We start from the raw sequence: 57,314 nt of genomic DNA, 5'->3' as shown, positions 1-57,314 counted from the left end.
AGTTTTAAGGACGCCTCTAGGGGCAGATCCAGGAATTTTTGCAGGAGAGGTTTGCTTCCGGTTAAGGAAATTTGAGAGTTGACAATGCATGATGCCACCCTCGTCTCCAAATTACGCAGGCATACATACACACAGATTTTTGTAAAATGAGAAATCCAACACCCCGTTTGCCGTCAATTTTTATACGCCCACATACGTCATTTTAGAGACTTTTGGCAAGCGTAATTTCCTGGTCCGTATCGCGTATCCGTATGGATTTTGCGTGTGACGTCATCAATGTCTGTGTATTTCTCATACGTGATACGGCACACGGATACGGCAGCACGTATGGAACGGCTTTCATACGGAAATGGTCCGTATAACACTGTCGTCTTTTTCCCGTCTTTTTTGCTACTTTTAGACGCTGAAATGTTGCATCATAGCGTTTTTATGAATCTGTGTGTATCCTAGAACACGAAGGTGTATATTTGATGTGATTTTAACAGTGATAACGACTGGAATTTAATCATTATTTTTGATGGTTTTTTCTCGGAATTTTCATATTTTTCCCGCCTGTCTGCATACTGATTGATCTACGGGCTAAACTTTCTGAAATAATACACTAGTGAAACCAAAAACTGCTAAAATCTGCCAAAACTCTAAAACTACATTGACGCAGCGTATCACGTATACGATACGGATACGGGATACGGATGGGAAAAATCCGCTTGCCAAAAGTCTCTATTGTCGTTGCCTCTGTCCGTACGTCCACAATCTGTTTGTGGACACTCTACAGGTCACAATTTTTATCCGATTTTGACGCAACTTGAAATATAGGCTTATCTCCAAAAGATCTCTGTTCCTTTCGATATTGGTATGTATCGCATAGTAACTTCATGGATTACGGCCCCTGAGTGTACGAAAAATCATGTTTTTAGCTTGTGGAAATTCTAGAGGTCACACTTTTTATCCCATATGATAAAACTTAAAATATATGTTTATAACTCAACGATCTCGGTTCCTTTCGATATTCGCGCATATCGGACCGTAACGTCCTAGATTATGGCCCCCAATTGAACGAAAAATCCCGTTTTTAGCGTGAGGTCCCTCTATAGATCACAATTTCTATCCGATTTAAAAATTGTTTCAATATATCACCATTACACCATTATGATGGTTGAGTTCAAATTTCGTGAAAATCGGACCGAAACTGTCGGACAAAATGGCCGCTCCCTGTACGCAAATAGTGTTAAAGTATGTAATAGCAAGGCTGTGGACCATCAAGAGGTGTAGTACTATTTGGTAATTTATGCGAAATTGCATTAGTCGAATATAAGTGCACCAGAGGACGTGCTTTATATTTTGATAAATACATGTTTTACTTGTCTTCTCCATTGTCAAAATATAAACTTTGGTATGAGTTTATTTGCAATCGCAAAATAAGGCCAAGGATAAATTCTATGGTCAAAAACCAGTGACAGGAAAATTACCATTACATCAATGGGCTTAGTAATCAATCATTATAATTAAGAACGTCATATTTTACCAATTAGATTTAATTGAAAGCCGAAACCCAAGGGTAGAAAACCATCAGAGCTCTGGGGGTGTTGGGATAGCCTAGTGGTCTAGAGTGTCGCGCTTCGACCTCTAACTGACCGGTCACCTCTAGCTTGGAGTTGTGGTTCCGATTCCTGGTGTGAGTGTATGTGGCTTGGAGATAGGGGCGCCTTCTCAACTTCGTGCGCGTGCGCTAAGATTATAAAACAAGACAACTTGTCTGCGATATCACCTTCTGTAAAGCGGACGTTAAACACTAGGAACAACCATTTAGATTCTAGAGCGAAAGGTGTAGCAAGTTCTATCAGCAACTCGCACTGTTGTGTACGGATGGGAGTGGGATAGAGAGAATGGCTTTATTTTAATCCATGCATGTAACCTATGTATAAAGTGCTTGACATAAAAATGTAGAAACGAACTGTGGTATTGTTATTCCTGTGTGTAACCATAAACTGAATAAGCGGAGAAAACTGAGAAATTCACAATGTTTAAAGTGGGGTCATAAAGTAAAGAATTACAAATATAACCAGAGACAAAACTAGACGATCACAAGGCTAATAAAATATGTAGCAGAGGAGAGAGTTTGCGGCTCTCGTCGGATGTGGGGATGTTTTGGCTTTCCACATCTATCCAGTGACTAATAGCACTACATAAAACTGCATATCACTACATATTTGATTTGGTTGTTGTAACTAGGCATAGTGCTACAGAGGTCACAATTGTTACCCAATTTTGATGAAACTTAAAACATGTATTTATATCCCAGATCTCGGTTCGTTTCGATATTCGTGCATAACGGACCGTAACTTCCTGGATTATGGCCCCTGATTGTTTATATCCCAAAGCTCTCAGTTCCTTTCGATATTCGCGCATTTCAGACTTGGATTATGGCCCTTGACTGTACGAAAAATTTCGTAACTGCTTTGTTGTGAAGATTTTATTTGTTTATATATACTGGTTAATCCGGTGCTGATTCTACCCTCTCTATTTGCTGAAATATGAACTGGTTTGCAAAGGTTTAGGGGAAGCTAAAGCCGGTGATTTGCTTCAACTCCCCCCCCCCCGCCCCGCCCCGCCCCGCCCCCTTTGGATATTTCAGGTATGCACTTAAATAATTTGCTGTCCCCAAGAAGTGTCGCCACGGGCATATTATGCGTTCCTCAGCCCTCCTCTATGTGAGGGCCCTGTATGTTTTAAATCATTTAACTCATATGACTTATGGCCATATCTACTCACCATTCCCCTGTGATGTTACTGTCAAACAAAAAAAGTCATTCATCACAAATTCTCTCGAGTGTTTCGCATTATAAAGATGCGTGTTTACTTTTACATGTAACTGAGCCAATATCCTTTATGATATTAGTACTTATTTGTGATGTAATTGTCAAACAAAACGTCCTACAGTATAGATCCCTAGTACACGTAATCGAGTTACTGATAGCATTCGGTTCTGGCGTAAGTACTAAGGTAAGCTTTACGATTAATTAAACTGTCTATATGAATTACCGATACTGTAATTAGATAAGAAATTAAAACGAGCAAATGCCAGTCACATTAATTTCAACACTTAAGTTAAATAAGAGGGGAAGGTGCGTTTTAGTTAAATCTGTGTCGTTTGATCATATATTTGGACTAAAAGGTTTGCTTCAAATGCCTCCCAAAACATTTTAATCGCAAGGAAACTACCCCGGGCCCCAAAAATCTATATTGAGCTTCGTCGTTTGTCACGTGACTCAACTGAGAGGTATTTGGCCTTAGTCGCTGTCCAGTGCCGGACTGGTTGGCCAAAGGCCCACCTGTCAGGTCATTGACCAAGGCCCACACAAGTACGCGGCGAAGGCGCGTCACGAGCGCGCCGAAGTCGCGTGAGCGTCCGAGGGAGGTCTTGGGGTCCCCCCTGAAAATTTTGAAAATTGACAGCCGCAAACCCATTTTCCAAGCATTGCAGACCAAAGCAGAAGAAGGCAAATTTTTGATTTCCTGGTACAATTAGATAACAGAATGACCTAAGAGCACTATCATTAGATGAATTTGAGAATTCTCTTCAGTGTCAAAAACAAAAGATGAATTACACGGTTCTCGGTATAATGAGGTCAAACTCATAAAATTCTTTCCTTGTAGTACACTTCTTTTTTTGTGTGGTTTTTCAGTCATTTTTCCCTATCTTTTCTTTCTCCTGTCCTGTGTCCTGTCCTCTCCTTTCTTCTTTCTTTTCTTTCCTCCCCCTCTCCTTTCTTTCTCTTTTCTTTTTTCTTTTTTCTTTTTCTTTCTATTTTTCCTTTTTCTTTTTTCTTTATAGGTTTAGGCCCACTTTTTTAATGAGCTTAGGCGACAGGTGAACAGGTGGGCCCAGTCCGGCACTGCACGCTGTCCACATATTACAAATATCGAAGCCCAAATAAATTCTTGGATATTCCCCTTGCAATCTCTTTTTACGTTGTTTAATTACAGAATCTACTCGACGTTAAAGTCTCGCAGTGTACTTTACAACTGTTAGCCATTAGATGAACACATAAGAAGGGTCCCTTACACCACTAGAGGATACCGTTAGTGAACCCCTCACATTATTGTCTTGTGGGTGTGATTAGGGAATCCAATATTTTTCTAGCTGAGTGTCTATACTTTCCAGATAAATACTTTCGTGACTGTAATAGCTACTGAGACCTTAATTAGATAAGAAATTGATACGAACAAGAAATAAATGTAATGAATGTCACAGTCATTTCATATTTATCAAGTATTTATCGTGCTCAATATCTTTATCACAGTAGTAGTTTAGCCGTCTGTAAAATCTCGTTAGTCAGAAAAATCCCATAAAACACACACTCAATCATACCATTTTAACGTAAGATGTACAAACCCGTAAGAGTTACAATTCTTTACATGAACAAGAAATTACGGATAGGAAAATGAAAGTATTTCGGTTTATATAGAGAATCTCCTACCAGGTTTTTTTTATGTTTTTTGATATCAAAAAAGACGAGTAGGAGATTTTATTTATCACCCAATCCCTTCTTACATGCACAAATAGATAAATATAATTCTTTGCTGTAGATTTCACTTTTACTGAACATTACGGCGTAGTGATACATCATTTTTTGACAGCAATTCAACTATTGCAAAGTCCTTTATATTGACCAAGTGTTTCCATCAAGGTCAATTGAATAACAATAGTTCATTTATAATATAAAAAAGTTACTTTTAATAAGAAATGAACTGTCCTTTGAAAATAAAAAAAAAGTAGTTCCTTTTCAACTGACCAATCAAATTCATGTAAAGCGATATCTCCTAAGGATTATGAAATATATCACACAAGCGATATCTACTGTAGGATGTATTATTGGGTGATAAATTGTAGTTTCACGCTATGTTTATGATTTGGATCAATAATCAGAAGCTTATAGGATGTTGTATGAAAATATCCCTGTCCCAACATTGAAAATAATCTCACCGTGCTTCTGGATGACAGGTTAATTCTTGGAGATTGTTTAAAGTCAATATTACTTGTTAGGTAATATTTTTGCATAAACTAGGGTCACGTTTTGCATAATTATATGTAAAGATCTATTTATGTGTCGTTTTCTGACAAACACACATCATTCTACGAAAAACATTTAAAATTCCGAGTTGACTGAATAAAAACGTCGTTATTTAAAGGGACAATAACACTCTTGCTGGCTTGAAAGCTCCAGAAAATAAATAATATCTCTATCTAAGTACTAGATGTTTAAGTGTCCTAACTGTTGTGTAAATTATCCATTACACCCTATTTTACTTGTCCAGAGGGTTCGAAAATATTTTTAAATCGAAGTTTCATTTGAAAAGGTTTACGTTAGACGTTTCAAACCATTATGTTGAATTTTTCAAAAATTTTAAAAAAGGTGTGTTAAGATGAAATTTGTATCATCAATTAATTGAAATATTCTAAAATAGTACAATTTGTTGACCAGAATAAAGATTGGGACTTATTATTCAGTTACAACAAGAGTGGTATTGAGCCTTTAAGCCTAAATTATACTTTTAGAAGCATGCATTTTAAATAGTTTGCAAAAATGTACAGTAATATGTATCTATTGTTCATTTTTATGAGCGATCTGTCCACCCGTCCATCTGTTTTTCGTTAATATTTCTTTGTAGAATAATCGAGGCTACAATAACCCGTATATATTTTTGCCAATATTAAAATGCATACATCCACCGATATGAAATGTATAATCATACATTATGCAAGAACTAAATCTGCCCATTGCAGGTCTTTCTTTAGACCTGAAATGTTATCTAAATTATTAATTTATCTACCCAGACCATAATCAACTCTCTCGATGCGATATTTTCTGGATTTGAATCCGATTTGTTGCTCAACGCTCATTGATGATTTATTCATAAGTGGATAATCGAGGCTATGTTTTTCTATCGTACCGACTTTAGTAATGATGATCGGGGCTAGGACTAAACTACAAAAGCTTATATGTGGGTTCAGAGTAGATCAATTTAAGTGAAATTTTCAGCAAATTACGGAACAAACACCGATCAGTTGTTGTTCGAGTAGTTATGAGCTTAATTATTATCGAAAATCACCCGGGTTCTTCTTCTCAATAGGATAGACTATCACTATAAATTTTACAAAGATTGGCTAATAATAGCAGCCCATACAGTGTTACCAGGTTTCATAGCAATAATGCAAATCTTAATTAAATAATGAGGTTATGTCCCTTGAGTGATGTGTTTAATGTAACAAAGAAATCAATCAACCTGATTCAACTGAGAGCAAATATCACACACAACGGTCGTCGAAATTCATAGCAGTGGGCTGTACCCTCCTCCCCCCCCCCTCCCCGGAATCGATTCGGTGGAACGTATATTTTTCGGGTAACGTACTTCGGTTTTTCGGACACAAACATTAGAGAATGAGATTGCCCCCCTCTACCCCAGTTCTATGTCGAAATCGCCCAATGATATTTTTTGTATCTATAATTAGAATTAACGTGGAATTTTATTCATAAGATATTTTTGTTGTCCTTTGCTAGATGTTCGCGACCTACCAAAGATTAAAAAAATCATCTGCGGTGCATTTGGAAAAATATATATATTTAATAACATAGATGGTTTGTCAGCGATTCTAGCAGAAAAATCATTAACATCACTCTATCGGACTATCTGTTTTATCACAAACCAATATCTTGGGTCACAAATGGTGATGATGATGATAATGATGATGATGATGGTGATAATGATGATGACGATGACAATGATGATGGTTATATGACGACGATTTTAGTGAAAACGAAATGAAATGGGATTTAACGTCTTACATTTTTTCTTCATCTGGGATAATGAAAAAGTGTTTTATGTTGAAGAACTTTCTCAGCCAACACCGGGATGGATCCAAGGATCACCAGGTTAGCTAGCCAGCGCATTACTCACTGAGCCACCACGACTCTTCAAATTGAAAACGAAAGAGAATGAGGATAAATCTGGACGATGAAGACGGTTGTCATATGTGACGACGTCAATAATGGCAACTAAATGGATAATGGTATTTATTATAACTACGAAAATGGAAACAGTAACGTGATAATGAATGGCGACTTTAATAGTTATACTTTAAATGTAATGGCGAGGTAGTGGCAGAGATTATTGTAAAATTGTAAACAATGAAAATGACTCTGAGATTAAGGATTGCTTGTTGTGATTTATAATTCCAACCCTCTGCAGTATAATGTAATTATTAGCAAGTCAAATTCAAAGACCTGGTTTACCTTTTTATATGCCTACCCACGCAAAAATTGGTGTCAAGTTTAAATAATATGACAGGTCTATGGGGATATGAATTACAGTGTATACTGGGGTAGCAAATTGATTTTTAATGTCATTTAGTGGCTTCACTTTGTTATCAATTTCCAACACGAGAATCGCCGATACGAGGGGATAGGACACAATGTACACTGGGTAGCAAATTGATTTTTAATGTTATTTAGTGGCTTACTGTTATAAATTGTCAACACGAAAATCACCGATAAATGTAAAAACACACAGCTTGTGACAAGTGTTGAGTAATTTCCCATAGGCTATAGGTTCATGTAGGCCGTGGTGTGAAATTTCTAGCTAGCTTGCTTCTGTTTCTCCGTCCCTGGTGAAAAAAAACCTACATCATCTAATTCTTCTAGTATTACTTTGTATTGTTATACAACTTTTCTTTTATCAACTCTTTGACGTTTGATAGAAAACGTAAATTAAATATGGGCTTACTTGTCAATGTGCAATGGTATTTGAATTTCGCGGTGACTCGGTTTAAACAGATCACGTGACATAATTGGCCAATCAAACATACACGACGAATAGTTCAAAAGGTCATGTGGTGAAAGGTCACTTGCTATTTGTTTATGTGTTGTTATTAACGGTTCATGGCGGAAGGATAGCTAAAGTAAAACTGCATACTTCGTGTACATTTTGTTAAAACACTGAGCTAAAACCGTTCACTGCGACAAGCTGGGAAAAATTTAAGGTATGTGCTATCCAGTGGATCAAATTAGATGGAAATGTGCCGGAGACAAATGCCGATTTGCTGGACAAAGCTGAATCAGAACTCCAGGCAGGAATGCGAAGACAAAACTCTCACTGGGGTATGGTAGAGGCTACTTACTACTTCTCACATTCCACGTAAACTGTGTATGAAACATTATCACGATTCCTAAATTGTTGAAGAAAGTGGTGTTTAGAAACAAGCAGCAAAAAAAAAAGAGAAAGAGAATTAAATAATAGGTCTGGTTAATTTGTTTAAGGGGATCGGATCATCTCTTGACATGTTCCCCATTTTCTTGCAAATGCAAGCTGATGAAGATATTCTCCTAAATGCATGACAACCCAGACCAAGGACTACTCCGCCCAAGACCACTCAGACCAATAGAGAAGTCCACTCAGTCAAAGACAGAAAGACCACTATGGTTAAGACTGTGTCACCATTATTGAGGTGAAATACAATGTGCAGTACTCATACCCAAGTTGTTATGGAGAGAGAGAAATGGGGTTTAACGTCCACTCGACACAAACTAGGTCATTTTGGGACTAACATATGGTTTAATTTTTTTATTTCAATAATTCGCTTGCGCGAAGGGGTCTTTAACAGTGGGAGGAAACGGGAGGACCCAGAGAAAACCCACGAGGTTGGACAGACGACCCTACTCCTTGTCACGTTCAACAGGGGATTCGAAACCACGCCTGTTGACTCAATGACAGGCTTTATGATACAGTGCGCACGTGCTAACAATTCGGCCATCCAACTCCCATGTTATGGAGAAAATTAGAACCAAAATAGATGAGTTGGTACAAAGTGCACTTACTTTTTTTGAAAAAAATATGTATGAAGAATTATTTCTGCCCTTGCATCACCAGTTAAAAAGGGGGCATATTCTGGCGCGTTCCTCCCTGGTTGCCTGATTGTAGCTGTGGAAATTTAAACCCCTCTTGTTAAACTCTATTGAACAAATGACAGGGTTAGGGTGACTAGAGATCAAGCACCAAACTAAATTTTCAATGTGAATGTAAATCAAGCTGCATTACACTTTTACAGATAGATCAGTAATAGATGTACTTCTTACAAGTGAAAACTTTCTTGTATGGTTTTGTGTATATTGTTCGAGTATAAAAGTGACAGCCAAACATATGCTGACAGTGACATTGATTTTAATAGTGATGATGATATTGATGAAATTATGTGAGTAGGCCTACACCTGTATACATGTATTTTTGTAAGCGGTTTTTAAATATTACATATTTTAAATATGTTTTACTTAAATGTACTGTACATGTCAATAAATTTTCATATTATATTTTGTCACTTTATGCTTACTATATGTTTTTATTTTACTTTTTTATTCTAATTCATTTCGACGGTTTTCCCTTGTCTGTTGTGCAGGCGGAGGGGCTGACAAGGCACGATGACAGCAGTCTAGTCGAGGTCCCGTGTATACATTGGTGTGCACGTAAAAAGATCCCTTGGCAGTTGTAATTTGATATAAACGTAGGCCATAGTGCTGTGCCCAGGCAAAATTTGCCTTATAGCACACTGTATGGCGTATATGCCCATCTTCATTAGACCATTTCATTTCTAATTCATTTTACTAGAACCATTTTACTTAGGTAATTACTGTTTGTTTTTCTCTTATATGTACTTTTATTTACTGGTTGGTATATATCTTTCAATTTTGTACAGTGTATACGGGCACAAGACCTGATCTCTGTGTAAATACATGTATTCTGTGAATATAAGAACCTGAACAGCACATTAGAAACCGTTCTCCAGTATTAATACACTTTAAAATATGATGATGTTATTATTATTATTATATACATTTTTCATTTATACTAGTGGTGTATGGTATTGTTGTGTACGAGGAAATTTATATAATTGCATTTGTTTATTTTTCTTTCTTTAAATAAATGTAATCTTATACTCTCGTATAGGGGGTTGGGTAGCCGAATGGGTAGCATATGCGCGCTGTATCATAAGGTCTGTCATTGAGTCCACTGGCGTGGTTTAGATTCAACGGTTGTACTTGACAAGGAGAAGGGTTGCCTGTCCAACCTCATTGGTTTTCTCCGGGTCCTCCGGTTTCCTCCCACTGCTAAAGACCACTACACGCAAGAATTATTGGAATAAAATTGAACCAAAATTACCTAGTTTGTGTCGAGTGGAAGTTAAACCCCATTTCTCTCTCTCTATACTCTTATAATAAGTCTATTGTTTTCTTTTTTATAAAACTAGTAAAATTAATGAAGGTGAATTATTATTAATTGTATCGATCAGATCACATGGTATTATTATTATTTTTTTTTTTTAACATTATATATAATTATAAGACCGAACCAGTATTTCAAGCATGCCAAAATCGTTTTCATCTGTATTAAGTATATATTTCTCTTGGATATTGTTTCACTGAAATAGTTTTGAAGAAATACTTGTTTCCAGAAAATAAAAGATTCATTCAATCATTGGTGCTTTTTCCCAATTATTGGCCATATTTATGCCACAGATTAGGGGTAAGTCGTCTTTACCGTGTCAATGCAACATTTAACAGGTGGTATTATCCAGTAATCCCGGCATATTTTCAAAGAAATTCTCTCAGACAAATGTAAACAATCCAACGTGTTCCGTCTTATAAAAGGTACATACTGCACGCAGCGACCCATCTACGTCATACTTCCCAGAATGTGACACTGCACTGATTATCCGCCATTTAAAACGATCATGTGATCATTTTGGGGCGGGACTTATCGATTCGACACCGCTTTGTTTAGACAACAAAGTAAAAATAACCCACGCACGTGTGTTTTATGTAAACACGGCATGTCGCTGACACTCGCGTAAAAGCGATACATAATATGTGCTATGGGTAATATTGCAATAAATTCTTTACCATTGTAAACTGTCTTTAGAGTTTCAATCTGTTTATCTTTCTAAAAGCATACTCAGTGTTTTCGACTAAAATCGTCGATGTAGGAATTTAAATGTCGGTTAATTAGCTTAGGGCCTATTCTCAGCCGGAGCCAGCTGTAGATAGGCAGCCTAAGTTTGGGATGATAAAAGGTATTCACTGGTCTATTTATGGCTATTGACCCTTGACCTATGACGATCTTTGCTAATATGGGTTCTGATTGGCTTAGAATTTGATTTTTTCACCCGATTATGGCTACACTTGTCAAATATAGTTCGAGACGTAATTCGAGTGCAAGACGTATTGTGCAATGCATTGGAACAGAAATGTATGCGACAGTGACGGCCTACTTGTTAAATTATGTAACAAAGCGTCAAATTTTCACCCAGAATTTGCTGGGACGAGATGAAACGATTTTCGGGACTAAATCACAGCCTAATGGTTTGTATTAAAAAGACAAAGTTATGTTTATAAAGTAATTTTTTAAAACTTTGGCCTACAATTTTACAACTAATACTAACATTTTTATTGTTCTTTTTATTGGTTTCATCTATATGCTAAGTATTTTCTACTTCAATCTTTTTTCCGCCATTGAATCATCCGCGTATTGGAAATGATCATTGGTACTGTTTTTATGGTATTCAAATGTAGTTACTCTGCCTTGGTAATTGGTAATTTTACTAGTAAAATATTAGAAAAAGAGCTGGCAGTTCTCGCTATAATAGTTAACAAAATAGATAATAAACAGGGATATGTTGAAACTTCCAGTCAAATTACTTCACTCTAGCTGAGCCTAGTTATCGCCATTAAAAGAACTGTGTAACCTAGATTGCCTAATTAATAATGTATATAACATTTAAGGCATAAAGAAAAACATGAAATAGTCAGATTTGGCTCTTGCATAATATCTATTTAAAGGGGCATTACGGAAGATAGTTTTAGAAAAAATAGATAACCTAAATAGACTATGCTAAAACATTTCAATTAAATTGCTCCACTCTAAATCGAGATATTAGCTTTTCGATTTTAGGCTAGCCTCTATCATCAACTAAAATCGGTACGATAAACAAACAAAGTCTCAATTATCCATTTTTACATTTAATTATTTTTCAAAAGATGTATTCCAATCCGCTAAAATATTGCAGGCCTACGATGGCATCGAGAGTTGGTTATGGTCTGGATAAGTTAATAAATGTCTAATTAATAGTTTATATAACAATTCAGGCCTAAAGAAAGACATGCAATAGGAAGATTTAGCTCTTGCTGTATTAGAACACTTTCAAATTGCTGTTTGACGGACTGGAAGAGCAGGAATCGCGTTCGTGGCCGTCTATAATGTTCAAAGTTTTCGCGGGAAGCCTCCCTCCCACGTACCTCCGTCGATGCACACGATAACCGGCTTACCAGGCCGACACTCCGTAAACGGGATTTTATTTTTCTGGCATTATATATAGGTCTGATCCCAAACGAGTTGGCTAATGTGTGAGCTTTGCACGTTGAAACAACGCTTACATTGCACAAAATGAAATGTTGTGGGATCCCAAACGTGATATATTAGGCTATCGGGAAATCAGTTGACATGCATAGCGTGTGTTGAATGGACCTTACCTTCCCTCCCCACTCTTCACTCAACACAACATCTCTCTTTTAAACAAAATTTGTATAATAAAATATAGGCTTTATTTCTTCAACAGGAAAGATTAAGATATAAAAAGAACTTTACAATGAACAGTATTCTTATTAACGATAAAACATAATTGTATATTTGGCTATATACAACTTAAGTAAAAGCAAAATCTCTAAATTACAACTTAGATTGAGCTGGTCAAAATAGAACAAAAAAGGAATTAATAAAGTAATGGTCCAGCCATCTGATATCACTTCTTGAACTTTATCTGTTCCTTCAATTATCTTCTCTAAAAAGAGAAAACAAATAAAACGTTGTTTAGTTTATTTAATTCTCTATCTAATACCTGATAAATGTTGAACACATACTTCTTCATTCCACCCGACGAAAAGCAAAAATACACAGACTCAATATATGTATTGCTATCAAATATAGAAAAGTATAGGCGAAGAAATGGACTATATTTGATAATGAAATGGGGTTACACTTCCTACTTTTGTGCACCTGGGCTAATGAAGGCGGACAAACCATACAGTGTGCTATGAGGAAAACGTTTCGAATTCCAATTATCAAGGATCTTTAACATGCACACCAACGTGTACATGGGACCTCAGTTTTTCGCCCGACCGAAGAAATAGACACTGTTCCTTTCCAGATCCTCAGTGATCGAACCGGGGACTTCCTGGTGATCGAGCCGGTGACTCACTCACTGAGTCACCGCGAGTCTTCAAGTTGTCCTTTAAGGAATGGCGCTTTTTATGTTTAAAAGACTTACCCACTGAACGCACAATCCACACCCAGGACACACCTCACAAACTGATGCCTCCTTTCTTCGATAAAACATAGTATATTCATCGTCTAAAAAACGAAACAAGGTATACATATACAATGGACATTCTAATAAAATGACGGCTTGAATTACCAATGTAAAACAACCTTACAAGAAAAGTGTCATAATTGTGCTTTATCCTTTATCGTCAGATGGTGCGACAGGACGGGCACTCAAAGCGCGAGATAATGATATAGAAATATGTGATATCACAATTAATGTCATTGTATTAATTCATAATAAAAATTGACGTCAAGCAGGATGTTGGATTTCTCTGTTTAAAAAGATCAATGTGTATGTATATACGCCAAAATGACGATAGAGACCATGTATTTCTCAAAAAATTTCAAGCCGCGTGGGGGGGGGGGGGGGTTGTACATTTTCTCAGGAACTTGGCAAACCACCTCCTGGGTAGGGGATTCAAAAGTTCATGGGAAAGTAGTCATTTATTTTGCAAATGTTGTAGTACACATTTTGTGCATAGATACTTGTGTTTACCAAGTGTTAAAGAGTAAGAGGGGAGGGGTTTGGGGAATTTGCATTAAGTACAAATATCTAGATGCTGGCAGTCCAATTAATCGAATCAACAAGAACACCAATCATGCATCCAAGGCAGGCATAATAAGTTCCATGATAGATCTAGCCGGTATGGATCAGCATCTTATGGTTTTTTTGTTAAATTTTAGTTGCAAAAGAACGACCATAAACATGTTTTAAAATGGTAGGCAAAATAATATACAGTACACTCGTCAAATGACCAAAGAAGACTAAACAAAAAAAAACTAAACAAAGAAATATGCGTACATAAATAATATAAAACCAAATCGAAGATTAAGGCTAATAAAAATTCCGATTATATCGACTAGGATCGCCGCTATCTTGGAATTTTGACACCAAATCAAAATCAATGCGCAATAAAATAGTACAAGAATCCGGTCTGCCAAGTAGCGTGTCAATCGAATTCACGAAGCCGTAGAACAACAACAGCAAGATGAATAGCGCTTGGGGATCATTTCCTGGAGGAAACCGTTTAGTTGTATGAAACCTCTCTAGCGGAGATTTGATATACGCTATTAAATGACAAAACATCATCAATCAATTTGCGACTGATATAAAAGGATCCGCGTGAAAACAGAAAACCACTCAAGTTTAAGTTCAATACAGCATAAATTAGGCCTGTACATATTAACATAGGCGTACGGGGAAATTTTTGACTGGGGGGGGGGGGGGGCGTTGGTGGTTGGTGCCCCAAAAATGTAGTTAGGTTCTTAGTATGTTACATAATAATAATAATAATATCTCTTTTGCGATGAATAAGTTCTTAATTTCTAAATCATCAATAAAAGAGAACTAAATTTTATTTACTTGTAATATACACAACTAAAACAGTTGTTTATGTAACTAACTCGTTGCTTACTGTACTCCAAACAATAGAGGGTTCGAGTCTTAAGATTTCTATATAATTGCCTAACTATATGACACTCTGAATTTAAATTCGCTGTTAAATTGGACACATTCAAGAACACAATATTTTTTTATACAACTTTTACAAAGTACAATTGTGTGCCCAAATTTTCCCAGCATTTGGTGCCCAAAATGTTGGGGGTGGTGCAGCCGCCCCCCCCCCCCCCCATAATTAAATCTAAATCTAAATTAATCCATAATTTATATTATGAACTGTGGGCAAAGTCAGCTCTTCTAAAATTTATTTCTGTGAGACTTTAAAATGAATTTTTACCTGGTTCATAATAATCATATATTCTGACAGGTACAGGTTGACCTTTAGCTACGGGGTCAAACATATTCATCTGTATGTCCATACACGTCCAGTCGTGTGAAACCTGAAAATAGCATTGACATGTAAAATATAAAGTTAATAAAATGGTTCGGTATATTAATAGACCACGTAGCTAAACTGTTTCATAAATACAGATGTAAAGTACATAAAATCAGCACCAATCCACGCCAGCTCAGACCAGTGGCCAGTATAACGTATAACCCAGTTTTAACTACGGAAATGGAATGGCCGCGTACTCAATCTGGTCTTGGAGTGTACTCAGTTCAGACACAATTTGATATACCAGCGGTAGGAATTAGGCACGGATCGGTTACAATTTAAGTAGTATAAATAAGACCATGGTTCGATTAGTTCAAAATGGAATGCAAATTCGTTAAGTGATGACTGTAGTGTAAATTGGTGTAGGTTTTTCGTTGCATTTTCCCTAATTAAAAGCGGTATATTTGTATGTGTTCTTTACCTGGTCAAAATAAAGAGTAAGTTTTCTGTCACCAGTTTCATGCTTGCTCAGATTTGGAAGTTCTGGAAGTGTTGAAATATCGGCTTCAAATCCAGTAGGTACGCCCACTTCAATTACACTCATACTGGCATTTCCAGACTTCTGATAGCTGAAACAGACTTCCAGTATGAAGGAATCGGTTAAGCTGTTCTTCACTGTGGTGTTAAGATTAAATGATGGATTAATAGCATTCTGTTCTACGTTGTAATATGTAGCTATCTGAAATTAGAAGTACAATTTTCCATTTTAGCAAACTATTTCTTGAAAACAGAACAGTAAACATGACCTTTTTGTCACATTTCACCCGATTAGATTTTATTACATACTTCGAGAAGGTATTTGTTGAGTAATAAAACCTTCTAGTAGTTTATCGAGGGCTGGCCGTTTTTTTATCGCAGCAACAGTACTTGTTAATCGAGACTAAGCTTCAATTCATCATTTTTAAATTAAATCATTATATGGCGACCGTGTTTCAATCCGTTAAAATCTCTGCCATTCGATGTTACATAGAGTTGATTAAAGGTTTTCCATGTGAATAAAAGTCTAAATATTAATTTATAACATTTGAAGCAAAATAATGAAATGTCATGGTCAGACTTAATTCTTACATAATGCATCTTTACGTTATTTAAGTCAATAAAGTCATTAAAGTTAAAGGTCCCTGTTTCATTTAAAAGTGTAAACTGTGGATATACCTACCTCCACTAAAGCTGTACCGGACCCATCACCTTCAATATTAAATGTCATTGGTTGTTGAATGTTAGTCTGAAAGAGAGTAGAACTATAACTAACATTGTTTTTTTTTATTCACAATGATCAGGTGTGGGGAATTTGTAACAATGAAATATTCATGGGAATATTGAAAAGTATCGGCGAAGAAATGGACGCAGAACAGTATCAGCGATGCTGTATTCGACAATAAAATCGGGGTTAACGTCCATCTTTTCTGCAGCGGCTGGGTTAATGAAGATGGGTGTAGCCATACACTGTGCTATGAGGGACATTTGCCCCAAGAGCGGGGCTACGGTCTACTTTTGTTTCGAATTCCAACTGTCTAGCGTGTAAAATGGATACTCGGTGTTTTGTACCATCCGAAGGACTAGACACTTGTCAGACCGGACAACCCGTCCTGCACCACTGTCGAGGTAAAATCACAGGAACCGGACGCCCTTATAGTTAGCTAGCTAAAGCATTACCCACTATAGACCATCGCGTCTTCTTGTATTTAATAAATGAGTGACAATGAAGTAATTACCTACCTGGCTCAGATTGACATCTTCCGAGAGGAGTAAAAGCGAATTCTGTGAGTTTACGTTGAACATTTTAGAGCCACTTGCCCAGCTGACTTGGATATTTAAATTTGTAGTTGGTGTGTAAGTTTCTCCAGCATAATTAGATAAAGCTTCAATTGCCAGAATAGTATCCTGAAGAAATCATATAATACAGCAATAATTTAAAGCACGATAGTTTGTCACACATAGTTTATCTATACCAATATATCTCTACCATAATATCCCTTTATTTAACGTCCACTTCCACCGAGGTGATATCACAGACAATCCATGCATATAACATTTCATGTGTCTATATACCTAGTCTAGTTAAGTGTTGCTGAACGTTGAAATCGATCATATAAATAACTCTATCTTTTGTGGGCAAATTTACTAAAAGATTTGAAACAAAAACTGATTAGGTTGCCTGTGTCTCGTGGTCATTATTCCAACGATAATGTTTTTATATACAAATAACTGTCAGTCATTATATACCTAGTCTAGTTAAATGTTACTGAACGTTGAAATCGATCATATAAATAACTCTATCTTTTGTGGGCAAATTTACAAAAAGATTTGAAACAAAAACTGATTAGGTTGCCTGTGTCTCGTGGTCATTATTCCAACGATAATGTTTTTATATACAAATAACTGTCAGTCATTATAGAAATTATAGTAGACGGACACGAAACAATAAAAGGAGGACACTAAATAGTAAATAGGCTGACACTAATTAGTGGGTTGTAAAATAATAAGCGTTATTTGACATAATATAGTGTTGAATATAATGATTACAACGATCAATACAATTCCCATATAATAAAATGTACTAATAATGACTAATACGCTTGTATCCCAACACAAACAAGACCGCGGTTAATATTCATCTATATCTCCCGTAAACATCCAATCTACTTTGGCATTTTTCATGTAAGTTTATATCCAATTTATATTCACGTATATACACTGCGAAATTTCAAAGGTATAATATATTTATTAGAGAGCTGCATTATGTAAGATTGAGATACAAAGCTGTCAGGTCGTGTTATAATAATTGTTCAAACATAGATAATGAAAATTGAATGTACACATGTATTGAAAATTCTAGTCAAGTACTTTATTCTGTGCGAAGTTATGGGGGTTTGAAGTTTTGACAAAATAGGTTGTTTATTATAGTAGCAACGGTACTTGACAATCGATCCTAAATGTCGATTAACTATTTTATCGTTAAACGCTTAAATGGCTTAAAATCGGAACCATCCGATGGCCCAGAGAGTTGATTATGGGCTTGTCATGTTCATAAAATATGTCTAATTAATAATCTATATAACATTTGAAGCCAGAAAAAGACTTGTAATAAGCAGATTTAGCTCTTACATAATGCCTCTTTAAGCAAACATAATTATCATCTGTTACCTGAGTAGAAGTAAAACCACCTTCTGGATTTCGTTGATTACTGATCCATCGTAAAACAGGTAAACCATCGTTAACTTGTTTGGTACCTGTTATAACTAGGAGAGCATATGCTGTGGCCTCAATATTAATAGCATCGTTTTTACGATACCAATAATATCTATAGCGATTAGCATCTTCTGGGGGTGATGGACGTTTCCAATATTTTACACCATCTGAAAAAAACATCCGAGACACATTATTTCTCAAATCATTTGTTTTATCCTCCAACTTGACGCTGTTTCTTGTCAGACCCTCAATTGTGCACTACTGACAAGGGACTTTCTCGGCAAACACCTGGATCGAAACCGCAGGGAGGGTGGTGGGTGCGATTAATGAGTCAGCGCCTTACTTGATAAGCCACCGCGGATTAATACAAAAAAGGGGCTGTACCAAGAGTGGTAACATGGGGCAAATGATTTATTACAATACAATTATCTAGAAGAGGTCAAAATCTATAACATTCTTGGAAAACGTAGTTGGTGTCGCGCTCGAGGAGGGAAGGGGGTACGCTTACCCTTTAGTTAACACTTGGTATCACTTTCCATGTTAAGAGTCTTGGGGTTTTGACTATGCAACAATCTCGACCCCCAACATTTCCGAAATTTCCAATATGACCGTTGATATTTTTCTACTTTAACATGTCTTGAACTTCAAGTCTATACTTACCAGCACTAGTTGCCAGTTGGTTCATTTTAACTATAGCTGGTAATGTTGCTTCACTAGCTGTTGTTTGTAGAGCATACGTTACGATAGCTATATCATAGGCATCAGTTATATTCATATACTGTTTCTCTAGGTATAGTTGAGCAGAACGTATAGATAATCGTACCTGAAATAGCCGTAAATGAAATTAATATTAAGAATGTCAAAACGGGCTTATTTCCTATATGATTATTTGCTTGATAACGATACCTGTATGTGTATTGAAAAGTAGTGTGTTAATAAAATTCAGAAGTAGTATATCCATGTAAGTGTGTTAATTTCAATGAAATCTATTTCTATATGTCTTATAAGGATTTCTGGTGTAGTTTAGTTCCAGTTTAATTCATGTTCCTGTTGTATTTATGTAGCTGTTTTATACTTATGTTTCAGATGTAAATAAATCACATATTTACGAAACTGATCTCTGTTACTATAATAGTGTTACATTTGTGTACGACTGTAGGATACAAAAAAACCCTAAAAACAATGCTACACGCCCTGTATTCTCCATAGATTCCATCCTTTTGAAATACTTAAAACGATGTCGCTATATCATCCATTTTATGTATTGTATATGTTCGCATATTTTTCGTGTATCTAAGTAGAAAGGGCTTCCCAATCCAAATTCGGATATTTGCTGAATAATATATATTATATATTTACCACTTCTAGTGTTTTAGTCATCATTGGTCCTTGTTCTAACAAAAACTGTTCTGCCTCTTTCAAAGCGATTAAAACATAAGCTGTTAAAGCCTCTCCAGATCCTGATCCTCCCTGAAAATATAAAAACATACATTAACCAAAATCAAAAGAATCTCTAAAGCAACGCACCGTTCCAGTTCTTTCTGTCGTTGTATTTAAAGTAGCTAAGGCTCTAACTCAGTATCATCCAAGGTCTTCGACATTGAATACGCGAATTATTTGACAATTTAAATCAAGATTCGTTTGAGACCTCTGGCGTATTTCGCCGAACATAACTGATTTGAAATTAGGGTAAAAACGGAAACAATTGAATGTAAATCAGTTTATATACATTCATATTAATTACAATAATATTATATGCGTTGCGACACATTTGTGTCAATTTCTAGGTGCCAAAAATTATTGATTTAGCTCCTTCAATGTCGGCGTCTGGAAAAATTGATTACATTAGTAATGCACCAAATAAAAACCTGTTTCTACAATTATCATCCTATTTCGAGTAAACATAACTAAAAACCACTTGTGTACCTGCATTCTTTTATTGAAGACTTTGCCGGGTTCTGGGAAACTACCATCACGGTTCTGTGCAAAAATCATCCATAATATACTCTTCTCTATCACGTTCTCATCAATAGTAATCATATCAACAGCTTGACAGAAACATTTAGTTACAAACGCCGATAACCTACAGAATATAAAGGAGTGGTTATAATCAATAGAACGAAATTAGTTATATGGCGATTAACAGATTGGAGCCACGGTGGCTAAGTGAGTAAGACGCTGGCTCGCTAGCCTGGAGGTCGAGTATTCGATCGAGAAAGTTCATCGGGATTTTCCGACGTGGTTTCCCCTTGTCAGTGGTGCAGGACGAAGGGCCTAACCAGGATAACTGTCTATTCGTTCGGATGGGAAGAAAAACCGAGGTCCCGTGTATAGATTGGCGTGCATGTAAAAGATCCCTTAGCAGTTGGAATTCGATTTAATAGTAGGCCATAGTGCCGATGTCCGGACGAAATTTCCCTAATAGCACACTGTATGGCGTATGCCCATCTTCATTAGCCCAGTCAGAGTAGAACAGTAGGACGTTTAACCCCATTTCATTTCATTTCATTAAGAAATTAGTTAACAGTGCATGGTGTTTATATTAGGCACAGTCTTCGCTTACCACATACTACCAGATTCATTACTGTGTTTATCACCAAATGCACTGAAGGAACCATCTTTATGTTGATAAGCTAATTCTTTCTGGTATCCTGAAAATTTCAAAGATTATTATTACTTCAGTAAGACAGATTTGTTTTAACAATGAAATTTACATGAAAAGAGATATGAAACGTTTTACTTTTGTAACTCTAGTAAGGCGAATATTTCTATATTTCGTCTGTTAATAATATAAAAACATATTGATTATATTATATCCTTGTCTTACACTTGCGTTTAATTAATCCTTTTTGTTTTTAGCTGAAAAGCTCATTATGATGTTATACAAACCAACCTTTTTCCATGATGGCCGTTGCTTTCTTCTTTATTTCTGTTGTAAGGCGACCAGTTTTTCTTAGATATTTGGTGACGTAAATACTTGGTGCAAAGTTTAACATGTTTTGTTCGCCACACCCATAAGGCATCTTTAACAGTTTATCAATATTGTTTAGTGATGGGCCCAATATATCGCCTGCAAATTGTAACATTTATTGTTATACTAAATGGGAGACAACTCTGCGATTAGAGATAAATAGATCCAAGGAAACATCCTAAACGTCAAACATTTAGCGAGTATTTTTTTAAATATATAGCACGACGTTTCGTTGTAGTTTTCGAATTTAACGTCCGCTTCCACCCGGAATGATATCTCAGATAAATGTTTCCTAAGATAATTGCATGTAGATCGAGTCTTGGGTGATTTTTGACTTACAGTATTTTAAACTATTCTATGAAATCAACTCAAAGGCGTAGCGTATAGGTAGGTACAAATAGTCTAGTGTAGGGTAGTAAACTAAACGTTAATATGTATAGTGATACAATAATGAAGCCATAAAGATCAATACTGTTACAATACGGCCTTGAAAATCTTTAATAATAGGGCTTCAAAAAGGTTGTTTCATTTAATGGCCGAATTGGAAAAAAAGGCATACGTACCAGCTACATTTATTCGGACTCTCTGTGACATAGACACTGTATTATCTGGGAAACGAACAGTAACTGACTGTTTAAACTTGGTCGTACTATCTAATCTAACTAATACTGGTTCATTAGAAGATCTTTCTATTCCTTCTGGCTGTAATAGTAAAACAATTGAACAGTTTATAAGGATAGTAGTGATCAATATCCTTTTCAATATATATATTTTTTTAATCTTTTATTATTTTATACAAACGTTATACATTTATCACAAATATCTAATTCACGACAAGCTACAGGATGCGATTTACAAAATATTGTATTCTCTACATATTATCAAACCGCTTAGCAATCATATTCTATATTTTCTTATATATGTATTTTTTCATTTTTCTTATGTATTTTTCAATTCTGTAATAAAAATGAATAAACTTCGTTTTTTATCGTTCAAAATTTCGTTTTACATGTCTTTACTACACTAGGATCGGGAAGAGTTGTTATACAAAATGCGTTCTGGTTAATGTGAGGGATTAGCCAATGAAACGGTCTGTTGCAGTGAGTTCTTGGCGTGCGGTGCACGGAACTGTAAGTATTCTACTAGAAACATCAACGCTGATTGGTTAATGAAATGTCTGACGTCATAAAGTCAAAAGCCGCTCGTATGACGCCTGACACGACCTCCCACTACAACTGGTCAGATCTTAATGTAGTAGAGGCAATCGAAAGTATAAAAAAACGAAACGAAATATAGATCTGTATAGAGTGTCTCCTGTTTACCAAGCACTATATTATAAATTGACATGAGAAACACATACTTTTCAAGAGCATTAGACATATTTGTCAAAATATTTTGAGTTTCAGAGCATTCATAATATAAGTGTTCAAGAGTTTTATCTTTTTCCCCACAGAATAAACACTGTTTCTCAATGGTAATTTTAATAGTGTAAAGATATTTTGTGGTAACAATTATGTGTAGAAATTTGAGTTGAAACTCTAGCGACTGTGTGTCCAGTGTCAATTGTTTTTGGTAGAGCATATATTTTTCCTTTTCTCTGCTGTCCTCGAGACAGATTTAGGTTAAGGATATTCATCCATTTTACTTCATTTTTGCATTCTTTTTCCTTTGGATCCTTATTAAGAAATTAAGAGATTTTCTAAGTACGGTCTGGGTGGGTATCGAGACGCAGAGTTTTCGCAAATGAGAATTTACAAGGTCGGATATAAGATTTTTCGACTTTTTAGGAAGAGATGTTAGCAGTCGGTTGTAGTGAAGAAATAAACTTTTAAGTCCAAATTCGTTTTTTATGTTGCCAAATGTTTTGAGCATGCCTTTAACTTTTGTATAGTTTAACTGATATATATTATAATATCATTTCGCTGTTTTCTTAAAGTGTTATTTATGAAAGCAGCATTGTTTTAAATTAAAGAAAGGTTGACAAATGGTTGACAAAAGCGGCTTCATAGAAGTAAGCAAATGTTTAGCCTGCAAACTCTTATTGTTCTTGTTGTTCTTTTTCTTGGGGTGACGATCTTCGACAAAGCGTAAGGCTCTGCCAATTCAAATGTGATTGACATGTTTGTCCATTGGAAAATTGCGCTTAGATTGATAGACTTCGATTTCTGATATGACGTCACAATTCCAAGATGGCTGCGATGATCGCTTCCTGGTTCGTAGTACGGTTATAAACCATGGCTCGTTTACATATGTATTCGAAGGTTCTTTAAAACTTGGACATTAACAAACTGTTTATATGTACAAACCTCAACCAGTAGATTTCGTTCAACAGCATCACTTTCATATAAAGACTGTACAGCAACATTTATTAACACATCACCAATCTTTTGTCTTACTGCTATGGGGAAATAAGTTGATCTAACACTGTTTGGTTCCATCTTAAATATACAATACAAACATTATAGCAACATTACAGCAACCATTGATTATGAAATTACACAAAAAACAAGTTCAGGGATGGCAGATTCGCGTGACAATAAACAGTTTCATTGTTAACGAATTTTTTTTCTAATTTCATCAAATCTTTTTTAATCTGCAAGGGGTGTTCTTGGGTTGTTCTTGGAACTGATGGATTGATGGATTATATTCATATTATAATATACAGATAAATACCTACCCAACCTAAAAAGTGTCTTTGGGTCATATGCCATTCATTCTGCACAAAATCACCAAAAACAAAGTATTTCTGCATCTTTATGCTGACGAAATCAGAACTCTGGGATAGGGTAACCATGGCCTGCAAATAATAAAATAAATATATGTTAGCGGTAAATTTAGCTAACCATATAGGGTCTCACGAAAATAGCGTGTCATAATTTATTTTTTAGGATAATAAATACAGATTTCCATCTGGTATCACCTGGCCATAAAAGTACAACAGTCGACTTGATAGCTGTTGTTTGTTTATTTATTTTCTGAGACGACAAACAAACAAAGTCAATGCCTAAATATAGCGGATTATATGTTCAAAATTGATATAAAAATTAGTAAACTAATGCACTTTCTCTAAGTGTCTGAAAACGAAAATTGAATCGTCACAAACAGTAGACAGTATCGAGCTATTACCGATTGTGTGTTCAAGACCATGGAGTTTTTAAGCAGACACAATCAAAGTGGTTTGACCCCGTTCAGATGCGTTCACACTTGACCCCGATAAGCATTCACAACACGATACATTGATCGAGTCGATCTCAAATCGGTTCCGAGACCTGCTCTCTTCGTTCCTCGAGGTTGGTAACGTTCTCAGAACCGTTTACACTTCTAAACATTGCACTATAATGTTTGTTCAGAAATGGCCTATTATGTTGCGAGTTGATGTTACCCTCCCCCCCCCACACACACACTCTCCATCGCCCCCTCTCAATAGTTTAGATTAGAATACTCACAGGTACCACTCTATCAAAATAGTTAAAAACAGTCGCTTGCACAAGTACTACTTCATTTCTAATAACAGAATATGGTAGATTCAGGCTCACGAAGAAATCTTTGAACGTTGTAACCTGAAAAATATAGAGTTTCATTAAATAAAACATGGCGCGGGGTACGGGTGGAGCTTCTGGGCGCAAAAAATGGTCCTAAATTGATACCTAACGAAATGGACCCGGAATGCAGATCTAGGTTTGTGACGCAATCCTGCAAGTTATATTTGATTGTTTCAGTGCATTAAATCCCCATTAGGTGACAGAATGACTAGTTTTCGAGTCTATAGTGGTCTCATAAACTTTCATAGAGGTTTCGACACCAGAGAGCCCCCTCCCCCAACCCTCCCTAAAAAAAACCTGCTTACATACACCTCTGCTTTAAATGAGCAATGTGTATTTCTATGTCGTGGGACGAAGGAGAACGTTGATGCCGAGGGAAGGATCGGGGCTGAAGGGAATTGACAATTGTGTTAATGAGTTTGAAATGTAACTATAAGACAATTATGTGGCTTATCGTTGAGAACTTACCTTAGCTGTTTTATTGGCTACAGATAATCCTTTAAATGGATGTAAAGCAAAGGCACTGGTGGTCCAGGTAGTTACAGTATCTGGTGCTGTTTCTTGTAAAACAACTTGTCCTGTATTTCTGTAAAACAATTATATATATAAAAAAATACATCCACCTTTCTTAAGTTATATACGCCCATATTACTTGTGAATGTTTTTTTATGAAGTCATCATACGCATACATATGAATGAAATCGATAAGCGATAAAGAATGTAAACCTTTATTTGGAACGATAATACTTTCAACTAGAATTCACTCTTCTTTGATTGGCATTAAGTAAATGAACATATTAACACAAGGTACAATTTTATGGATACACAATTACTGAGTTTAATACAAAGCGACGTTTCGACGAGGATACTCTTGTCTTTATCAAGCAAATGATATCTTGCTTGATAAAGATGCGAGTATCGTCGTCGAAACGTCGCTTAGTATTAACCTCAGTATTATGTATCCATAAAATTGTACCTTGTGTTAGAATTCACTCAGTAAACAACTTAACATTTGTAGACATATGTGATCATGTGTAGACTGTAGATCATGCGGACATTTTCATCGGAATTATGTAAAGCCAATTTTGTCGCTAACGCTATCGTTGTCACTGTCCACAAAGCGGTATATGTGTATTTGTAACGTCCTACTCTTCTCCACCGAATGGGTTAATGAAGACGGGGTATCTGTAACAATATTACTGCCAAGGTTTTATCCGCTGTAGCTCAAAACTCAAAGGTACTCAAAACTAAAATGCGGTGGATTATCTAAAGGAAATTCCATACTCAAAATTACAGTTCGATTGACTAACTCAAACTTATATTTTCAGCTCAGAAATTGACATAACTGTCGATTCTTTCGGTCCGTAATATAGATATCTTTCTGGTATCAGTCAATTATTCGTTACGGATCTCCTCCGGAAACGTCCACGTTTTCACAGTAACCCACATATAATAACATACATACCCAATAGGAACCGTTCGCCATAGCCAGGTTTCTGGAAAGAATTTTCGAACACGGGTCACCTTGGCCAAGTTGTTTTCAGAAAATGCGCCTTGACCTCCACTTGAAGAGTCATCAACAACACTGCTGCTAGCCATTTGAAATACAGGTCCCCCTCGAAAGTACTCATCTATAAACAAGGATTGAACATTTTACATGCATATATATATCTACATACCCAATGGCTACAGTTCGCCAAAGCCACGTTTCCGGGAAATATTTTCGAATCCGTTGAACAGGTGATAAGTTTTTAGGTGGGGCGGAGGGACTGGCGTCGACGTTCATCATGACCCCTCCACTATCATCACTGTCATCCATCGTCATTTCCATTCTAGCATACATTGGGAAAACTATAATGAAGACAAAGGGTGCAGTAAAGCGGCTGTGATATCTAGTGATTAACATAAGCTGGATAATATTTAGCGGGATAGAGCAATGTAAGCTGTATGGGGACTACTTATCATTACAGATCCTGGGCTGTACAGCGCATGGACGCTTACGATTTGATTTTGTTGTTTGTTTCTTGCAATGTCTGTGTAGTTTATCTTGTCCACAGGTTTTTCTTATCCGTTTTGTTTTGCCTGTAGTGCGGGGGTATATGCAGTTCGACAAGGGATCGCAAGTGTAATCCTGGCACATATTTAAAATTTAGCGATAGAAAGCGAATGGGTTCGAGATTAGCCTGGAAATGAAATGAAATGAAATGAAATGGGGTTTAACGTCCTACTGTTCTGCTCCTAACTTGGGCTAATGAAGACGGGCATACGCCACACAGTGTGCTATGAGGGAACTTTTGCCCGGGCAGCGGCGCTACGGCCTACTCTTATATCGAATTCCATCTGCCAAGGGATCTTTTACGTGCACGCCAATGTGTACACGGGACCTCGGTTTTTCGTCCTATCCGAACGACTAGACAGCTGTCCTTGTCAGGCCTTCCATCCTGCATCACTGACAAGGGGAGACCACGCCGGAAATTCTGGGTGAACTTTCTCGGTCAATGCAGAGATCGAACACCCAACCTCCAGGCTAGTGATCCCCGAGATTAGCCGGAGAATATTATTATATATATATAAGTAAAATTTATGTTGGCAAAATGAAAATACATAATTTGTGCAGTTGGCGAAATGAAACTACATAATTTGTGCAGTTGGCGAAATGAAACTACATAATTTGTGCAGTTGGCGAAATGAAACTACATAATTTATGCAATATATGCTGCTTGGTGAGAGGAAGAAAGATAGAAACAGATAGGTTGGATAATAGTTGTAGCTTGGCGAAAGAATGAGATAAGCCGGAGAATGTTTACAGCTTAAAGAGAGGAGTCAAGAGCGAGTGCGAGATAAGCTTTTCTAGGTATAATAAGGGGATAAGACTGAATATGTCAGCTCTATGAACTACAGCACAACACTTTAGAACATTCGAATTGAGAGAAGAGGCTTCAATAAATGGAATTCCTAGATACTTACTGTAATTACGTTCTTTCTGGTACAAGATGGCATCTGTTAGAAGAGCAACACCGGCATTCTATTAATAAGAAAACAAATAGAACATTATTACAATTAATAATTTAAATGTAGATCTTGTTTTATACAAATACGTCAATTATATTTTTAAAATAATTTTAACCACGTGGCAACAGGAAAATTTAAACATGCTAACAGGTTGTTTCTGATAAATGGAAAGTAAACGGTATGGATACATTGAATACACTTGAGTAACATTGAGATTACGAAACATAAATTACGTTGGAGCAGCAGTTATGAAATACCACAAATGAGCCTTGACGTGTAAGAAATAAACTTACCCTGAAAATACTCGCAGCATCTGAGCCACTGCCGGCTCTTGGCCATCTCCAGAAACAATAAAACCAATCTCCCCCACCATAATAATTACCACCATACTGTAATACTTCTTTTAGAACCTTTATAAAAACGACATAATATTAACGATGCCTTATGTAAGAATTAGAGAAAGCGCTAGTCTCAAAAAATGGTGAAAAATAAATATTTTGAAAATTTCAGTCAAATTACTTTATTTTGAGCGAGGTTATGCGTTTTGACCAGAAATAGTGATAACTGGCCGATCACAATCTATATTCTAATTATCAAGTACCATTATGTTAAACATAGTCTCGAATATCAGTACTTTTATCTACAATTTCCGACCATATTGGCGTCCCGTTTTTAAACTGATTTTTAGTTCCTCATAGACCACGCTAATATTCATTATTGTTATACCTAAATGATAGCCATGGGAATTTAGCAGTAACCAAGGTTTAGATACAGAAGAAATTACAGTCAAAATAGCGACAAACACATCTCACCCATTCGAAAATTAAAATGAAATGAAATTAAATAAAATGTCATTTAACGTCCTACTGTTCTGCTCCGACTGGGCTATTGAAGACGAGCATACACCATACAGTGTGCTATAAGGGAAATTTGCCAGCACAGCGGCGTTATGGCCTACTTTTACATCGAATTCCAACTGCAAAAGGATCTTTTACGTGCACGCCAATGTGTACACGGGACTTCGATTTTACTACCCATCCGAACGACTAGACACCTGTCCTTGCCAGGCCTTCCGCCCTGCACCACTGACAAGGGGAAATCGCGCCTATTCAAAAACTAAAATATTGACTTACCGTATCTGTTGTGATGTCATTACCAGATTTTAAAAGATCAACACTTTTATCTACAGTTCGTAAACTAACCATGGATCCTGGTTCACCTTTAATTGTTAGTTTAACAGGTGCCCCAGGTTTTACTTTAGCTTGATCAAAATCCACAGTTATCTGATTAATAAAAAATAATTAAATTATATATTCTATATATTCTACAAACTTTGGCGCCTGGTCCCAGTCGGTCATGTTGGGACTTATGGCGGACAGTATGTAGCGGGAATAGATTTATTGAAGATATTAAAATTACGTCAAAATCTTATAGTCATAATGTTCAATAAGCCGAAGTATTCGCTACTATAATCAAGTCTAATTTTGTCACCTGTACTAGATTGGAATCGCTCTTGGGTGTGCAGTATATAAAGGGAGATAAATACACATCTGGTTTCAGACCACTAATTTTAGAAATACAGTAAGCGTTCGTTCTTAACATTTTATTGATTGGTCTAAAATTAATGAAACGGTCTGGAATTTACCTCTACTGATAGGCGTTTTGTGAAGTATCAATGATTTACACAATAAATTCATTTAAACTCATGCAGCAACAAATCAGATTTTCGTCAGATAATTGTACGTTGATGGGATCTAATTACCGATATGATGATTAGATCCACAGTTCAATGTTAGGCTTAGGCCAAGATATGACATGGAATTAATATTATTATACCGTCGGTGAAGAAATAATTATTACGCCTACTCTATAAATATCTAGAAACACTTTGAATTCAACATGTTTTTACATAAACGAACAAAAACTTATCCAGTGAAATATTGTGATTTAAACATTTGACAAAATTAGAATTGCAATTACCTGTGTGGTAATTTGTTTATAAATAATAATAGTTCTTACCGCATTTTCAAAGAGTCCTTGAATACTAAAAGAAATGGAGTCCGCGACAATTTCACCATTTGGTCTTTTATAGTAAACGATTAATTTACCGTCTGGAGCCATTTCTGCTGTGACGTTAACGAAAAATGTGTTTAGTATAGCAGGAGTTGTTGTGGTAATTTCCTTAGTTGTGATCAGCTTACTACGTCCAAGAACCTATAAGAGATTAGAATGAAAAAAACACTTGTAATATTTGCCACGGAGGGTTTTCATAGGAAATGAAATAAAGTAAAATGTGGTTTAACGTCAGTCTTGTAATATTTACCACGGAGGGTTTTCGTAGAAAATGAAATGAAATAAAGTAAAATGGGGCTTAACGTCAGTCGGGCTAATACATTATGCAGTGTGCTTTAAGCGACATTTTTCGCGGACAGCGGCGTACCCCGTCTTCTGTTTTCATATGAATGCAGGAATAATTAGACATACTTAGACGGGGATATAAATCCCCCCACCCCCACACATACACATACTTTAAATCAAAATATTTGGCCGTGTCTACTACATAATAAACCAAATTATTTCAACAGTGTTAAACATGATTGATATTATCACTATTTACCTGGTATGTGAAACTTGATAATGGTTCTGTAGATTTCAACTCAAAAGCTGCAGAAACACCAACCTATAACGTTCAATAGCAAAATAATATTAAAAAAATAGACATGTAAGAGCGAAGGCAATACGCCGCTTTAAATTTCTATTCTGTAAATAGTTTGAGCATCGCTTTATTGGGGCAAATTGTTTTGTTGTGTAAATATAATACACAATCTATACCATTTACAACCAGAAAGTGACTTATTCAAAGACTAAAGGATTCGACCTACTGCCAGAGTGAGTATCGAAACAACCAACCGGGCATCATCACCCTTTGCTGAATCCATGCTCAAACGGTATTTGGTAATACATTTTGTAAATGTGATTCCATAAAACTGAGCCTATCGTTAAACTATTAATTTTCTCTACCAACCGAGCTAACTGAATCGGGCGATACGGCATGATGTGTGCTATCGGAGCATTTTGCACGAACATCGGTGCTATAATCTACTGCTATTTCGATTTCCGGTCAGGGAATGCTGCTACGGGACGTCAGTTTTGTCCCATCCTTGCCAGTCAGCTTCCCAAGTCTAGCAAATTCCAAGAAATCACAGCCAACACCGTTCACCACTTATAGCTAATAATAGCAGCGATAATTTTGAAAGGAAATGTTACTCGAGTCGTTGTTTACTAATATGCCTACAACATGCTTACCTTTGGTGATTGAGTTAACATAGAGATCTGAATGTAATTTTCACTTGGAGAATAAGATCTGGATGCTGATAAATACGAACTGGTTTCAAATCCTTCCGCCTAAAAGAAAAAAAAAACAACAATTACCAGATAAATGTTGATATATTAAGCACAGAAAATTGTGGCACTTCAAAAGCAGATGTCCTATATAACATATATTAATAACAAAACCTGTAAATCTGATATTTTTATACATGATAAAAAGAATCCCTTCTCGTTTGAAGTTAATTTATTCTCAGGTTTTAGATTCATAATATTTATAACCCCCTTCCCGCTTTATAACACATCTATACAAATGATCCATACATTTTAAAATTCACAAAAAGGTTAGAAATACATTTTGTAAAAAGGTTTTAGATTCATAATATTTATACCCCCTTCTTGCTTTATAACACATCTAAACAAATGATCCATACATTTCAAAATTCACAAAAAGGTTAGAATTTACACTTTGTAAAAATAAAATAAGGTTTTAGTTCTAATTTTAGGTCCGATATATTTACTACTGTCGTGTTTGTATTTTATTTCATTATGCTATCTCTACTGCTGTGCGTTTAAATATTTATCGATGAAATATTGTCTGTAACAGTTTCATCAACACCGCAACAACTTTGCGTATGTGCTTTCTTTAAAATTATTTCGATTTGCTATTGAAGTTGTGTACGTATCTATAGTATACTTGTATCATCTGCAGTTCCCTGCATCACCTATTTTAGATAAACAAAGATAGTCAAAATTCACCACACGTTCATTGCTCATAGAAATGTGTCAGATTAATGAATTTTTACTGTAGTTACCTTCAATGATATTCTGTAAGCCACGGAAGGCACATCGACAGTGATCTTGACAAAACCGTCTACACCAACATCATGGAACTTGGCCTCTAGAGTTTTAGTGTCATACGTTGGGTAATAATAGGATGGGAACCCAACCAGGTCAATCGTTTGTAATCTACACAAAACGTATAAAGAACAAGATCAGAACTGTTAAATCTACGAATGGCTTAACAATGCACAAAATATAACAATTTTAAATCGAAAACAAACCCGTTTATCAGCCGACAGGCCCGTTGCCGAAGGGGTGGGGGAGAGGTACTGCAGTACCTGGTCCTCCACTGCCCTCTGAAAAATTATAACTCCCTATAACGGTGTGTGCTCCCCAGAAAAACGCTGCATTGCGCGTAATGTGGCACCATTATACTCTATTGAGATCCAGATATGCGGTTGGGTGGGGGGGGGGGGGTAATAAGAAACTGTAAAGGACCCCGGCCCCTTAAAGGAATCCAGGTATCACCAACCCCATCCCGAAGAAAATAGGACTATAAATTCTAATCAAAGTAAGGAGTAATGAATAATATTCTACCTGTTAGGCGTAAAGGGTTCTAAAGTGTCTGTTGGTGGTATGATAAAACTCGGCTCTTTAGTTTTGGGAGCGGGTGTTGTGGTTGTGGATGTAGTTGTAGTTCTGGGTTTTTCCACGTCGTATGTGACATTTATTTTAACTTTGCCTGGTTTTAATATAGGACTGTCATCTTGTCGTGTTACCCGTAACTAAAATATAATTGATGGCATTTTAAATTAATATAGGACCTCGCGTGATCCTAATACAAAAAAACGACATAAAAGTATATATACGAAAGCGTCCTGTAATAAAGAATCGGAATAGAATGGAGTTTAACCAGTCCAGAAATTTCTTTCCGTTTATGGTCTGCGATATCACCTTCGGTGGAAGCGGATATTAAAACACTAAGAACAACAGCAACAATTTTCACTTAAAGGAGCATTTTGTAAGATTAGATAAAGAGCTGACAGTTCTTGCTTGCTATAATGGATAAAAATAGATAATGGAAATATAGAATGTGTTGAAAATTTCAATCAAATTACTTCACCGTGTAGCCTCGATTGTCATTGCTTCCGTTATTGCGATAATAAACAAAGTCTCGGTTATCCACTTTTACGTTAAATCATCGACATTTAAACCTAGTGGAAATCTAGACTATCATAATGGCATCGAGTGTTGACTATGGTCTTAGTAAGTTAATCAATTTCTAAGTAATAGTTTATATAACATTTAAGGCACAAAGAAAGACCTTCAATATGCCTGTTTAATCTTAGGCTACAGGCATTTCTTTATAAGGCGCGTTCAGTAAACCACATATAGAGATTGGTCGACTCTTGATCAACTTTCCAATCAAAGCCTGGGACAGGGAAAATTCCGCGTCTCTTATACACAATACCTTGGTCATTTTAAGACTAACATTTGTCTTTGCTAATCCCAACTGACTAAAGGGCTCGAGTAAATATGTGAATCACTGCACGTACCAAACCACATTACGAATATCTTTCTGTCCATTTATTTCAAAATAAAAAAAATACTTACAATTGCCGTATATTTTAAACCGGGTTTGTAGGTTCTGGGTAAATTGCTCATAAAATTCATTTTAATAGGATTATCAAAGAACTGTAAATCTCCCTCAGCTGACATCTTGTTTCCTGTGATAGTTTCAGTAACGTTGGCCTTTACTTCCAATGTTTCCCAACTCAGTGAATATGGGTATGTACTGTTGGGATTATTTAAAACAACCAGATTTTTAACTTCATTCATACCCAGAGTAAAGTCGACTGTGCCATCTTTCATCTAATTTTTTCAAAAAAATGAAAAGAAAATGGTATATTACATTATTTTGGACTTCTAAATATATTAATATATCAGTAAAGTTCACCGTTCCGTTTTTTATCTAGAATTTTTGTTATAATCTAGCTTCTGGTTATTTATTTAAGTATTGGCACTTTTAGGGAGAGAAAGAGGGAGAGAGAGAGAGAGAGAGAGAGAGAGAGAGAGAGAGAGAGAGGTGGGATTTAACGTCCACTCGACACAAACTAGGTCATTTCGGGACTAACACATGGTTGAATTTTTAATTTTAATGATTCGCTCGCGCGTAGTGGCTTTAGCAGTGGGAGGAAACCGGGGGGGGGGGCGGAGAAAACCCACGAGGTTGGACAGGCGACAAAGGTTGTCTGTTCTCAATCAATTCCCTGTATTTCAGGATAAGACTTTAAAGCCTGTTTTCAAGATCAGGTTAACCAGTTGTAAATGGGTAGTGACAGGATAATACAACATAATACTGCAGAAAAAAAATTCTATGTGCGATGATTGAATTTACTTTCTATATTCTAATAAACGATAAATAATGATGTCAGCTACTCGGATAAACTTTTAGAAACATTATATGGGGCGTCGTTCAAGTGCTAATGCTGGTTTAGATAACGCCGTTAACGTCATCGGAACTACTCACTATTTCAATGTGTCGTCACTAAGTTTAACGGGCACTGCTTTTGGTAAATCGGTCGAATACATTAATTTATTCTGTATTTTATCGGATTTTGTTTAACTTACCATCAAGGATCTCACTATTTGTGGTGGTTTTGTTCCGTCATTACGCCACCATCCCCTCCAATATTTTAAATTAGCGACAAGTTTAACAGAGCCGGTTACTGGTTTGCCAAATGTATATCTAAAATATCATAATAAATACAACTTCAACACTGATTACTAAAATATTAATAATATCGTGAGTTATTTTTCACCAAGTACAGAAACGCAAATAGAAATGAAATGAAATGAATTGGTGTTTAACGTCTTACTGTTCGTTCTGCTCCGACACAACGCAGGTACATGTTACAAAGAGGTTACTATAACTTTGTTATCCCGAGAGCGGTATTCTTGACAAGCTTATGAGACAGTTATATAGCTATCGTTTTCTGCAAAATAATTAATGTCGGTGTTGACTTTTTACCTAGTTGATGTGGGAACCTCTTGGTGTATCACCTAACACTGTCAATGGAAATGATTTTACTGGTTCTAAGAATGCAGTAGCTAACTTACTTGGCTGTTACTTTTCCGGTAATAGATGTATCATTAACAAATCCAAAACTAGGTAATTCGAGATTCGCTTCAAACTTGGGTAAAACTGGAAAAGTCACAGAAAATCATAATAATTATTACAAAAAAGAAAAAAGATCGCAAACAAGGCAAACTATCGACGAATTTGACATAATCGAGAACAGTATAAATTAAAATTTTAGCTTACCATATTCAGCAATTGTGAAAGTTATCTCTTCTTCTTGGCCCTAAAATTATAATTTAAAGTAGAGTAGATGCAAGATACGGAATAGATCACTTGGACGTCAATCCGGGGATAAAAACAGTAACAAGTTAATATAAAGGTTCAGATTATTTGTTGGGGGAAGAATACTTCTGTACCTTTATACTTATCAAACTTACATCTGAAAAACTGTTTCAGCAAGAGATTTATGTTTTGCCACGGACGTATCGGAAATGATAAAAGTGAAACAACTTACGTTGGCTTGAACTTTGATTTTCCAGTCTCCCATGAGTGGTTCAGTCGATGTGACCATTTCTTCTTCTATCAGCCCAGCTGTTCCTACCTTTTTCAACCATTGTTTTATTCTATTGTTTTGTGGATCCTTTTAATAGAATCAGTTTGGAATAAAGAAAGCTTGTGTTATCAATTCATTCATCTACGGTCCTTTCAGATACATTCTACAAAATCTGTTGACGTTTTATCGTGCCTAATTACGTTTATTGCATGATAAACTATACTGGAATTCTCCTTCGCTAAAGGACATGGTCTACTCATTTCTATATTCTAATAATTCGTGTGTAACATTGGCGGCTATTAAAATCATAATTTGAAAACGCTTTAGCCACAATTTTAAGTTCGTGACGTCACTGGCGGATATACAGTTTAAAAGGGCTAAAAACATGACTAACAGTTAACTACCAAAACATTGTCATTTTTAACCATGTGGGCACCATATTGAAACATTGGACCATGTCCTGTGAAATTACTGGACCCAAAAATATAATTGTCGATTACATCAGACTTTGCATGAAAATAAAGCCCGGTCCTTTCGAAAACAGTAAGCCTAATACAAAACGTAACCATTGGAAACAAAAAATGAGTCCTTCAGAGCGGGCCCCGTCGTTAATAACACCTCAGATCACTGAAATTTTGGGGTTTATGTTGACTTAATTAAAATCCTCTTTAAAGAATACTAAAATATATCTGTCTTTATCTGGGTTATTTTGAATATTGAACTTATTATGCTAAGTGTACGTGTCTAGTAAGCAATAATTAATAGCTTTGTTCATTCTATCTGTCAAAGTCCAAAAGAAGCAAATGAAATGGGGTGTAACCTCCTACTCTTCTGCTCAATCCGAGCACAGGAGGACGGGCAAACGGCATGCATTGATCCATATGGGAATTTTTGCCGGACAATGTTTAATGGTTATTTTACGTGCACACCAAAGTATACAAGGGACCTGGGTTTTTAATCCCACCCGAACGACTAGGCGCTTTGTCTTGGCAGCCTCTCTGTCCTGCATATATGACAAGAGGAAATCGAACCGGGACCTTCTTGCTCAACACGGCGAATCACCAGGAGGGATATCCAGGTTAGCGAGTCAGTGCCGTACTTACTGAGCATCCGCGGCTCGCCAAAAAGAAGAAATCTAACCAAACATCCAAAAATATACAATAAACTTACATATATAAACACATCCATTGGTAAGGTTAAAACCTTTAATAATGAATCAACCGCCATTATTCGAAATTTGACTGAAATAAATAATAAGAATTAGAACCAGAAAGAATCTTGCCTGATGACACTCTAAATGTTTGCCAGAGAAGAGGACCAAAAGGCATAATTGTGTTTTTATGGTTGTCTGTCACCCTGACCTAATAAACGATTATATTAATCTGAAAAGGGTGGCCAAGATGGAAGTCCATCAGGTAAATGAGTAACTTGGCAATAAACTAAGGAAACTAACATATTTTTGTAAGTTAACAGAACTTGTAAAGATATAGTATGTAAATTATCTTTTGATAAAGATTACCTGTTTGACCGGGTTTATACATAGCTTTATCGGTCTGTATAAAGACGGACATATTTTGGCTGTCGAAATCTAAAGTGGCACTATCATTAAAAGTTAAACCACCAGTAGCTGTAAAGTTTAACCTATAACCTCGCCAACTGTTTCTTTTTAAATCACCGGGAATCTGAAATTCACCAAAACACGTGTAAGGAGTTTTTCTTCAAAGATACTAGAAGAAATTATTTTTGACTGGGTCTTAAGAATTAGATACATGTCCCCTTCTGCGTCCGTCCTTGGTATTTAATAAAGCGTGTGGGTATTAGAATGTGGGCTAATGAAGAAGGGCATACGCTATACAATGTGCTATTGGGGAAATTTGGATCGGACAGCAGCACTACGGCCAACTTTTATTTCGAATTGCAACTTCCAAGGATTCTTTTATGTGTACGTCAATGTGTACACGAGAACTTCTCGGTTCTTCGTCTAAACCGAACGACCAGATATTGTTCCTTGCCAGGCCCATCCTTCCTGTACCACTGAAAAGGAGAAACCACGCCGGAAAATCTCGAGGAACTTTCTCGACCAAAACCAGGCGCGAACCCGAGACCCTTTGTTAGCGAGCCCGCACCTTACTCACTGAGCCGCAGCGACTCAATGAATGTGATTGGAGAGTTGGTGCTTGTATGCGATATCTGCCATAATGATATTTCATTTTATAGATAATATTAGCATAACTTACCGGATACTGGATACGTGACACACCTAAAGAAAAAAAAACGATTTTCAGTGTTAATTGAACAAAAAGACAGTTACTATATAATTGAACTATTGATTTGTCTTTCCAGCTTCCTGGGGGCTATTGCTGTCTCCAGCTTAAACCTCATATAGCTACAGTTTGAATTGGGTACAATAAAGAACACAACACAATTTATATGGAAAGCATTCACTGTTTTGTACATACACAGCACAACGTTTCGACAAGTGCTTGATAACGTTAAGAGAACACAAAGACTTATCGGAACGCCGTGTTTATATATATTGCTTTCTATATAAAGTGTGTTGTGTACTTGGATGTATGAGGTAAGTTGATTATTGTTGCTTAGCTTAATTTACTCTGTGAGGCGTGCAAAACAGTCTTTTTGACATTAATATTTATTGCTTACACTTAGTGCACTGTTATATTTTTTTTAGTATTGTATCGTGTATTTTGGCTATCAATAAAATATTTAGATCTTGTGAAACTCTGACATTTATAGGGATCAGATTTGCAATAACATCTGCACTTGAATAAAATATATATCAATTAAGACTTTTCTATGTTAAGCCAAATTTATAGGGAAAAAAACATTTGGTAGCCTAGCATTTAGTTATATTATGAACGCTTAGGTAAGCATATTCTTCTTCGTGTGTTTTTATTCATATGTGAATTTGATTATGATGAACCGAGATAAAAGATCGCCTTGTTTAACCCCGATATCAAACGATGTTAATGTCACGTTCGCACTGTTATGTCAACACCATAAGTGACAAACAGAGCAAGTTACCAATTATTCGTCCAAAAAGGTAAACACATTAAGGCAATAATGAATAAGTTACAGTTTCTATTGTAAATAGAAGTTTGTTTAACAATATAATAGTTGAGTGTACGTACAGACTATATCGTCACATATTTACAGGATAATCCACACACACACACACACACATACACTGTCAAAGCACGATTACTATATACAACTTTTACAACAAAATAACTGACAATTATGAAATTCTCTTTATGAAAAATGATTTGGCAATGTCATTGGGGCTATCACATACGTCTCCAAAGTCGTTATCTGCCTCCGTGACATGAATCGTCGTAAACTACATTTCATTTGATGTAATGCACATTCGGCAGCTATGCTAGAAATCTGTACATTTTGTACAAATGAATAAAACGACTTATGTGCGTTGTTAAGTCATCGAGAAAGAATTCGTTGAGTAATAGTAAAATAACCCAACAACATGTCAACTATTTTCGTATCCTTGTATATATGTCATATTTCATTATTATAACATTAATGTCATTATGGAATAGTCGAACACCTGCATACGAATTAATGGTATAATTACGCATTTGTAAAAGGATCCCAACCGTAACAATATGACGTGTTAAAACTATTTAAAGGAGACAAAGTCTTATTAACTCTTTAAAGGAGACAAAGTTTTATTTTAAAATGATTTATCTACAAAGAGGAGGGTAATGAGAAGGGGGGAGAGAAGAAAAGATAAATGCGGCCATTAAGAGCGACATACATATTATTACCACAAAATGAGAAAAAGTTTGATATAGATATAGTACAAGAGAAACTGTGATACTTGTTTTTTAAACTCATAACTGTTTTGTGTCTCGTGAAGATTTCATACGTATTTTGAAATATGGTCCAGTTGGGGCTGACGTGCTAATAACACTATTTCATTTAAAAAAGGACACACCACCCGTCACTAGCATTTATATTAGAATTTACAAACCAACCACACAAAACAGTGGTGGGGAAACCGCAGGATAAAGTTTTATTTACCTTGATTGAATGTGTTTAGTAATCCAGCATCTAAAGCTTTACCATCAGTAACATTAACCAGGTTAATCTGAAGATTAACAGGGCTAGTAGCAGATAATATATTAACTTCTACATCTAAATTTACACCAGGTCGTATCTTCTTTACAAATGATATCATGTAAGTGCCTGGCCTGTCTTCAATTGTTTCCCTGCAAGCAAAAAATTTCTTTTTTGATATGTGTAACACAGGAACTGGAAAGATATTATTAGGATATTTGTTTCAAATCAGATTTTTTATTTTAAATGACTTTAATTCCATTTACATATTGATGGAACTTCATAAGTTTCACACTTCTTTTTCTTTTTGCAACACCTTAGACCCGTCTGTCACATCCTGGGTGTAACTGGGGTATTTAGTATCGGGTTGGATCCTTCGTTTGCTCGCCCCTCTATCTTTTCCTTAGATGAATAATATATAATTTTGGAATTTGAATATACAATAAACATAATATACCGGTACGTGTTAGCGGGAATATTTTAAAGTGGAATTTAAGAAGAATTTTATTTTGGTTAATGTTTCATGAGTCCTGTAGCCACAAGCTGGTATTTCAGTTCCAGTGGCAGGCCATCCTTGCTGCCATCCACAGTAAACAGGATATCTTGGTATGGGCACATCCCAAATCCTCTCCCGTAAATAGATTGTCAAATTACGTTTCCGTGTACGCTATTAAATGGGATACACGCAGTTCACTATAATATTGAAACCACCACTTTGAACTTGTTCTGGACTCGAACCGGAATCAATCATATATATATAAAACAAAGACAGATGGTACAAAAATCATAATAAGTGTCCAAAATTAGTTTGAGCTGCCACTTTCTAAACTATAAATATTTTCTTCTTTGAGCGGCATTTAGCAATTGACATACGTAATACACACAAAAACATAATATTTTGATACGTTATTTCGATGTAACAAGTTGGTGTATTTATAAATGAAAATAAAAAAATATATTGTTGACAAAATTCTTAATGTCTTATTAATGTGTTTACGAAAATTGAAATCCATTGAAAACACATTTATATGCGGATGATACTGATCTCCCCAATAGTCTATCCCATCTTTTGTTTTGGTCTTTTACGTAAGCAGTATTTATAATCTACGATGTCTGCTCGTGTTCGGTGCATTATTCCATTGTTAACTTGACTGGTCGATTAATATAAGGTGATATATATTTGAATTATAATAGAGAATAATACGTATATGCACGTTAAATGGTACGTATTATCAATATGATAATGACAATTGTATTATATATGAATGAATTCTACATAAAAACATGACCTCTCGTCAGAATTTTTAGGTTCGTATAGGGTATTATTCAACTAATACAAAACGTAAGATCTCCATAATGTTGTTTTTGGTACCAGTCAACTCTAGTTCTTATACACATGTTCGTTATTGGTGTTTCTAAAAATCTGAACAGAACACTCCTCAGCAATATAGTGAACTACTTTTTACTTCTATATCGAGTACTATAAATTAATCCAAAGCTGGAAGATTTCCATAACGTTGTTATTAGTACTAGTTAGCGATAGTACTCATAGATATGTTTCTTTGTTGTCGAATGACGGGTTTTGTACCTTCGGTTAAATCTATCGGATTTTGAAATGGCTTGAACAAAAATGAGTTCATAAATGACTCACCACGGCCTGAACAAGGATTAGAAAAACGGGTTAACAGAAAATAACCAATACGCCAGAGGTGTGCGGCTTTTCAGAAATGCTAAAAATTTCCCCAGGTTACATTTAGGCTGGGATATAAATATGGAAGGTGAAGCTCTGATTAGAATAAAGATGTGTCTGTCTCCTTAGAAGGCCATCTCGCCTCCATCTTGGCTTTCAAATTATAAATAATGTTTAAACAAATTCAAGAAAATGATTGTCATAATATGACACAATTGGCATTGTCAGTTTTTCATACTTGGTTTTTCATTTAACCTGACGACAGTGATGAATGTCAAGCGCAAGACAGATATGCTTACTCATTCATGAACAATTGTACAACTTTCAGGGAGGTTGAATGGCCGAATGGTTAGCACGCGCGCGCTCTATCATACGGTCTGTCATTGAGTCAATTGGCGGGGTTTCGATTCCCGGTTGTACGTGACAAGGAGTAGGGTCGCCTGTCCAACCTCGTGGGTTTTCTCCGGGTCCTCCGGTTTCCTCCCACAGCTAAAGGCCCCTACACGCAAGTGAATTATTGAAATAAATTTGAACCATGTGTTAGTCCCGAAATGACCTAGTTTGTGTCGTGTAGACGTTAAACCCCATTTCCCTCTCTCTCTCACTGTTAATACTTTAGTGTAGGTGTTCCCCATTTTACCCCCCGTCCCCACCCATATGAATGGAGTTCCAAAGGGACCGTTTGAGATAAGTATATGCATGCATCAACGACCCAAAAATAAATAGCCAACATCGCTATCCATGGTCAGTCGATAATATGTACTGGGTAATGAATGGTGATACCAGAGTCAATAGAGGCCGTCTTCTGCGCCATCTTCTTAACTACCAATTGACGGTTAGTGTTTATAGTATAAGTTTAGAAAAAAGTGGCTAAGTTCTCACGATCTGTAAACATCAGGTATACAACTTAAATGTCAAATCATTTAAACTTGATGTAAACATCGTCTTTATTATTTTGTCTACTTCGGTTATCTTTTCTACCTTATAGTGTATTTAGCAATACTATACTTTCCTTCAAAATATAACGTATAGTTTAAAGTTTTATCATATGTAAATAATGGCTATAGTTAACAAGGCCGCTCTGGTACGGCTTTTTTTAATAAATCGTTATAACGAATCTGAATGTACTAAAGAGTGTATACCGAATGCAAATTTAAAGTCACAACAACGCTTGAATCCGATTGATTTGGTTATGTAATGCAATTGACGTTGAATTTTGTAATTACGTAAGCCATGCAACACCCCTGCTCAAGTGCGTAAGCATTGTAGTTAATAGTACAGTATTTCAACATTATAAAAAATACCGTCATCTTGTATTAAACTAGTTTAACCCGTTGAGTAACACACATGCAATATGTACATATATTCATAGAAATGACAGGGCGTTTTAAAGTGCGCTGTTTACTCTTTCAAATGAAATTTACATTGCACATTTACATTCCTTTACTAATGTTATGGGAATCACGTGTTTCACAAGAGAAAATAAATTCTCTGCCTATATAGTCTTTCTAATCAATCTATATATATATAGAAAAAATGACGTTTCTATGTTTACTTATAAAAGAGACAATTACATAAAACCAAACTGATTTTAAAAGGACGTTTTCTTGGTATGGTTTCTTTCGGGTGGCATTTTAAACTTGATACTTACTTCTGTGAAATCGTAATGACTTCTGTGAAATCGTAATGACTTCTGTAAATCGTAATGACTTCTGTGAAATTGTAATGACTTTTGTAGAGACATACCGTGAGAGTGTAAAGGTATGCACACACCAAAGTAATTGTTTGCAATAATCATCGGTGAATTCTATAACACGATAGATTGTCGCCGACGAGAAATCGACATGACGGCGACAAATAGTCCTTGACATGCATAAGTCTTAAATTTCGATTAATGCATTTCATTATGGTGGCCCTTCTTTTTCATGTATTGTGATTCTTATAGCTGGCATCTTCTCGGTTGTGTGGCATAGATCGTGGTGTGATTGTGATTCAACCCTTAACTCGTTCCGTCTGTCCATAACTATGATACGTGTGGTTTTGGAAGGTTTTTTTGTTTTGTTGTTGTGTTTTGGGGGGTGGGAGGAGGCCGGGTATAAAGATGAGCTGGTATACAGTTTGCCATTTTGCCTGCGATATCACCTCGGTGGAAGCGGACGTAAAATACAACTAACTCACACACAGTTTGCAATGATTGCCAAATCAAACCTAACCCAGGCACGACATTGTCGAATGGTGTGTTTTGGATTTTAAATAAAAATAATATAGGCCGTTATCACTATGCATGGGTATGTTAATGAAATCTGTAAAAATGTCACAGGTCTTGTCACGGTAATATATTTGGCATGCGGCAGTAATAAATGTGACAAAAACTGGGTCACACTGTTTTAACCAACTTCTGTAAGATATTTCCCTCCGTTTCGAAATGGAAGCAGACAACAGTCATTTTTCTTATTCAGACATAAGGTCGTCTTTCCCCGAAGCGTAAATTACCAAGCATTTCGCTGCCTTAAATGTTTCTACAGACCCCTAACGTGTTTCTGTCTACAGAACGATTTTGTTATATTAAAATATCCAAAGTACGGGTTTCTTAGGTCAAACATTAGGCTATGCATTTTATGAAAGACATAAACAAGTTTATAGGATCCTTTACCTCATCTTTATACTGGGTCAGTCACCTGCCTTGGGGCTTAAAATCCAATTAGTATATCATTTTCTACGGGAAGTGAAAGAAATTGTTTAAAGACTGGCATATTTTTTAAATCTTATATATTACGCGATTTTTGCATAGAGTACTTAATTTGTAATTCCTTTTTTTATGAGATGGTATATTTTAATTTAAATATTTAGTACTTACTCTGTTGTCTGGGCACCAACTGCCAGGATTAAGGCGGTTACCAGTACTACTGACAACATGTTGGCGTTAGGGTGTGTCTTCTTCACGGTTCCCTTTATCTAACACCCTAAAAGAATAAACAACATCGGACATTAATTGAAAGCACAATATTCCAGTCTAAATAGTAATACAAATATTTAGACCAAACACAATACAAAAGTAATCTTACCAAAGAGTCTATTGATCCGTTATAAAAATCAATCAAACCCATGTAAGATATAGACATCTAACTAACTTTCATATTACTTGTTAATGACGTCACGCCGCCACGTTTACTGCCTAAAAAACCGTCAGACAGGTATTGAAGAATAAACACATTTTTATCCATGAACATCGACCTCTACAATGGTATCTAACATAAGGTTGGTTTGTTGGGGTTCTTTGGGGTTGGTTTTTTTTGTGGGGGGGGGGGGGATTTGACCCTATTCCACCGATGAAACTGTGTTTCAAACAGAACTGTCAAGGTTCAGCTATTTACAGACTTCTTGGTGCACGAAGGTGCTTTTTGTCAGTTTTAACGGAAAAGTCGATTGAACTTAATATTTTTGTCAAAAAGAATGATATAGCAGGTATGTTTTTCGATTGAAATATAAAAATCTGTATTAACTATAGGCGGTCCTATGTTGCTAACTATATAATTCTTTGGGTATAAATCAAATTCATGTAAAGCGATATCTCACACAAGCGACATCTATAGACTGTTGTGTTATTTGGTGATACTGAGATGTACTCAAACTATTTTGAATAGTAAACTTGTTTTTACTGTAAGGGGTGGGTGAGGGTTATTGGTAGGCAACGGATTTCAATAAAATAATGGCAATCGGGAACGAATTATATTTTCGAAAGTTTATTTGTGAGCATAATAATAAGCCTCCGATTACGTATAGATTACATTTTTCCTGGGTTATACTAACCATTATTTTTGGAATTTCTCATGATAAATTTTGCATTCAAACCTATTTTCTTTTTTATCGAAGTTTTGCATTTAAAATGAGAAATCATATTTTAATGTCAGACTTCTGCCCAACATTTCAAATGTTATACATAATATATTTTAAAAAGTTTAGTCACTATACAACTAATACGGTTACTCCTAAACGCTTCCTGTTCGTTTTAATGTCGGTAAAATTGGAATCTTAGATACTTCCAACATGTATATATTGAGTAGGTCTGCTATTTTAACAGAGGAAATCTATTGTGGAAGGCGACACAGTACGAAAAATAGCATTCATTTATTTTATGTGCCCACATCTTTTAAAATGTGTAGTCGTCAACCCCCGACATTGGTCTGTTTAACTCCATACTCTGATCATTCGATTGTCTTGTCCAAAACCTGAACTCTATCAAACTTTGTATGTGAATTATGTTTAAACGTTTTGGTATTGTTCGACATGCATTTCATCGAAACCTTGTAATCGCTCAATAAGTCCGGGGTTTTGATATTTCGTATTTCGTGGGAACTCAATTCAGCGACATGGGATCATTCGATTGTTTAGTCATAAACGTGAACACTATCAAACTTTGTATGTGAATTATTTTTAAACGTTTTGCGATTGTTTAACATATATTTCATCGAAACCTTGTAATCGCTTGATAGGTCCGAGTTTTTGATATATCGTATATTGGGGGAAGTCAATTTAGCGAATACTGCTTCTAAAACGATTTTCAATCTTACGAATTCCATAGTAATAATCGTCCAGTCTATATAATAGTGTCATTTACTTTTATTGATGGGGTTTAACGTCCACTCGACACAAACTAGGTCATTTAGGGACTAACACATGGTTCAATTTTATTCCAATAATTCCCATGCGCGTAGGGGTCTTTAGCAGTGAGAGGAAACCAGAACACCCGGAGAAAAACCACGAGGTTGAACGGGCAACCCTGCGCCTTGTCACGTACAAGAGGGGATTCGAAACCACGCCACTTGGCACAATGACAGACCTATGCACACGCATTAATCATTCAGCCACCTAACGTCCCCTAACAACAGAAAGGATAAGATGTTTGTATAGTGAGTATTTGATAAATACGATTACATAAAAGACGCATCTAAGTGCAAATCCGTATTGCGCAATAATATATACTTCCATAAGGTTCATTATACATGAAAACACCAGGGACGCATCTTTCTTAGCACAAGTCCGTGGTACACAATGGTTGATCTCCAATCGGTTTCACAATACAAAAAACGAAATACAATTTATCACAGTTGCAACCATTTTAAATTTGGTGAAGTCGAGAAAAAGCGTTGGTAGGGGCTCATGGCAGATTTCCAGAACATAAGATATTGTAGGCTTTGAGTCCAGGTAGCATAGGGCAATGTGAACCATTTGTCATAACTGTCGCTCATTGGCTTCAGTTTCGGGAACCTGAAATTTGATCAGCATCAGGATGTGAACACGAGCTATTCGATATCCAGAATACAATTAGAATCACAATAGTTAGTATGGTGAATGACTTGTATTTAATACTCACAGAACAATGTTCAGCAGTTTGGTTTGAACAAATTTCACTGACTCAAATACAAACCAACAGTTTAGAGTATAATTCACCTGAAGATTAATCAACTCAGATTGGACAGCTAAGATAAAAATTTTGCTTGATTAATCAAAACCCACAGTGGGCGACCAGAACGTCGATCGAGATTTAATTTAGGATGACATAATGCCTATTGAAAATCGAAAACAGGAATAATATAGATAATTTTTCACTCATTTATTACCATGCATAATCATTATATACATGTATTCTATCTTTGTTACATTGACCTTCACCAAGGTCACCTATGTTGAAACTATAATTATATACCAGTGGACGTAGATTTAAAAGATGTGAGATATGTAACAATTTAACGAGAAGAGTGGTATGGATGTGACTTATATACGAGTGTAAATACATTCTACTTCAATATTGACTCAACAAACAACCACTTTTACTCCAATAAATCATGATCACTATACTTAGACTATGTGACGTCATAGTTGAAGAAAATAATAGAAAGTGTTGATGAAAAGTAATACTTGTATTTTAACATCTCTTCAACACTGGGCAGGTCATGGGCAAATACAGCACAATAATTTGGTGTATGTGTAGTACCACGGGCCTTTCGTCAGACGTGGAGAGCGGGGGAACCATCCCCGGTCGCCACATCCTACGTATGAACCATGCATCTTTTCTTACTACATATCTTAGTAGCCTTGTGATCGTCTAAAATTTGTCTCTAGCTGACTTTGCTTCTGCTTCACGTTGTGTATTTACTTCTTACTGTTTTCTTAAGACGGTTGTCTTACCAGGAATAATAATGTAACAGTTCGTTTTTACATTTTATATATCACAGCTGCTTACATATGGTACAATGCATAATAGAATAAAGTCATTCTCTCAAACCTCATCCAACCAGACTCGCTGGGCGAGTCTGCTGATAGAAATTGCTACATCTTTTCCCTTCTGGAATCAAACTGTTGCCTGACAATCGCCCACCAATATGATAGTTTTGTAGCTTTGGACTTTGGACCTTCAATTATCTAATTGATCAAATATGATGTAAATAATTACAGAGATTGGTCAAACTAAACCAAATGATGCAATAGGTAATTTCCAGTCACATGTTTTTTGACACCATCTATCCTTGAACTTAGAGCCTCTTTCCTGTTATTCTCACACTATTTCATAAACAATTAATTTGCGTTTTAAATAAACTCATACCATAGCTAATATACTGACAATAGAGAATAATTTGTAAAGATACAAATATTTTTTAAACCATCTTATATCTCTATTCTTTGTCTATAAATTTAAAAATAATGTCGCAACGGGGTGGGAGACTACTTTTCATGAACTAAGAAATGAACTAATGACCCTCAGAATACGTATAGATTCTTACACGTCATTGGTTTTATTTTAAAAATTAATTCCTACCCGTTGCAAGTAATAGGGTGTGTAAAACTTTTTTCCTGGGTTATACTAATCCTTATTTTTGGAATTTCTCATGATAAAATGAAACGAAATAAATTTGGATTTAAGGTCCTACTGTTCTGCTCCGACCGGGCTAGTGAACACGGGCATACCCCCCCCCCCCCATGCAGTGTGCTATGAGGGAACTTGTGCCCTGACATCGGCCCTACGGCCTACCGTCCTTTCCGAACACAACTAGACAGGAACTGTTTGTCAAGGAACTATACTCATTTTTTTTTTCGGTCGCCTTTAAGGTATAAATTAGATTTAACGGCTTCATATTTCTCGCTAAATTGTTTAGTTATTTTGAATACATTATAACCAGCGCAGTAAAGGATACTAAATGCGTAATAAACAAGACAAAAATACATGTTCATTGATAACTAGTTGGTCTTGTTTCTCCTGTTTATGTCAGAAATTATAAACACGTGCTATAAGGTTGCTCGAAAACGTCAAACCGGAATTTCTTTGGTGAATTGAAATTACGTAGATGTTTACTAGAAAATGAGTTGCTATATTATAAATAAGAATTTCGAAAATATGTTTCACTAAGTATTCAAAAGAACGTATGGAAAGTGCTATCCAGTTAGTAAAATTTAAATGAAGACAGACCACTATTTACTTACTTATATTGTATTTGAAACGGCTGTTATTCAAAGTTCTATACTTAGCATTTCTATATTAATGATAAAAGCAAACAACTGCGTTTCAGCATTTTATTAGCTGTAATTAAAGGCTTTTGAAATCATGCTAATCGGTAATTTTATATTAATACATTTTGATGTAGGCTTATGCATATAGAAACTAAAACCTTACCTTGTAAAGAAGTTTTAAAATTTAATTCACAAAGTCAGACAAATGTCCGTTACGTTGTACTTTTGAACAAAAAAATGAAAGGACGATGATGCGCTCTTACATAGTAACACAAAGGGTAGATGTTAATCAGGGTCATGAATTATTTATGTGTGTACTTGTATAATAAGCGTAACTTTGTTCTGACTTAACCCTACATCGAACAGATTTTATGGTGATTTAGTACCGAAAAGAAAAACATCAATCTCTAGTGACGCTAGAATAAGATAAACGGTATATGAAATGTGTTAAATTAAAAGAAAGTAGTATTATAGGAAATATTCAAGCAGGTTGGGGCCAACGGGGACATCAGATCTTTGAATTAATTTGGAAGAATTGAAAGCAGGTTTGACATCAAAATATCAGCCGGTCGTACTGCACAAATTGTGAAAACAATCCCGAATTTGAAATTGGTTAAAACATGACTTTAAAAAATAGATGTTGTAACATCCCAAAAATATCTGTCTTTTATTGATCAGTGTTTTGGGGCTCAGATCTATTTACCAACGTCACCTGCGGATTTCTTCAAGGTCACGAGATGTAAATAGGGTTTGGGCGCCTGATTGTTGCCAAGGATTGTGGGTTAGTGTTAGGGTAAGGCTTAGGGCTAGGTTTAGGGTTAAGGTTAGCATTAGCCCTGTTTACAGCTAGGAAATCTGCAGGTGGCCTTGGTAAATAGATCTAACCATGTTTGGAGGCGTAAATTGAAGGGAATAAGATCTCAAAAATTATACATTACTTATGTAATACTATAGGGGTTATTATAGTTCTATGAAAGGTGTTTAATATATTGAAGTGATTAAACAAATGGGTGACAACGAAAAATAGGCTAAGTAGGTATTTTGCAAGATTGAACTTTCTTAGACTAACTCATAGACAGTTCCTGTCACCATCAATTGCTGAAAGTAGGGTACTATCGTCCAGCCATCTCGTGCACAGATTAGTCCAATTAAACAGAATAATGTTGACGTAAAACGGTGCCCATACTAAACACTTACCCAAAAACGGTAATTGCCCCGCCTTAATAGCTTACGCATCTATACTTTCATAAGAAAGAGGGGGGTGATATTTCCCTTCAGACATCATTTGAAGTTCCTAGGGAAGATATTATGTGGGCTTCCTAGTGAGGTATACCGTTAGCCTAGCTTACGGCCGGCGAGAACATTATGCATGATTCTTAGGACGTACTCTCAGTCTCTGGTTCGAGTTTGGGATAGAGACAGTGTAGTGTTCCAGCCGTTAGGTCTGAGTTCTAGGCTTGTTAAACCCAGGCTGTAGATATTATAATAACTCCTAATGTACTAAGGGAAGGGGGAGGGGGTGGCCGAATGGTTAGCGCGTGTGCGCTCTATCATAAGGTCTGTCATTGAGTCAAATGGCGTGGTTTCGATTTCCCGGTTGTACGTGACAAGGAGTAAGGTCGCCTGTCCAACCTCGTGGGTTTTCTTCGGGTCCTCCGGTTTCCTCCCACTGCTAAAGATCCCAACGCGCAAACGAATCATTGAAATAAAATTGAACTATATGTTAGTCCCGAAATGCCCTAGTTTGTGGCCAGTGGACGTTAAACTCCATCCATTTGATAGATAAGGGACACGGGGAAAGAGTGTGAGAAAAACTCAATCCCGTCTTTTTTTTCTTTTTTTTAATTACCCAATCTGTGAGATGGGATTGAGATAAAGGTCGACTATTCGGTTAACTAATCGTGACCCTTGCAACTGGGAGTATCTTTTTACCCAGTGATCAGTACAGAGCATAACAAGATTTTTTTCTGAATGTCTACGTTCTAGAAGTCTCTCTTCTATGTTAACAGCCCGGTAGAAAAGAGTGTTTGCGGCTAAATTATTGCGGATGGGGGGGGGGGTAAAAGCCCCCCCACCCCCACCCCCACTCCACCGGGACTGAAGATATAGTGAGTGTTACGCATATAAGCATATATATCTACTGAAGATTATATTTTGTCTGAACTAAAGCTTGTCTCGGTTGGACGTGAATTGATGTTTTGTGTAAATCGACAGCTAGGGAGGTTTAATTGTCAGTATTGGTTTGTTCGTCTTGACCTACAGTAAATCATTTTGACAAAGTAGTTTTATCCCTGTGGATTTGAAAATGTCAAATTAACACGTCGCACGAAAAACTCTGTTGATATAAATAGGTTTTTGGATGCATAATTTTATTCAAATACGACCAATTTAGAATTTCATATAAAGACTGAATAATAATCAATAAAAAGATATGAAATATAAGGTATTTTTGAAACCATCAAAATCTACAAATAACTTAAATGTCATTTCCATGTAGAATCGTCTTTCGATGGGGTTGGTAGAATTTCTAGATTTGTTTTCAGATCTAGAATACTAGAATTAACAACACAATATCATCAGTAAGAATGATTCAAATATAAAGCTTGCACCGAGCGCAGAACAGATTAGGCTATTGAAACCAGAAAAGTTTTTAAACGTCGGGGGTGAATGTTGCCACCTGTCTCACTTTCGTTCTATTAACAGCATTATATCCGACGTTAAGTAGCTGACAAATATAAAATTCTCGCTAGACAATTATGGGCCAGTTCCCCATAAATGTTAAGGATATGGTCGTGGTGTCACGAAATACCCCTGTATCGGCACAAGACTGGAGTTTAACGTCCTACTTTCTGAACCAAGCGGGATAATGCAAACGGACTGCATTAAATGTACATCATGTAAGATTTAGATAAAGAACTGGTCGTTCTTGCTATAATAGTTCAAAAATAGATAATGAAAAATGAATATATACTGAAAATTTCATTCAAATTACTTTACTTTATTCTGAGTGAAGTTATGGGTTCGGCAGATGTAGAGCGGATTGTTTATTATCGTAGCGACGTTACTTGTTAATCTAAACTCAGCCTCGCTTCTCCAAATTTAAATGAAATCATTATAGAGTTGATTATAGGCTTGTCACGTGAATAAATGTCCAAATAATAATTTATATGACATTTGAAGCCCAAATAAAAAAACCTGCAATAGACAGATTTAGCTCTTACATAATGCATACTTATGTAAACATATGTACATGGTTATTTTCTTTCAAAAAGGAGTGATTCGAATTTCCCCACAGAGCTCAAATATAAATACCGGTCAGCTACAATACATCAAATTCTGAAGTTAATAGATGAAATGTAAATTGCAAGCGAATACTAACTTGTGTATACGTCTGTCACACTTAATTAAGACGTCACACCACTTTATTATATACGATCAATCAAAAACAATGACATTTTTTTTTAGGTAAAGAGGACAACAGTCCATTCATTACCAACTAAACGGTCATTTATAATTATATCATGCGTATTTAGGTTAGCTCATATTCCCCTTTATTAGACTTTACCGTTACATAAAATTCCTGAATATAAAAGTATATCTAAAATGTTAAGTTGTGTAAACCTCTAAAATGAATGAAAAGCAGTACCATATTTTTTAGAATGTCCAAGCATATCTTGAATCATGCACGAATGCCACCTCTATTTACCGCTAAAGTAATTATTGCAGTTATACTTTTTCAATAAGTTACTATGTTCAGTATTTTTTCTGTACTCAATTAACGTATTTGGAAGTATTTAATTTGCAGTCAATACCTCCATGATACTTGTTGAATTAGTGCATAAATGGTTGTCAAATGTTCATCCGATATTTACAAATCGTTTCTAATTGAAAGTTCACATTATACTTATATAGCTATGTGCAAATTTACTGTTTTAACAGTTATTGTTTTAAAATATTCCATCACCATAATTGCATTATTTCATTAACTGTGTGAAATAGTTTTAAGTCAATTAGAACAAAACTTTTCAAAAACAGATGAACAACAAACATATTGATAGAAAAACATAAAAATATACAATTAAACAGCTGTCAATTCTTGGCATTGTGTAATGAACAATTGCTTAAATTAAAGATGAATTAAATCCGTGAAAGGTATTGCATATATTTTAAAATATTGAGGTAATTACTTATTTAACATAAGCATATAGAACAAAGTAGGTCTATCTCTCTCTACTTACGGTTTCTATAACAAAATCCACAACTTACTTCGTGTGTCTTGAAATGTCTTAAAGACGTCGTCGGCTGTCCTCGCTATTTATTACGTTAGCACCTTTGGGATATACAGGGCCACGTGACAATCCTATATGTTAGCGCTTGTATATGTTGGCTTCACGCGCTGTTGAACACAATACGTCAAAAAGCTTCACCTTTTAGACTGTTTCGTTTTCATTCGTCCTCCTGTACCCAATCAAATATTAATATCACGATTGCGCGTATAGTTTTCATTCGAAAAAAAGAACAAAATTCTCGTGGACATAATTCATGTTTTTGGTATTACTTCATTGTAAAACTCTATTCACATACGCATTAATATATATTTATGACACTGACAATCAACGAATTCAACAAAAATAAACCCGTACTTTATGTCTGACAAGGGTAGGGTCCTTGTTGTTGAATCCTTTGACCATTTCCTAGACCCATTATAGATATAATTTGGCAGAAAAGTTCAGATGTTTTTTATGAATATCGTAACTATAAAAATTTGATTCCAATTTAAGGATTTTATGTTACTAAGAGTAGGGCTAATTAAAAGAGAATGAGTAATCAGTCGGTCCAGAAAATATTCTCCAATGTCAACTTCATTGCCAAACTTTGATATTTAGGCTCTTTCCATAAAACAGACATAACGTCTATTGTTTTAATTGTTTGTGTTTGTGGATTTGCAATGGTGTAAAACTACATTTAAACTCATTGAACTGTTGCCATGTATATACAGAGAATCAGTAAGTTGCACTTCATTGATGTTTGCTAATTGTGACTTGCGGTCACGACTGAATCCGGGTTTTGATGTGCACCTTGATGGATGTGTTTCTTGAAGCAAATTAATGCGTTTTATCTCTTTATTTCCTTGAGCAAAAAATATAAAACGTGTTTATAACTACCATTTAGTAACACCCAAACTTTCATAAATATGCGGATTTTGCTCTACACCTTGATGTTTTGTGTAATTATTGCATGTTTTGTTGCCCAGTAAACAGTAAAATCTTAAGACAATCACTCTGAATGTTTTTTTATACCACAAGGTACAATTTTATGAATACACAATCATTGAGTTTAATAATAAGCGACGTTTCGACGACGATACTCACATCTCTATCAAGCAAATAGTCTGAAATATAAAAGTTCATTCCTTTAAATAAAGCCACCCTTCCACTAAGGTCAATACCATGATCAGTTTTCATTTGCCTGGTTGATGCCGACAAGTAGTTAAACCGCATTTATTTATATTTCAAAACAACGATGAGCCTAGTACACAAAGTAGGTATGTTATACGACCTAGATCTTTTGATATTTTTAAGATCAACAAAACTTACAGTGGCGGCGCCAGCCGTCGGTGATTGGAGGGGCAAAGCTGGGGCAAAGTCCAAGGTTAAGGGGGCAAAGGCACGAGCTTCAACTAGGGGTAGGGGGCCTCCCCCAGAAAATTTTGAAAAACAGGTTTCCGGAAATGCAGCCTGGCAGTATTTCAGGCACTGATCGATGAGGTAAAGTGTCAAACGAACTGACTTGCGAATCACGACGAAGCCCACTCACGAGCGTCAAAGTAGGGAGTCCTCCCCCAGAAAATTTTGAAAAATAGACTGCCGGAAATGCTGTCTTACAGTATTCTGTCAGGCACCGATCGTCGAGATAAATAGATCTGCCCAGATACCGTTCGTCGCCTGATCACTAGTTTATCCGACTAGAGAAAAAAATGTCAAACGAACGGACTTGCGGACCTCAACGAATTCCCCTTGTGAGCGCCGAAGTAGCGAGTCCATTGGGGACCTCGCCAAGAAAATTTTGAAAAATAGACTGTCGGAAATGCTCTACAACATGCAAGTTTATGACTGAGTGGGGATGTGGGATTTATTCACCGTAGAAGGTATTGATTACTGAAACGTATCACAAATACTTTGTTTTATTTTGTAAAATTATTGGGGGGGGGGGGCAAACAGAGGGCAGACCAGATTAATGGGGGGGGGGGCATATGCCCCCCCCCCCCCCCCTGGCGCCGCCACTGAAAACTTACTACCACAAATGGATTTATGTAGTTTGAGGTGAGAATTATAAATTGTTTCACCTGGTACAGAGGTTCAATAATTATGTAGATGTATTTCTAATCAAAGAAATGTATTTGTTTGTGATAAATGTAGAGTGAGTCGCAAATCGTGACGAGGAGTTGACAAAGATGGCGGGGTTTATTTGTACGTCGTTCTCATTTCGTTTTTTAATTACCTGGTACGGACCTGCTCTAGAAGGATCTCTTCTCCGTGTAAACGTCGTAGAAACGGTGATGTTATAATCTTGGGCTTGGCTTTATAACGAATACGAATCGTTGGGAATATGGAATGTGCATAATAGGAGATTATTTACAGTTATATAAAGCGTATCACTTGATTCGACAGACTGCACTTTTATAAATATTGAACCACTAGAAATATGCCTCAAAATATGAGCATTGGGGAACTTGAGAGAGAGAATTTCAGTCAGACAGGCTTTCAAACCCCTAGTTAAGAACAGAAGTTGCATTGAAACCCCGACACTTGGCTCGATGACAACCCTGGTGATCTTAAGTGCACAAGATAGAGAGCCCCCCATCCTACCCGGGCATCCTCCCACACACACACACACACACAAACACACACACATTTTCATATGCCCATATTTCAGTGCGGGCGTATTATGTCGTCACCCTGTCCGTCAATTCGCCCGCTCGTCAACAATCGGCTTGTGAACGTGATAGAGGCTACATGGCTGAAGGGGGGGAATCGCCACCCGAGCTGTGAATTTATGAGACCAAGTTTTTCTAGACCAGTTTTTTGCGCAGATTCCGAATCTGGGTGGTGATCAGGCGTTTGAGGGGGCGTTTTCGCGATATGGGGGGTCCAATGTCTACAATTGGGGGAAAATGTGATTATGTTGACATAAATGGTGATGATGTTATATATAAATAAAACATGGATTTCTAGGACTGTCCATCTCTAAATAAGTGTATGTGATGCCCCTGGACAACTGTTTTGATTTGTGGCAAGGTGGGATGGGTGGTTGCAGGTATGCTTGTGTGGAAAGGGGGGGGGGGTGTAAATTGGCGGGAAATGAATTCACGTTGATTTAAATGATGATTTTCTTAGGACTTGATGAAACATCTCTACAAATATGTGTATAAGATTCCCAATGTGTGTGTGGGTGGGGGGAGGGGGGCGCGACGGGATGGGTGCTCATGGGGGTGGGGTGGGCGGCAACATGTATCTTTGTGGACAGAAATTATTCGTTCAGTACCTATATTTGGTCATTCAAAATATTAAATTATGATGGTACTTTTCAAGAGATCTGGAAATGTAAATCAAAAACACAGCAAATCAGAGACATGTTTAGATATTAGTTTATTCTTAGTCTTCATCAGAAGATTCAAAATCAAATGAGCGAGATAAATATCTTCTTGGTTGCTTACCAACAGCTCGCATATGTCCTTTGGATATGCTTCAGATACCAGTTCACATTGTAAATCTTCATTCCAGTCATGTTATTTTTTCACCCAGAAAGTCTTTCTTCTAGCGTCATCTACTGATGTAAGTCGCCTTCCGGAATATTTTCTACCTTTGCCCGTCTCATTATCGTTCAAAATGTGTATATACGGATCATCGTTTGCGAGGAGAACGATTTGGATATCTATTTCGCCCGAGCAAGAACACAAAATACAATTAGTTTCAGCGCCTCCATTAATTTGCAATGCGAAGAGGAGTAGGTAAGCTATTTTGGTGTCCTCGTGGTTTGTTGTCACTTCTAGGATATTCTCGACACTTTCAATACAAATCTTGATATAAGTGTCTAGGAATATCTAGGCCTGCATGCTTTCAGTGGTAATGACAATTGACTATCTGTTTTTCTTTTACAGGCAAATGATGTTTCTGATGACGTAATTACTGGAATAGAAATAATTGTTTGTACGGTGAAAGGCGACTTACATCAGTAGATAACATTAGAAGAAAGATTTTCTGGAGTAATTTTAATTGCTTCTTTCTTTATTACCATCTT

General features: G+C 36.2%; 1 protein-coding gene across 3 annotated transcripts; it reads right to left on the bottom strand.

Moving 5' to 3' along the window:
- Positions 1 to 12,627: 12,627 nt before the first annotated feature.
- On the bottom strand, positions 12,628 to 53,391 carry LOC126829492 (murinoglobulin-2). 3 transcript variants are annotated; one of them, XM_050559402.2, is made up of 37 exons: positions 53,280 to 53,391; positions 44,365 to 44,470; positions 39,782 to 39,969; positions 37,963 to 37,985; positions 37,245 to 37,407; positions 36,896 to 36,966; positions 35,687 to 35,812; positions 35,416 to 35,455; positions 35,211 to 35,295; positions 34,722 to 34,839; positions 33,705 to 33,962; positions 32,688 to 32,875; positions 32,123 to 32,276; positions 31,287 to 31,385; positions 30,598 to 30,660; positions 30,000 to 30,194; positions 29,114 to 29,263; positions 28,274 to 28,390; positions 27,936 to 27,993; positions 26,648 to 26,819; positions 25,437 to 25,554; positions 24,873 to 24,986; positions 24,104 to 24,223; positions 23,733 to 23,864; positions 21,990 to 22,128; positions 21,349 to 21,525; positions 21,019 to 21,106; positions 20,382 to 20,538; positions 19,815 to 19,925; positions 19,116 to 19,278; positions 18,411 to 18,622; positions 16,983 to 17,147; positions 16,423 to 16,488; positions 15,685 to 15,942; positions 15,165 to 15,267; positions 13,373 to 13,455; positions 12,628 to 12,886 (listed from the first exon to the last, which is right to left on the bottom strand). In XM_050559402.2, the coding sequence occupies exons 2-37, from the start codon at positions 44,421 to 44,423 to the stop codon at positions 12,878 to 12,880; spliced, it is 4,542 nt and encodes a 1,513-aa protein (XP_050415359.1). In that variant the 5' UTR covers positions 44,424 to 44,470; positions 53,280 to 53,391; the 3' UTR covers positions 12,628 to 12,877. The 3 variants fall into 3 exon arrangements, with proteins under 3 accessions (XP_050415359.1, XP_050415358.1, XP_050415360.1); XM_050559401.1 differs by having other exon boundaries at positions 53,252 to 53,377; XM_050559403.2 differs by lacking the exon at positions 26,648 to 26,819 and adding an exon at positions 26,434 to 26,599 and having other exon boundaries at positions 53,252 to 53,377.
- Positions 53,392 to 57,314: the final 3,923 nt, after the last annotated feature.

Source organism: Patella vulgata, chromosome 8 (assembly GCF_932274485.2).
Source record: "Patella vulgata chromosome 8, xgPatVulg1.2, whole genome shotgun sequence".
Taxonomy (NCBI): Eukaryota; Metazoa; Mollusca; class Gastropoda; family Patellidae; genus Patella; species Patella vulgata.
The sequence above is the reverse complement of the archived record's forward strand: the minus strand, read 5'-3'. Positions and strand labels throughout refer to the sequence as shown.

Coding starts and splice junctions, on each gene's coding strand:
- LOC126829492 (XM_050559402.2), bottom strand. CDS start 44,423: ATGTTGTCAGTAGTACTGGTAACCGCCTTAATCCTGGCAGTTGGTGCC. Junction 36,967..37,244: donor GTATAAACCCGGTCAAACAG/GTAATCTTTATC, acceptor TATTTATTTCAG/TCAAATTTCGAATAATGGCG. Junction 35,296..35,415: donor TTTCACAATTGCTGAATATG/GTAAGCTAAAAT, acceptor TGACTTTTCCAG/TTTTACCCAAGTTTGAAGCG.